Source organism: Myxocyprinus asiaticus, chromosome 20 (assembly GCF_019703515.2).
Source record: "Myxocyprinus asiaticus isolate MX2 ecotype Aquarium Trade chromosome 20, UBuf_Myxa_2, whole genome shotgun sequence".
NCBI lineage: Eukaryota > Metazoa > Chordata > Actinopteri > Cypriniformes > Catostomidae > Myxocyprinus > Myxocyprinus asiaticus.
The window spans coordinates 2620009-2692097 of NC_059363.1; the positions used below are offsets into that span (position 1 = coordinate 2620009).

Consider the following 72089-nt stretch of genomic DNA (forward strand, 5'->3'; position numbering starts at 1 on the left):
TCAAACGACTATTCGACCATGAAACTTTGTCAACAATTTTGTCGATTACGTCGACTAATCGTTTCAGCCCTACTGTACATGAAATTATGCCACAATGGAATATATGTGAATATAATGCCAATATTTGTTTTAAAAAATATGCTGACAATTTTATTGCACTTTTAAGTTTCATAGCGGTTTGCCAATGTGACTAGACAGCACCAAAATAATGAAGTTTATCCCACAAATCATAATAATAATTGTTGACACTTACTGGAGGAGGAACTGTTTTATACCGCACATAGAAGACAGCAGCGATCAGCACTATATCTCTGGATATGACCAGCGCTGTCAGTGGAGCTTTGAACAAACACAAGAGAAGACCGTTTCATGAGCTGTTCACAACTGCGACAGGTCTGCTAAAGCTCCACTGAGGTATAAAAAACACATCAGAACAGGAAGGCTGCTTGATTTGCCTACTAAAACACACTGTGTTTCCTGAAATACTGAATACCTGAATAACAAGTTAATATTGGCGGTCTGGTGACAAAAGATCTGAACTGCTAACTGAAAAGTTGTATGCTCAAAGGGCCAATTATGCAACTCAACCATCACTAAACTAACATTTCGCCTGCTAAATAACATATCAGTGATAAGTAATTCAATAAGTGTATCATTTCACCTGGGATGAGTTGAGCATATGTCAGACTAACATAGAGCACACTGATGAGTATCTTATCAGCCAATGGGTCCAGAGCGCTGCCCAGAGCGGACTTCTGATTGGGCCAGTTACGAGCGATGTAGCCATCCAACTGAAACGGGAAAAGGCAAGGCGAAAAGGAAAGTCAGAGGCAGAGCAAATAATTACATTCTTATGCAAGATTGTGAAGACAAACATTTCTTTTCTTTGGAATAACATGTACTAATGAATTGCTCACAACCAGAAATGTGTATTAAGAAAGTAAACAGGGTCAGGTGGATTTCATGTTGATTTTAAGTGTTAGGGACCATAAGATCAGATCATATTAGGTTTTCTTGAATTTACCAAGTCTGTTGCTCCGGCCAGTAAAAAAAGCCCCAGGGACACGTGGAAGTATTGCTCCATTATCAAGTATCCAATAACAGGTGACAGCATGATCCGGGCCATGCAGAGGTAATTGGGGATTGTCCATGGATTCTCATACTGTGAATAACAAACACAATCATATGCAAAAGTTAAATGCATTGACATAGATTTTTTTTAACGGACCAACGGATTCCAGAATTTTAAGCGAAAACAGAAAATGTCCTCATTATAGCGCCTTCTAGTGTCAGATGGATGTGTGTGTGTGTGTGTGTGTGTGTCTCTAAATAGTGGAGGGCACTTGGGACCATCCCACCAAGTTTGGGATCACTCCGATTTACAGTGTCTGACATCCAGATACTTTTAGGGCTAAAAAAGAATAATACGCAAATCCATACAAATACAACAGAGTTTCATAACTTTGTGTTTGGACCCATAATGATGCATTCCAACTTTTTGGACTCTCAAAAATCAAGATTTTGACATTATTGTTTTTATGTGACTAAATGAAGGTAAATTTGTATTTAAAGTCCTTTGTTTTGTTGGACAAGAAAAAGTAGCTTAACACCATGTGACACATTTGTTTTTGACCATTGAAATTGGGTAAAATTTCACTATTTAACAATGGGGCCACATTGAGAACCCCATATCTCTGGGATTTAATCATATAGGGCCTTAAAAATGGAGGCACAAAAAGAAAAGTTTGTTCTGAACCAAAATCTAAAAGGATATTAAGATATCTTTAAGACTTCTGGAGTTATAGGCACTCCAACTTTGGAAAAACACCACAAGAAAGAGTGGTTTTCCCATGTTAGGACTCACATCATTGGCATATAATTTAGCCAGAGGTGATGAAGTCAACTGATTTTAGTAATAGACCTACCAATCACTGTGTTCAAATAAAATCAAGACACTTCCACCTTTCTGAGGTTATTTTTTTGACCTATAGTTTTGCTCCAAAATCACAGGCAAAATGTTCATTTTGACCTCGCTCAACAAAATTATGCATTATTCAGTAAATATTAATGCATGGCATTTAATATTTTATCTTTCTTCTGAAATATTTGTTTTTATTAAAATCAAAAATTGCAAGAATTTATTGAAATTTTGGTTAATTTTATATGCAATTACCCAGTTTTGATGACTACTATTATTCTATAATATAGAAAACAGACTAACTAAAAAATATAAAATATGGGGGTGTGTCCAAACTTTTGACAGGAAGAGTGTATGTAAAAGTATAAAAAGCAAAGGTAATATAAAAAGTAAGGAACTAACTCACTCACCAGCTCTTTAAACTGGAAATGTCCCTCATTAGATGGAGTTGATGTAGAGGAGGCTCCTTGATCTTCATCCTTTTCCCTTGAATCCTGTTTAGAATATTTTTCATCCAGTACTGGTTTTCCTGAAGCATTCGTGCAAAATCCATTTGAAGCACAAAATCTACTGCTTGACAAGGGCAGATGGAGACTGTAGTGATTTGTATGTCGTTTTGATCTACATATAACAGAGGTGAGATGATCAGATATTTCATTCTCTCCTCTATGAATGTCCACATGTGTTGGTGAGGTTGATCCAGCAGGTCCACAGGTGACAGAGGTCAAAGGTGAAGGGTTCAAGCATCTTGTCCTGAGTCTCTGGAAACATCCGAGTTCAGATTTAGTGTTTTTCAGCTGTAAGTTTGCAGCTCTTCTATAATTCCAACTGTAGTTGCATCTGACACTCAATCTGTGTATGTGCCCTTTAGCACAACTGAACAAGTGATTTGTACAAGCTGCCAAAAACATGTCAGCCGCTTTAATCCAGTGAAACTAAATTATTAATATCTCCGATTTATTTAATTGATATGTATTCGTCGATCTAGCAGCATATTTCTCCATTAACTCGTTCATTTTCTCAATATTTCAGACATTCACAGGCGACCCACGTGCTTTTCTGCCGGATTCCGATCTGTCTGTTTTTGCGACAGTTGTCAGAAGGGGGCAGGGCTTAAAGGAACACGCACTCTAATAACAGTTTAAAAATAAAGATACATTTATATAAAATCAGTGCATATAAATGCGCTAGATTAAGAGATATTTAATTTAATTCCTAAAAATAAAAATAGAGGTAATGAACAGCATACACTGTATTTTTATTATTGCCTCATTGGCCAATGTATCTTTGAATGTAACAATGCCCTTGAAATTACCACGGTAACCATAGTTTCCTACCAAAATACCAGTTACTCTATGTATTGTTACTACCGTGAAATTATAATTTATGTGCTTAAAAATCTCCTTTAAAACATCAACAGCCTATTATTTATTGAATACAGATTTTTTTTTTCATTTTAAGTTCTGTTTTTGATAACTTTTGTTACCATGGTAATTTATTGTTAATATTTCGTAAAGGTGCATTTTTAATTGTAACAACTGATCTTTTATTTTCGGACTTTTCTTATAGTCTTTCACTGTCTTCTAAATATTCGTTTCTCATAGCTACGAAACATAATTTTATTTTTAACATTGCAACTCAATAAATGTATTAGCTGCATATGTAGGGGTCGTAATAAGATCATTTTTACCTGCAGTGTTCAGTGGCATTTGAATATTTAAAAATATTGAACAGACGGGCATGTGCCGAGGATAAATTAGCTAACACCCATCTACAACCAGTGCTGGATAAGTTACTCAAAAAAAAAGTAATTAATTACTAACTACTAATTACATCTTCTATAGTGTAATTAGATTACTGTACTAAATACTATGTCTGAAAAGTAATTGCATTACTTATTACAAATTACTTTCTTAAACCCTTATCAACCTCGACCAGATGAAAAATACAAGGATAGGCATGAAACTGTTCTTTTAATTCTTTCAAACAAATCATATAAAATCTAATAAATTATTCATGAACTGGCCAAAGAATTTAAGGGGGCAGCGTTAAATTAGAAAACATACATTTTAACATTAGACGTTTAATTTCGATTTTAAATTCACTATTGTTATAGAATTGCTCTATAGAGTATTTAACATAATTACATCAGAAGTAACTGTAATTAGATTACTGAAAAATTAAGAGTAATCCCTTACTTTACTATTTTTCCCCAATGGAAAAAGTAATTTAATTACAGTAATTAATTACTTCATAATGCATTACACCCAACACTGTCTACAACCCACCATACAAAAAAAAAAAAAAAAAATACAATATAATACAATTGAACTCTTCAGATTTAATGTTCAGACATGTGGTCAGTGTTTGATTGCTTAATGCGTAGTGTTATCTGCATTGATACTAAATTAACTGAGAATAACCATGTGCTCATTAGAAAGTGTCATTATTTTAGTGTATACTTTGACAAACAAGGTAAGCTTCCTAAGTCCTTTGCTTTGATACTTTCTCTCGCACCTTTTTCACTGGACACTTTAATGACTCCTGTGATGGTGACCATGTCTCCCGGCACACAGCTGTCCACCAGATCCTGTGTGAGCTCACATACAATTGTGCGCGGGATTCGACCCGACTCGCGCTGATCATCTGATATCAGATCCTGAACTCTGTGAAAAAAAGTCAAAACAACTCAAATCAATAATAAAACTCACACTCCTCAAAACTATATGCTGTGGCAAAAATTAAATCCCTGTAGAATGACAGCTGAATATATTTGAATAAAAAGACAGGGGAAAAAAAATTAAAAGTTGCTCCACGTATGCAAATTCGCAGTCACAAAATTACAGTGTGTGTCAGAGGTGAACTTCTGTTTGGAGTGAATGACCGACCACGGCATTCAGGTTGTAAACATTGGAAATTCAAGCAATACATTATATGTTAGATGTCACTTAATGCAGCAAACAGCTGTTTCAGTTATTACATACCATAAAGACCTATGTGTATTCATTCTATTAATTGTTTTTTGCATTTAATATTTTTTTACAATGTGTATTGTTTACAAAGTAACATTTGACAAAGTAACACAACAATTTCTGTCTGTAATTTGCACTGTAGACCTGGTGAAATGACATTTCGTTTCACTGTATACTTTAATATGGTAAAATGTCAATAAACCAACGAAACGAAAAGAAACGGAATAAAATTAAACTAAATGGAACAACAATAAACTAAACGGAACTAAACTAAAGAATCTAAATAAAAAAAATAAATAAATGGAATTAAGCTAAACTAAACTGACCTAATCTAAACAGAACTAAACGATATTCTAAATGAAAAAAAAAAGTTGACTAAACTAAACTAGACAAAGGTAAACTAAACTAAGCAGAACTAAACTAAACAATCTAAATGAAACGAAATGAAACAGAAATAAGTGCAACTCAACTAAATAATACTAAAGTTATATAACTAAGTTAATACTAAACTAAACAATCTAAATGAAACAAAATAAAATAAAACTAAACTAAACTAAAGCTGCACTAAGTGGAACTAAACAAAACTGAACTGAGCTAAACGGAACTAAACTAAACTGAATGGAAATAATCTAAACAAAACACAAATTAAATAAAACTAAACTAAAGCCGCACTAAGCGGAACTAAACTGAACTGAGCTGAGCTAAACATAACTAAACTGAACGGAACTAAATGAAACTGAACGGAACAAAGCGGAACTAAACAAAATTAACTGAGCTAAACGGAACTGGACGGAACTAAATTATACTAAACTATCTAAATGAAACAAAACAAAACTAAACTAAAGCTGAGCTAAGCGGAACTAAACAAAACTGAACTGAGCTAAATGGAACTAAACTAAACTGAACAGAACTAAGCGGAACTAAACTAAACTGAACTAAACTGAATGGAATGAAGCGGAACTAAACTAAGCTGAACTGAGCTAAACGGAACTAAACCCAACTAAATGGAACTAAACTAAATTATTCTAAACTAAATGATCTAAATGAAACACAACTAAACTAAAGCAACACTAAGCAGAACTAAACAAAACTGAACTGAGCTAAACAGAACTAAACTAAACTGAACGGAACTAAGCAGAACTAAACTAAACTGAACTGAGCTAAACTAAACTGAACGGAACTATGCGGAACTAAATGAAACTGAACTAAACTGAATGGAAATAAGTGAAACTAAACGAAACTGAACTGAGCTAAACGGAACTAAACTAAACAAAAGCAACACTAAGCAGAACTAAACTAAACTGAACTAAACTAAACTGAACGGAACTATGCGGAACTAAATGAAACTGAACTAAACTGAATGGAAATAAGTGAAACTAAATGAAACTGAACTGAGCTAAATGGAACTAAACTAAATGGAACTAAACTCAACTGAACGGAACTAAGCAAAACTAAACGAAACTGAACTGAGCTAAACTAAACTGAACTATGTGGAACTAAATGAAACCGAACTAAAATGAATGGAACTAAATAAAACTGAACTGAGCTAAACGGAACTAAACGGAACTAAACTAAACTGAACGGAACCAAGCGGAACTAAACTAAACTGAGCTAAACTAAACTGAACGGAACTAAGTGGAACTAAACAAAACTGAACTGAGCTAAACGGAACTAAACTAAACAAAAGCAACACTAAGCAGAACTAAACAAAACTGAACTGAGCTAAACTAAACGGAACTATGCGGAACTTAACGAAACTGAACTGAGCTAAATGGAACTAAATTATAGTAAACTATCTAAACAAAACAAAACTAAACTAAATGAAAATAAAGCCACACTAAACGGAACTAAACTAAACAATCGAAATAAAACTAAACTGAACTAAATGAATCAGAACTAAACAAAAATAAAATGAAACAAAGCTAAACTACACTGGGAAAGTTACACATGTCGTACTATTGCCTATAGCCGTAATAATCCTGTTGCCTGTAGCTGTTAGTGTACTGTACCTTAGTGGGTGTAGTGTATTTCCCATCAGGCAGTGTAATGCTTTGTGTGTCTCCACAGCTGTTACAGATGAAGGCCAGTTTACTGCATTGCGGCTTAATGTTACTCACTCTTATCACGGTACCTCTGATCGCAACAAACTTGCCGTATAAATTTGCTCTCAGACTTTTCAAAGGAGTCAGTGACTCAAAGTTATACACCCTAAAAGAAAAAAAAAAAAAACAGGACATTAGAAGACATCTTATTCAAAGTGGAGGACAAGCTGTGGCAAAAACATTCCCTACATTATGTCTCACCTGGCACTGATATGAGGGATGTTAATTATGGGTTGTACACCTGCAGGAAGCTCTTCCTGTCCCTGAAGTTCAACTGCATGTCTCTCAAGATCCACAGTCAACACCTGCAGAGACAAATCTGATTATTTCTACTCTGTCTACATCTGAAATTATTCACAGAATAATTACAGAGATTTTTGACATAATATTCTACAGTGAAAACAATCAAACATGCATCAATGTAAATACACCACACAAAAACTCACCAGATGAATTGCTAAACCCAAGCAGTCCAGTATCTTCTCAGGCATTTCTTTCAGATCTTTAGCAAGACCAGGTAAAGAGTGTGAAATCTGGTTGTTGGAGAGAAGGTCTTTGTAATCCACCAAAATACTGCCTTTCCTTTCAATCTCATCCTGAGAGAATGAAATAAAAAAGGATTTTGTTTTTTCAAAGAACACAGAAAATTATGAAAAGTATGCTATGAATTCTGCTTTTGGCACCTTATAATAAATATCTATTTGTGATGTGAAGTACTGTTCAAAAGCTTTTATCTTCTCAACATATGGAGAACTTTGAACAAAACCTGGAACAAGACCCAAAGCAATTCACAAATTTGTAAAACAGTTGTGTAGTGACAGGTATATACAGTACATAATTCACAATACACACAATGTACAGTATCATACAAATAATACAGATAATATATACAAGATTATAGTTAACATTAGTCTGAACATTAGTGACACGAGAAAATATAAAACCTTCAGAAAAATAGAGTCTCCATTCTTTATATGGACACGTGATATCAAGAGCTGCTTGACTGACTTTTGGAGTAATTCTGGACCCTGTTGCAAACAAGCACACACATAATAAAACAATAAGTCATCAAGTGGTACATGTCAGTGTATAAGACAAAGGTCAGAGTTTATTAAAGTTGTTTTCTATAAGTAGTAAAGACAACTACACAATGACAAGACTGTGTTGTGTACTGTTGGTGGAATAGTTTCCTCCTCCTCCTCCTCTGTTCCATGGACGGCCTCTCCAGGGTTTGTATCCACCTCAGCTCCATCCTCTTCCTCCTCCTCTTCCTCTTCCTCCTCCAGCATCTGAGCTGCTTCCACCCCTCCATGACCCTCGAGCAGCACCCTAGCTATTCATCTTTCATCTCCTGATGAATTTCTAAAAACTGGAAAGCAAAATTGTAACTTGAAAAAATAATAATAATAATAATAATAAAACAGACAGTATAGATCAACATTGGCACTTAATAAAAACAATATAGACCTGCACTTTGACTGACAGTTGTACAAGTTTAACTTTATAATCAGGTCTTAACTAGCCAGATATAGTGAACATTTCTTCCTATATAACATATATCTAGTTCATCTGATTTGTATTATATTAATCACCTGGCATACACAGACTAACATTAATCTGAGGTAACTATGCTAGAATGAACCAAAATAATATACTAAAATCTAAAAAAAAAATCGAATCTATCTTTTGTCAAATATTTTAAATTGCTTCTTACATAACAACCATCATTTGCGTTTTTACGAGTAAATATGAATGTCATATATCTAATAAAATAAAGATATTTGAATAGATCTTTTTTTTTCTTTTTTTTTAAATGCTTTATTGATTCAATGCCACAAGAACAAGAGTTATTACATATCCACATAATCAAATTAACATTAGCTGCCAGAGAGAGAGAAAAAAAAAAAATAAAGGAAGAAAATTACATAAATTTCAATGCTTTCAGAGCATTACATGTTTTCAGTGCTTTTTTTGTTTTTTGTTTGTTCCAAGAGATTTACATATAATTTAAAGTCATTTATAAAATGTGCAAAATTTGGTTTACATTGAGCCCACTTCTTTTTATGTATATGGAATTTTCCTAACAAAATAAACAAATGTATAATATGTTGTTCTTTACAATTCAAATTTTCTTTTTCTGTATAAAAAAGTACATCAAATATACACATTTCTATCATACACTCCATTTTTCTGTTAATATAAAATTCCAAATCCTTCCAAAATAATCTTGAGTAAAGACAATGAAAAAAAAAGATGCAAAATAGTTTCTTTTTCTTGACCACAAAAATCACAGGAATACGAAATATTGAGCTTAAATCTTTCCAAAACATGCTTAGCAGGATAAATTCTATGAAGTATTTTGTAAGACACTTCCTTAACTTTGTTATTGACACAAAACTTATTTGGCAGTTTCCATGCTTTAACCCAAGAGATATTACAGAATAAAGAAGACCAAAAAAATCTTGCTGCCGGTAAGGACACAGAACAAAGAGCATTCCTTATAATCTTATTGCTACACTGTTGTTTTAAAACATCAATATTTTCAATGAAAATGTTTCCACAAACATTAACCATGCTGATTTCTTCTGAGTTACGGTTTTTCAAAAGTAACATCACACTCTTTGGAACTGCGTCAAAAACAGTAGCAAATTCTCTTGGTTTAACTGGTCATTGAAATTTCTGAAGAAATTCAGTATATGACAACAGGTACCCATGGGAATTAACTAACTGTCTTACTAAAAGAATACCTTCCTTGAACCAAGTATGATAGAATAAAGATTTGTTTTTAAATAATATGTCCTTGTTATTCCATGTGAAAAATTGTGCTTATGCACCAATTTCCATGCTAACAGGGCTTGTCTGTGAAAACCGGCCAATTTAAGATCTTTTTGACTTTCGTCACTGTTTACTTCCTCTGTCAGTGACGTCAGACACGCCTTCAAGTTTGGCGCCTAAACGATGTCACTTCCGGTCATGTGATGCGCCGCTTTTCAGTAAAAATTTCCATCTTTAGTTTATTTATTTATTTATTTATTTTTTATACTGTCATTTGAAATGTATTACTTTTCTTTAAGCAGCTACAGTTAAATGATACTTAAAAAGTGACGTTATTGTGAATAATAATAATTAAAAAAAAGATTTATAATTTATGCCAGGGGTACAATTAAAAATTAAAGCTACAGTGAATTAAAACGAAGTGCGTCATGGGTCTCTTTTGCTTTTTGATTTCTAATACCGTCCAAAGAAGAGCCATTTTGCTTAACCTCATTCAAAAACAAATAAATAAATAAATAAATAAAATAAAAATGTGGCATAACTTTAGCCCATTTTTTTCCCCACATGAATGTGATATTTTCCAAGTAAGATAAAAAGTTGTACAAGAATAATAATAATAATAATAATAATAATAATAATAATAATAATAATAATAATAATACTCTCACAATCAGTGGTATCTTGTACAAAAAAATAATAAAATAAAAATAATAATATGACATCATACAATTAAATTTGCATCAAAGTCCCAAAGGTCCTAGAAAGAAGACATCTGTCCAAAATATTCTTGTGTATTCACACTACTATAACCTATCCTATTACTGATTCTTTAGTAACTCCATATTCCCACGAACATTCAACATCCAAATTAAATCATTAATGCATTGGTTTTAAAATAAAAAAAGCGGAATATGCTGGCGTATGCTACAGAAATACGTCTTAATTTATTAATTTATGTAATCATATTTTTACGGTTAAATTTATTATACTTTAATCAGTTATTTATATTATATTTATTTTTTCCTGTATTTATTCTACTGTGTTTACTAACCTTATTTTTTTTATTTATACTTTTATTTATTTTTCCCGCATTTATTTGTTTATTTCCGTATTTAATTATTAATAAATATATAAATAAATAAGTACCATAGTAAATAAATATATCCATTAATTTTCCTCCTTTATTTATTTATTTAATAATTTATTACATGAATTTATTTTTTTACTTATCTATTTCTATATTTATTACAGTATTTATCATTTAATTATTTTATTTTATTTTATTTTATTTATTTATTTTATTTTGAGGGGTGGTGGCTTTAGTTGCAGTACATCTTTGAACCAAACGGTGTCGCAGTTTCTCCCTCAAGGACGCGCAGCATCATCAGCATCACCCGACAGCAGGAGGACTCGAGCATCCTTCATGATTCTGCATTAGAGTCGCGCTCTCTATCAACAAACCACGGGCCTTCACCGATCTAACAGCGGCTCTACGCGCATATCACACTTTAAATCATGGATAATTCTGGCAAAGAGAAGGAAGCCATGCAGCTGATGGCAGAGGCGGATAAAAAAGTCAAATCATCTGGTTCGTTTCTCGGAGGGATGTTCGGGTGAGACAGAACCGCTGCCATTGCAATGATGATGGTCACGACCTGACATTCAAACACATTCAGTGCCTAACAGAATTGTGCTATTTTGGTCTCCCTGTAAGCTATTCTGTGTGCGTAGGCTTATTTTACAGTAGTTTCTTTAAAGACAAAATAATATAAGTGCGTCTATCCATGCGTTTCTCAGTATAATGATGTCCAATGTCAAATATGTCCATGTTGCGACATATTAAAAATGCAGTAGAATTTCTCTATTCTATACAGCTGTCATTGCCTCATCATTACATTTCTAATGCTTGTGACATCGATTTTGAGCTTGTGTTCAAATTTAATAAAATGTCAATATTTTTACAGGGGTAACCATAAAGTAGAGGATGCGTGTGAAATTTATGCCAGAGCTGCCAACATGTTCAAGATGGCCAAGAATTGGAGTGGTATGAATGACAGTCATTTCACATTATATAAGGTGCATTATTGCAGTTACTGCAGAGGAAGACTGTGGGGGAGTTTTGTGGGACTGTGGAATATTTTCTGCCGCCTTTAGAATTCAAGCATAACTTAAATTTAATTCTACTTAGCTAGTACACACATTCTGCTGCTATTAACATTTTACATGCATTAGTATTTCAGTTTGAACTCTGCCAAGTAGGTCCAAAGCCATTCTTCGATTTGTTATTATGGTTTGAAGTTTTGTAAATGTAGCACCAGCTTAGCTGTCAGTAATCCGATGATGAATGTGTTTGTGTTGGTGTAGCTGCAGGAAATGCATTCTGCCAAGCTGCGAGACTTCATATGCAGATGCAGAACAAACTGGACTCTGCAACCAGCTTCGTCGATGCAGGAAATGCTTACAAGAAGGCAGATCCTCATGGTGAGAGTGCTTCATGCAATAAATCAAACCTTAATCATTACAAAACAAACAATGAAAGCGATGGCAATGTTCTAGTTTCAATTAACAAGCTGATTTCCCAAGAGTTGTCACAGTTCTGCACATTCACACTAGAGTGTAATGTCTTCATAAGAGAAAGATTATTTTGTTGTTGCTTGATCGATTAATTGATTGTTTGTTTGTTTATTGCAATAGGAAAATAATGTGCAAGTGCTTGTTTCCAAATAATTTCAATGACTTCTAATATTTTGATCTCTTCTGTTTGAATGCATCACACAGAGGCTATCAACTGTTTAAACGCAGCTATCGATATTTATACAGACATGGTAAGACAAACTCACATGAAAGAGTTCAGGAATATAAACCCTTTCTTGTTATTTTTTATTGATTTATTTATTTTGAATGTGTAATAGATATTGTGATATATCATTGCACAGACAGTAATTGTACACCTATACGGTTGTGCACTGTTTGTTCACTTGATTGTGCATGTGAATATTGCATAACATTTAATCTCTTATTTGTTTGTTTGATTGGCAGGGAAGATTCACAATTGCCGCAAAGCATCACATGACTATTGCAGAGATCTATGAATCTGAGCTAGTGGATATTGAAAAGGTGCAGTTTACCGTTGAACGTCTAATGAATCTTGTAGACATTGTAAACTAAAGATTTGCACTTTATATCATTAGTGTGTAATTTCTCTCATTAATGCCACTCTAACCGGCCTGACCAATCTGATGTTGTTTTAGGCGATTGCCCATTTTGAGCAGGCCGCAGATTATTACAAAGGCGAGGAGTCAAACAGGTTTGTATTTTACAGCCTTTATGATCTACACTGTAAAAACAAATCTCAACCAATTTAATTTGTATCTGTAATTTTAGATTTTAGTGTGATAAAATTACTTACTAACCTTCTAAGTAAAGTTGTAACCAATTTTACAACTTCGTTGCCCTGACAATGTAATGTCAACAAACCCTAAAACCAAAAAACTTTACAGCTCAAATAATACATGTGTTTTAACAGAAGAATTTCTGTAAGTGCTTTTATAAAATAATAAACTTCACATTTCTGCCTTGAAACCCTCCAAAAATTGGCCCCATTGACTTCCATTGTAAGTGCCTCACTGTAACCTTGTGTAAAAGAACTGGGTTCTTGGGGTGAGAAAGGAGGAATCGGGGACAGTGAACTTCAAGTCAAACGGTATATTTATTTACTAATCAGAACAAAAACACTCTCTCGCCACACTCTCATGCCACACAGGCTCAGCGGGTGTGTGTGCGGGTCTTTCTCCTCTCTACTGACATCTGGCTTGCTTTTAACTCCATCTACACTCTCACTGCAATGACAAACAGCTGTTAGAGACAGTCTTTGACAGGTGATGATCCTTACCGTTCTTATCTCCCAATCTCGCTCTGGGCCGTAGCTAGTGGGGTGAAAGGTGGTAATGATTCTAGGGGCCCAAAGGTACAGAGGGCCCCACAACAAATTCTAAACTGTTTTTTTAATAGGAAAGGGGCCCAGATTACCTTGCTATGGCCCTGACACTACCACATACCCCCACTGCCCGACTCAGGCCAGGGAGCCATCAATTCTTTCGAAGGGGACCTCGATCAAAGGGAGCGGGTGCAATGGCGCTCTTGGTATGGCCGGCAGATTCACCAGCTGATTTTCACGGCATACCGCACACCACCTGCAAACATCCCCGTGAATGCCCGGCCAATAGAAATGGGCCATTAGACGGTTTAGTGTTTTTTCTCATCCTAAGTAACCCTCCATCGGATTATGATGAGCCATCTGGAATAACATTTCCCGACGTCTTTTCGGTATTAACAACTGGGTTGTATCCTCTTTTGTCTGAGCATCCTGCATCACTCGATAAAACCAATCATTTATAATAGAGAAATATGGATATGAGAATGCGATGTCTGGCTGAAGACGCTGACCATCAATCACTTTCACTTGGTCGAAAGCATGCCTAAGGGACTCATCTCATGTCCGCTCCATAGAGAAATCCCCGTTGGAGAATCCTCTAAGGATTGGGGAAGTCGAGACTTCCCCCTCCCTTACGTCATCCTGATGCGGAGCTGATGTAGACGGCCCTGGCTCTGCCTCCCCAGCCAGTGCATCACAAATCCGACACCGAGACGCTGTGTTACAGGACTCATCTGCACAAATTTCCCTTAATAAAGTTGTAAACACTGGCCAATTTGTACCCAGGATTAGCGGATGGGTGAGATAGGGACTAACCGCCACCTCGACACTATGCTTTTGCCCAGGGAATTGAATCATAACGGTCACTACTGGATAATTGTGGATATCCCCATGCACACATCTTACCTTCACCTTGTGACTCACACCCAAAGCCTCGTCTTGAACCAGGCATTGATGTAAACTGGAAATACCCAGGCTCCCCGCTGTGCCAGCAAACCGGCCCAGACTCCACGCCAACACCTGCGGTGGATCTGTCGATCTGTGAGTGAGAGTGGAGAGGGGCAGGGAGAGGGACAGGATGAACCGGCAGGCTGTGCAGACTCCTCAGCCAGGGAGCCGGTTTCGGAGGGGGAAATCCCTGTCTCCAGGGAGGAAGGATTGGATGGGAGGAAACAGAAAGGGTAGAAGGAGGGGGCAGAGGGAGAGAGAGAGATTAAGAGGGGGGCTTGCCGGACCCCAGAAAGGCCACCAAATGGTCCTCCGCCAGCTGGACGGCATCATCCAGCGATGCCAGGCGATGGCACTGGACCCACTCCGCAGTTCTCCTCGGCAAATGGGCGGTGAGTTGCTCCAGTACCATCAGATCCCATCACTCCCCCGATGTCACGACCCTCCTGGGCCAGGACCCACTTCCGGCAGGCACCGCGGAGCAGTTGAGCATACACAAATTGGTGGCTGACCTCCTCCAGCCTCAGAGAATATAATCGCTGGCATTGTTTTTCCAGTGTACACCCGACCCGCTGAAGGATGGTCTTCTTCTGGTCCTCATAGGCCAAGCGAGTTTCTGCTGGAAGCTGATCAGCTGTGAGTTGTGACTCCCCGGAGAGCAGCGGCAGCAAATGAAGCACCAGTGAGACTATCGGCCAGCCGGAGGTGGTAGCCACTTGTTCAAATAGCCCGATGAATGCCTCTGGCTCTTCCTGGGGACCCATCTTCATCAGCTGGAGATGAGACATGGTCGCTGCCTCCCGGTCCGCAGCTGAAGATCGATCCTGGGCCACCAAGCTCCGCCATGCCCGCCGGTCCTCCGCTTGGGCCAGAAGGAGTTCCTGGAATTGCTGTCCTGAGCCAGGAGGGCTTGGTGGTGAGTTTCCTGAATCTCCGCAAGGGCACGGATGACTTCACCCAATGGGGACGACTCCATGGCGACATTCTTCCTCCTTTTTCCCGGGTTTCGGCACCAGTGTAAAAGAATCGGTTTCTTGGGGTGAGAAATGAGGAATCTGGAACGGTGAACTTCAACTCAAATGGTATGTTTATTTACTAATCAGAACGAAAACATTCTATCACCACACTCTCATGCCACACAGGTGCAGCGGGTGTGTGTGCGGGTCTTTCTCCTCTCTACTGACATCTGGCTTGCTTTTAACTCCATCTACACTCTCACTGCAATGACAAACAGCTTTTAGAGACAATCATTGACAGGTGATGATCCTTACCATTCTTATCTCCCAATCTCGCTCTCCATTCACAAGCCAGCTCTCGACCACACCCCCACTACCACACCTTAATTTTTGCTTTTTTTAAAGAAAAGGAGGGACGAGTTGAAATTATTTTTTGTGGTAATCAACATTATGCCACAAATGCTATCGATTGAGCTTAACTTGTATTGAGCCCGGAATATTCCTTTTAGTAAATTTAAAGTTGTAGCCTAGTTACAGCTTGCATTGATGCTGCATGTTCATTGCACTTTTTCAACCATGTTGAATTTGAAAAAGTCAAGTTGAAACTCTGAAAACTCGTAACTTGGAGTGGAAAGGTCAGAAATTAATGTGACACTTTGAATGGATGGAAACAAAGATGTTATTGCATAATGATGAAACCATCAATATAATGAATTTTCATATCATAATCTGTTATGTCAGAATACCATTAAATATTGATAATTAGCATAAACTTCCTTTGTACTCCTTGGTATTCATCTTGTTGGTTGTAAAAAAGCTCTTTTGTAAATGCTTATTTATATTAGTGAATCTTTCTTTCAGCTCTGCCAATAAGTGTCTGCTGAAAGTCGGCTCTTACAGCGCTCAGCTCGAGCTGTATCCCAAAGCCATTGAGATCTTTGAGCAGGTAAGCGGGACTGTTTTAGGTCCATTCTATACCTATATTTAAGAGGTGGAAGCATTTCTGATGCAAATGTATTACACTTTATAATATAGAAATATTACAGGTTGTTTAATAAACTGTAAAAGCATAAATTAGCAGAATATTTGGAGGAAATTTAGTGAGAAGAGAAAGAAGAGTGAAATGTCTGTAGAATTTGAGAGGTAGGCTAGATGTGGGTTAAAAGTTTAACCCTAGAAGGAGCAATTAATTTTAATAGCACCTTTTCAGAACAATTAAATCACTATATTGCATTTTATTGTCAAATATATTACTATAATGTGGGTGGAAATACAATGCAGTGGTGCAACAGAGAATAACAGATACCTCACCACAATATACACAATACACAGTATTCACAATACACAATTGCCCAAATTAAGTGTACTAATCTGCTAGCAATCTATCAGATTGCGTTTGCACTTCGTGGGTGAATTGCAGGTTATTTACTAAGAATACTTTCGCAAATACGTTGGACACACCCTCTAAAAGAGGGCTTTTGCGTGTGGTAATTGTACCAAATGTAACCATGTCGCTCACTTACGGCTCTCACTGAAAACCATTTTATTTTGAAACAATAATAAATAAATAAATAAATAAATAAATAATGCCATTTTTTAGGCTTATATTTATTATATGATTGAAATGAGATCATCATAAAATCCCTGCTATTTAGCAATAAGTTGTAAGAGCAGTTGATCAGAAACCCATGTATGATACTCATCTCTTGAAACTTTTCAGAATGATAGCAGAGCGGATGATAAAATTGCTTGAATTAAAAAAATCATGCACAGCACTAATCAGATTAATACCTGCTTTTCAGTCGTGTTAATTTGCTCTCACTGTTACCATTTCTGAAATGACTTTCTGTCATGATATATCACTTTGCAGGTGCAATTCAATCCATTTGCATTGACAGCGCTCTTTATTTTGTGCATGTTGGAAGCATCACTTAAACTGCATGTACTAATTAAGGTAAACCCCAAAAAATTACGGAGACATGCTATTTTGCACATCTGAAAGATGCAATCCTCAGAGGATTTTGGTGCGATCAAGTGTGCATGTGTTTTTATATACACAAACCAAACTTTTACTAGCTAAATCATGGCCAATGTACATAAAAATACAAAAAACAGCACCAGCGCTTTACAAATCAGAACCAATTTGCAAAAGTGTTTGCTTATTGCATTTCGGTAACAAACATGTACTGTCAAATAAAAGCAAAGTCATGAACACAGTTGTTAAATGTTCTCAACCCATTCAGGTCGCAACCAGTACAATGGATAACCCTCTCCTGAAATACAACGCTAAAGAGTATTTCTGGAAAGCAGCTCTGTGTCACTTCATTGTGGATGAACTGAACGCAAAGGTGAAACGTTTTTTTTTTTTTTTTTACTCGCATGCAGTTGATCGTAGCTGTTAATTTCAAATGTTTTGATCCTTATAGTTTCACTTTTGTAACATCACAAAATGCATGTTTGTTTTCTTTCAGCTTGCCATTGAAAAGTATGAAGGGATGTTTCCGGCATTCTCTGACTCAAGAGAATGTAAGCTTTTGAAAGTAAGTACAACTGATTTAGATTTGAAAACTATGTTGTGTTGGCTATCAGCAATTGTAAATATGAATACAAATGTGAATGCATACTATGTATCGTTTGTAGTTTTTGCTCTGATTGCTATTTTTCTCTGTACAGAAACTTCTGGAAGCTCATGAGGAGCAGAACTGTGAGGCGTTCACTGAGGCCGTACGTTTGGAAACTTTGTAAATGTGCAGTGACAGTGGATGGTCATACTATAGGGGAGACTGGGGCTAGTTGTCACAAGTGAAAGTTGTCACAAGGGTTATATCTCAGTCATTATAAGGTTTTGAGTCCAAAGTCAAATAACATAAATGTTTGTTTTCTCTTGCACTGGTGTTGTATGTTTTTTTCAAACTCCTAGTACAAAACCGTTTTAAAAAAGGATATTGTTTTGTGAATTTGGTCCTCCAAATTAAAAGTTCAGTATCATATTTTTTTGGTCAGCCAAATCGAGCACAACAGTCAGGTTTCAGAAGTAAAAATCCCATTTATGATTTCCATAAGCAAATTTATTTTTCACTTAAACTAAAAACTAAACTCAGAGGTTGTTAATCGATGGTATATGCTTCTGTTGAAGCCATCAGTCTGCATTATTTCAACTTTATTTGAATCATGTATAATAGTGGAATTCTTGGTGAAGAACTACACTACCCATGATCCTGAGGGGGAAACAATCCACCAATCAGAGAACCGCAACAAACAAAGTGCACCAAAAGAGCTCTGCAGCGACTGTTGCAATATTTATTTTGTAATAATATAAACATATATTGCTCCTATACTTGTAATCAACAACATAAAATACAAGTGTTTTTATTTTTCCATAGTTTTTAATTCGATTACGTAATTCGCAGTGCTTAATGGGATTGTAGTTCATTCACTCATTAAAGATGTAAATGAATTACGAATTGTCTCTAAACAAAAATTCACTTTCAGAGAAATATTCACGGGTGTACAAAATGTGTGACAACTAACCCCGGTCTCCTCTGCATACACAATCACACAATCACTGTAGAAAGGTTAAGAAAGTAACCAACTTAATCACATGCAGATCATATATTTTACTTAGGAGTTCATTTTGATATTACATCACTAAATGATGTGTTTACCTGATCCAGGTGAAGGAGTTTGATTCGATCTCCCGTCTCGACCAATGGCAGACCACGATGCTGCTGCGTATCAAGAAAACCATCCAGGGTGATGGAGGTGACCTGAAGTGATGTGTCCAAGACAAATATTGTGGCATCATATCCAGTTTCATTTCTTACTGTACTGTATGTATATGTGTGACAATCTGATTGAACATTTCTGTAGTGCTATAGCTCAAAAACTAGCCCAGACTCCAGTCTGTTGAGGTATTTAAAGAGGCTACTTGTATTGCGAAAGACTGGCGTTTGAAAAACCAGAAGTGTATATACAATATTAATATTGTTCAATTCACTCCTGGAAGGTCTGTACAATGGCATTTCTCTATCCCTTTACTTCACCGTGAAGAAATCTTTACAGATAACCCTTCTATGTTCCTGTATGTGGCGTGCATGATCCCGTAGAGCTGTTATCTTTCTAATGTTCACTTACATGTTGTCACTGGCACTGTCATGCATGATAAATGTTTAAAGTGTGTTTATGTGGTGTAAAATATCAAGAGTTTGTGTGTGCACTTTATTTCAAAACTTAAAAGACTCAATTAAATGTCTGTTTAGATTGAAAACACATTGCCTTTGCTTATTTTCATCATTTTTGCGCCATATGTCTCAAAAATAGAGCCGATGCTGTCTTTGTCGATACAGAAGTGTACATTTTATCCACATTTTTGCATTAGTGGTTACAGTAAATGAAGCGTACATGTTTCATAATCTGCAGAATAGAGTCTTTTGTTCACTAAAGTTGATGAAATGCTCAATTTAAGTGAAAAGACTCATTTCACAGTGTGATTTGGTAATCTGATCAAATTGCAGAAAACATGACGAAAATAATGTGGTGAACATGCATCTATCAGTTTTGATTGTTGATTTCTTTTCATGTTATTTGTACGTTTATGTTTAGTTAGTTGTTGTTTTGAACATCCAACATTTATTATGTTTACTTCTTTGGTTCACTTTGTGTTTTGTTATTTGAAGTTCTATACAGTGTTGGATAATTTGGTGGAGAACAATTAGTTTTACACTTTATGTCAGTAATTAAATGATTATGTTGATTGAACTGATACATCAAACCATAAAACACGTTGTTATTACGGTCAGGGAATAAAAAGTATATATATTAAAAAAACTATGTAAAATAGATGCCAAATCGGATTGAGACATTTTAATAAATGTTCCATCTATATTCAGAGATAGATAATAATAAATCATGATCCACACCATGTCTGAAATTTCTGGTTTCAGTGCTTTGCTTTACCTGTACTGTATATTCATATGCATACGCACACATGGAAACTTTGAATATTATTTGCTGCTGTATCCATCTCTCTAGACTGAGTTATGAAAAGCAAGGTTCTTTATGGAAGTAAAATAGGTTGCAAAAAAAGTTTCACATTGACTTTAAAGAGCTCTAAAAATGCTTTGTTGATTTATGTAAATTTAAACCATCAGGTTATAACTGTTATTCTTAAAGTTGAGTTTTCTTTAATGTGTTTGTGTAAGGACAATACTTTTTATTTCTGTGAAAGCAATGAAATACTAAAGCAATAAGTGACAAAAAAAATATATATATTTATTTATCACACATTATACATTTGCACATATACAGTGAAATTCTTTTTTTCACATATCCCAGCTAAGCTGGGGTCAGAGTGCAGGGTCAGCCATGATACAGCACCCCTGGAGCAGATAGGGTCAAGGGCCTTGCTCAAGGGCCCAACAGTGGCAGCTTGGCAGTGCTGGGGCTTGAACCCCCAATCTGCTGATCAGTAACTCAGAGCCTTAACCGCTGAGCCCCCAAGAGGTTCTTTACAAAGTGGTAAAATCACCATATGGTTTTGCTCTTATATAACAGCGCAGCGGCAACAGCAACATGTAAAGTAAACTTATTAAACAGTTTTATTTATTATTTCATCTCTGTTGCAAACACAATATTAAGTGTTCATTAACTTTTATGCACAATTAAGTCTACTTTGGAGGCATTGTGTTGCACATGTATCCATATCTCTGAATTTAAGAACAGCTTCATGATTTAGTCACCATGAAAAGTTGTAAGATATAATCACAACTTGGACTGAGCTAAGAATAATATTTATACAATTCATTACAGAGCATTAAAATGAGTGATTCGATATTACAGGTTTTAGTACAATCCTTATATTTAGAAGTGATTAATTGATGCAGCACCAAAGTGACCTTGAAAACGACAATACCCACATGTAGATAATGCATGCATATCCACTTACATAATACACATACATTATTCTTTTTTTAAATATTTAAACTTTAAAGCAATTCTTATAAGGCCATTTAAGTGTTACGATCTATGAGTCAAACACAACTTGCAGTCCTATTGAAGAAACCAAGAATCATCCATTGTCTTAGTCAATTGTCAAGAACTGTTTACTCAGTTAACAAGAATTTCGATATGTTAATGTTCCATTTTTGCACTGTCATTTAGAAAATTTGATCCAAAGAGTCTTACAAGTTTACTTATTACAAGCTCAGTCCTCCTGGAACAACCTGAAAATCAATGCATGGATCACCTCTTGGGTTTGAGCCTACAGCGTTTTGATGATCAATACTGATTTTTAGCAAGTACCCCTAAATGGGGCAGTGGTGGCTCAGCGGTTAAGTCTCTGGGTTACTGATCAGCAGATTGGGGGTTCAAGCCCCAGCACCACCAAGATGCCACTGTTGGGCCCTTGAGCAAGGCCCTTGACCCTATCTGCTCCAGGGGTGCTGTATCATGGCTGACCCTGCACTCTGACCCCAGCCTAGCTGGGATATGTGAAAAAGAAGAATTTCACTGTATATGTGCAAATGTGTGATAAATAAAGAAAATTATTAAAAATGGAAATTGAAAGTTTGGGATACAACAAAATGCATTTATTCATGTTTGACGTCACAGGGTATTTTGATGTTTCTTGAGGATGCTTCAGGGTCCATTCGGTGGCGACACAGTCAGACTTCTGCTGGAAGTAGATCTTTCATGATCAGACTCGTCTTCTTCTGAGTCTCGATTGGCTGTATACTGTGTGGCATCAGGTAACCCTGACAGTAAACAGCAGCTCAGAGCACTGCGGAAAATAGCCATGTCACAGACTTCATACCTGTGTGGAAAAAGGAGACAGTTTAGGATAAAAAATAAATTTTAATTTCTGTGAAAGCAATGAAATATTAAAGAAATAAGTCACATTGCAAAGCAATAAAATTACTGTACAAGAGACTGTAGTGCTTTTATAAAACAATCAATGGCAACAGTAATATGTAAAGTTTATTTATTGTTAAAATAATATGAAGTGTTCATTTACTTTTATGCCCAATTATGTCTAATTTGGAGACATTATTACACACAGTGTCAACTGATCTGTGAGATAAAAGTGTTTGTGTATGTTACCATTCATCTGTCTTCTCGTCGTAACACTCCACATTAGAGCTGGTGCAGAATCCATTAAACCCACCAATAGTAAACATCAGATCATCCACCACCTGCATTACACAGAATCAAATAATAGTTGAACAGTTTCAGCTGGACTCTTTATCTTTACATGAATAAATCTCTGCACAAGTGGAGCAATTTCAGCAGATGATGGCTGCAAATGTTCCAATGTTCTCCAAAAATCTAAAGAAAAATGCAATCTAGACTTGTTCACTGCATTGGGCAATGTTTATTCTTTGCTGGCAAAATTATTTTCATCAAGACTTTTTCTGAAGTGTAATGTAGTGTAGCCCTACCATCTTCTCACATTATGTGTACTGTTTTTTAAAAGGTTTTAGGAAATAATCCAAGTACACATTGTTACAGGTTACAAAGTCTGTCAATATGTGACCATGTGGATTTGTTTAAATCATTATTGTTATTTTGTAATTACAGCAGATTGCTCAATACATGTCCATGTCTCACCTCAATGCCAAAGTTGCTCCGTGGGTTATTCATAGATTCTACATCATGCCAGCTGTCCATCAGAGGGTTGTAGGCCTCGGCACTCCGTAAACGATTGGTACCATCAAATCCACCAACCTTAACAAAAATATAGCTTTTTCACATATTGCTACAGTATGTGCATGCTTTTATCTTCATGCACAATCTGTAGTATGTTTCACCGACAAACCTTGACATTTTCTTTCATATTTGCATGCAAGTATTTTCACATTTCTGTATTCAGTGTTGGGAAGTTACTAACTAAAAGCAGCGACGCTACTAACTTAATATTTATTTTTAAGGCTATATTTAGTATTAATTCATATGTCCAATGTAATATTGCCAGCCTGCTATTAAATGCATTACTTTCAGATTGTATTATTTAATTCTGCAATCAGAAATCTTAATATTTTATTAAAATAAAACGTTTTTTTTTTTTTTTTTTAAATCTTTAGTGTAGATAGATACTTTTTGTAAGTAGCTTTTAGTGTAGCTATTTTATTTTTATTTATTTTTACAGAGTAGCTTCACTGCAGTGTAACTACGGTAAGTTATGAGTAGCTTGTAGCTTGGGAAGTTACGGTTTCAAAGTAGCTTCCCCGACACTAGCATGTATATAATACTCACAGCATAAACTAGACTTCCATAAGCAATGACACCAACACCGCTGCGCCGGCTGCTCATGGGTGCGATGTGAGTCCACTGCTTTGTTTCAGGGTTAAAGCTCTCAGCTGAGGAGAGACACTGTAACCCATTAAAACCACCACAGATGTACACCTGACAAACACACACAAATGCAATTTACAAATACAATATACTTGACACTTCAAAATGCTATTAAGCCCATAAAATCACTCAAAAATATTCAGAGAGATTTGTTTTATCTTTAGTTTTTCATTTGTATTGTTTACGTTCAGCTTTTGGGTGATTTAAACATTACAACACTAGCAGAAAGTAATTTGTGATGTTTGCTAACACTCTGAACATATTACATTTAAAACTGCATGTATTCGTCAGTAATTGGTGAGTGTTCTCGCCTTGCCCTGCAGTGTGGTGGCGCTAGCGTCGCTCCTCTCTTCATTCATTGACGCTATTAGTGTCCACTGGTTAGCATTTGGATCGTAGCGTTCTGCTGTTTTTAGACGTGTGTATCCATCAAAACCACCGATGGCATAAATGTACCCATCCAGAACCACAACACTAACATAACATCGTCGTTCGTACATCGGAGCCACCTAGAACACATCATCAGAAGTTATTTTATTGAGTAATACACATCTCAACAGACCATTTCACTATTTCTTTCTCCAACACACTTCAAAAAGTGCCATGGCATTCCCATCCATCATAGTATTATTTGAAGTACATTTTAAATACCATGGTATAAATATAGCAATCAAGCAGTATTATACTATATACCATAGTATCTGATGCCATCACTGATTCATGGTACCTTTATTTGTTTTTGTAAGAGTCATGCCATGGCAAACCTTGCGAGCAACCTACATAGAAAGTGTTTTTGGCCATCAGGTCTGCTTGAACGTTCAGTTGCACTTATGATGCCCATAAACACTTGGCTTTGAAATACACCCCAACGCCCAAATTTTAATACATACTTTGTCCAAAGTCTCAATAATAGTTGGTAGTAAAATCAAACATGTTGAAATGCAAGAATTCAAGGTAGGCCTAATATCTGTAAGATCAAGGGTACTCACCTCAAGCCATGTTCGAGTAATGGGGTTGAATTTCCTCATGCTGTTGAAATAATTCACGCTGTCAAAGCCGCCAACACAGTAGACAAACCCATCCAGGAATGCTGCACCGTGATAGGCTCTGGCACTCTCATCCTCTCGAGTCACACTGACCCAACGGTCTGCCCTCACATCATAGGCCTCAATCCAGTTGGTGGGACTGCCTCCACTCCACCCTCCGATGGCCAATAGGATTGTAGAGGGCAGACGTGGGCGTGTCAGTTGATTTCTGAGGCCTGAGTCGGATTCCTCCATGTTGAGTTCAAACATGGCCTTCATTGCATTGACGATAACAGATGTGCACGCCACATTCTCCATCACCAATGGATTGCTCTTTACATTGTTCATGAAGTAGTCTGGTGTCATCAACCCCAATCGAACCTGAAGCACAGTGACGAAAGAGTTGACAAAAGCATACATTTATAGACAGTTCTCAATTTCTTCCTTCACAAAAGATTTTCAAGGTAGTTTTCGACACTGAAAAATGTATTACAATTAAAACGTGGTAAACTGACATCAGTCACCACTGTCATGAAAAATAGAAATGATTCTAGAAACTTCTTAAGGCCAAAGTATAGGTTACTATGTTTTTCCGTGTGCCAGTGCCTTTCGCACACAGTGTGCATGACGCAAATTTTGTAGTCGTCAAATGTAATAGTTTTTCTTGACAAGCACACAGTCCACCATAGTGCGTATGCATCGAACACGTCCGTTTGGGCTCACGGTCAAAAGAGTATACTTTGAATGGCTGAGCGCTCGACTGTGCACGAGATGTGGCGGCACGTGAAAAACGAAGTGTACCCTAGCCTTTCCACTGCTTGAAGGAGATTCATGATGAAAAATGATTTTTTTTATTTTCTGTCAAAAATATGAATGACACTTGTGCAAAACTCGCTGGCATGATGCTAGGGTGTTGTGGGTGGCTGTTGCATATTTTATAGTCCGCTATATGGTTCAACAGGCAAAAATCATCAGTTAGCTTGCTTAGAAAAGCAAAAGCACAACTCTCCTCAACAAACCACCCAACTTCAGGCACCACTGAACCGAAGTCTAATACTGAGGGTGAGTTTGTTCAAATCCAAACCCTAAGTATGAGCAATAACAATTTTCGAAACATTGTAATTTTACTGTAACTTTAACTTTTTATCCTTACCTTTGGCAGAAGCACAGCAATGTGTTTTTTCCTCTCTTCAGGTGAGTGATCAATCCAGCGGAGGATGGCTTCAAAAACCATGTCCTCTCGTTTAACATTCAGCTCATCTTGACCAATCAGCTGCTCAAGATGTTCCGCTGAGAGTTCCAGGAACTCCTTGGATACTTGCACAACATCCTCAAAATGCTGTAGGATGTAGAGCTTTGCTTTACCCTGGAGCTTTGAGCAGGAGCGGAAATGCTCTGTAAACATGCGGATGCCGATGCAGTTTTCAGGGCATAACTTTACCTCCAGGAACTCACAGCAGGCATCTATTAGACTCGATATTAAAAACTGATCAGCCGCCATCAAGAGCTCAGTCACATTCTCTTCAGAAATGTGGACAGATCTTGTGTAAGCATATTGAATAATTAGAGACATGGTGTCTGGAGAAATTCCTGGAATATCATAAGAATGTTCTGCCGTGTTGGCCCACTGGGTGGAGAAAAGCATCCTGTGGAACCAATTTAAAGATTAAATACAGATATTACTGGTGATGAGACAAACAAATTTCACAGAATGTTCATTTAATGCATATAGATGTCGAGAAATATTACTAGGTAGTATTTAAAGTCTGATCCTCTACTATGAATACTGTACCAAAAATAATAATGGGGAAAATGTGTGTAATATATATATATATATATATATATATATATACATGTGTGTGTGTGTGTGTGTGTGTGTGTGTGTGTGTGAGGTTGCTAGTTGATGCACATTGATGAAAGTTAATTTACCTTTATTTTATGACATTAATCTTCTAATATTGGGTGATAGATATTTAAGCAACCGACAATCAAGAAAGTAATTTTTAAAAATTAAATAGGAAGATAAGATTTCCCAAATAGCAAATCTTAGTCGTAATTATAATAATCCACTACACACAAAGTGTCCTACATGCCCTGATTCATGTATGCAGCTGTAATTTAAGTGTTCATCCTCACCTAAAATAAGGGCTGCAGCCGCACAGGATGATCTTGTGCACTTTAAACTCTGTTCCATTAACCCTGATGATCAGGTCAGTGTGCTCGCCCTGTAAACGCGCTTCATCAAACGTGATAAAGGCCGTGGCACTTATCTTACGCTCCATGTTCTCAGCTGTCTGTCTATAAACTGATCCAAATTGCTCAAATGAAACTCTGATCAAAGTAATCTCACTTTTAGTGAAGTCTTTGAGGAGACCCACTGCTCAGTAGAGTTCTAGAATCTCATTGTGACATCATAATCGTAGAGCTTAGAATACATTCTCTGATCAGCTTGTGTCTTGGAATTCTTATAATTATAACATTCTTATAAGGTGTTATTTTAACTTAAATAAGATTTGGTTCCTGTTGCATCTACATCATCAAATACATTTGACCATACCATTATCTTTCATTTCATTAAAAAAGGCCAATAAAATAGTGTAAAAAAAAAAAAAAAAAAAAAAATTTCAAAGGGCAAAGCAGGGAAATAATTATGTGTTTAAAATGATATTTATTATGCATTTTAATTATTTATTTATTTATGGTTTATTTGATAGGGACAGATACAATATACATAGATAAACTGAAAACAGCTATCCAATGCAAGTATCATAGTGTTTATAGCTAATGCTAATTTGCAACACCCATCCCTAGAAGGACTTTTATGAGACTACAGTAAACAGTTAAAACAGTAAAATCAATAGAAAATAAACTGACTACAGCAAGATACCATTAAGCTAAATAAGAACTAAATATGATAAAATACAAAAAGGCACACATTTAAAGAAGTTATGTTTAAAAACTAGTCATGAGTACAGGTTTGTTGCTGAATTAACCAGGATTTGGTTGCTCTCTTAAAAGTGGTGAAGTATGCAGCAAATTTCAAATGATCAGGTAGCAAGTTCCAGTGCTTTGCTCCTTTCACAGAAAAAGCTGTCTGAGCAAAATATGTTTTACAGAATGGATCTTTACTGCTCTGGTGGATCTACTACAACTCTGGGGGGGCAATACCACATAAACCTTTGAACACAAGCTTTACATAATGAAAATCAATAAAGTTTACTAGACTTAAAATCATATATTTATTTAAAATATGGCAATGATGGTACCTTATTTGCTTTTTGTCCAATATTTTCAAGGCTTGATTATAAAGACACTCTTTGGATTTAATTGTAGACTGGTTGGCCTAAGACCAGATAGTCAGACCATACGACAGATGTGAGAATATCATTGAGTTTAGAAACAACAAGGCGCATTCAAATGTCAGGCAATTTCTTATCATCTAAAATGGACCCAGAATAGTTCCTTGGGGGATTCCCATTTCAATTTTGTGGGGAACTGACTTAATGTTATTAATCACAACACACTGTTCACAATTCTTTAAATATGAGTCAAACCATGATAGTGACTGCTTTGACAAATTGAACATTGAGAGTTTTGAAATTAAGATGTTGTGATTTACGGTATCAAACGCCTTTTTTAAATTCAGGAACACTGTGCCTACTACATGTCCTTTATCAAGTGACTGTTTAATGTTCTCTAATAGTAAACAAGTAGCTAATTCTGTAGAATGGTTATGTCTGAAACTGAACTATAGAAGGGGCAAATAATGGTTTGTCTCCAAATAATGTAGCAGTTGTTCTGAGACAACATTCTCCAGCACTTTAGACAGGACTGGAAGAAGACTAATCAGTCTATAGTTGTTAATCTCTTCTACATTCCTGGATTTTAAAATAGGCCTTAACAAGGCACTTTTCCATCCATCTGGGAATTGCCCAGTTTTGATGGAAACACTGAACCAAGGGGTAAGGGGCTGAACCAGAATGCTACCAATTTTTTAAGCAATGCAGAATCTAGATTATATATACAGTATATACAGTACTGTGCAAAAGTTTTAGGCGCTTAAGATGCTTCACAAAAACATTTGTCTTAAAATGGTTATTTATATTTCCAGCTTTAGTGTGTAAATAGGAAATATACATTTTAGACTCCCAAACATTACTTATGCAAATAGAATAGAATAGAATAGAAGAACAGGGTGCTCTGCAAGAGATGGCATTGCCCCCACAGAGCCTCCCACTGAACATCGTGTCAGTCTGAGATTACATAAAGAGACAGAAGCAATTGAGACAGCCGAAATAGATAGAAGAACTGTGGAGAATTCTCCAAGAAGCTTTAAACATCCTATCTGCCAACAACCAAGAAAAACTGTGTCCAGGTGTATCTAGGAGAATTGGGGCTGTTTTAAAGGCAAAGGTGGTCACACCGAATATTGATTTAGCTTTTTTATGTTTACTGGACTTTGTATGACATTAAGTGATAAATGAAAACTATTTATGTCATTATTTTTGAAGACATCCTCACTATGCAACATTTTTCACAAGTGCCTCAAACTTTTGCACAGTACTGTATATATATATATATATATATATATATATATATATATATATATATATATATATATATATATATCCTTAGAGAAAGTGATATTTAAATCATTCATAGCTTTTGACACAACTGATTGGTCAGCTTCCCTGATCTCAAATTAGTTGACACTATCTTCATCAGAGGCTTTAGCATTCTTGTTAGTATTAATTTGGGAAAAGTTTGAGGCAAGATTTGTACCAGAATAAATGAAGAAATCGTTAAATTTGTTAGCAACGTTTACAGGGTCAGAGATAGTGTCATCCCCAACTTTAAGTTCATATTTATTAATGACATTAACTTTCGGCTTTATTAGGCTATTTAGTTGTTTCCAGATTATATGTCCACTTCCTTTAGCCTCAGATAAAACCTACACACTCTTACGGCGAAATCGTCAAGATACATATGACTTTTCTAAATTGGGCAACTTCGTATGATATCGTGCATGAAAATCACGCTTACTTCTTCATCAGACATCCGGGCATTTGCACGTGATGAAATCATATAAATTCATAGAAACAAACTTGTACGAAATCATACGAAATAGCCAACTCGTAAAATACTGTATGTATGAAATTTCATGAGACTGGGTTTGATAAAACTTGAATGTAATAGCTTGCTTTTGAGATGCGCAGTTCCTTAACTACCTGATTCCTCAGCCCTTTGAATGATTGCAAGTCTGTGTCATTTCGAGTTTTGAGGAAGGTCTTTAGGGCATAATCTCTTCGCTTCATTAACTGACGTACAGTATCACTTAGCCACGAGAGCTGCGTTTTTCTCTGTGACTTTATGTGTTGTTTGATAAACTTGTCAACAATACGACTAGATTTACTTGCTTGTTTTGATTATTGGGGGTTACCTCCCCCCATCCCCCCTGGAAACTCGCACCGCATGCTGGCATTCTTGATGTCGTTTCTGGCTGTTATGTACATACATTGTTCGCTTCTTGGCATATATAGGCCTTTGCTCATTTGTCGTTAAGAAGTTAACTAAGTGATTTTTGACAGAAAGTGGGAAATTAACTAACTTGATGAAAGACACTGCAAGCACGGAGCCCAACCAATCGTGCAATAATTTCCTATACACATGTGTGACAAGGAGGAGGGTGGGGCCGGGCAAAAGTGGCCTAATTTACCTGAATTCACTTGAGCTCATTAAAATCTGGGTGATGAAATTGAAAAACACACTTGTTCAAAAGTTTTATCACCCCATGACACAGTGGAATTCACCAATGTGGTTTTACTGTTTTTCAGTGTACATCATCAACAAACTGCAAAAGATTTCAACTAAGCAGTGAATTCTGAAAGGTTCTGCAAATGTACAGTTATACTGAAGAATGAGGTATGTGAATAGAAAGCCAGTAAATGTGTGAATGAATTTATATAAATTATTTTATACCACGGGTCTGCTGAATGCTTGATTCTGATTGGTTGACGGATGTTCTAAGGTGTGCAATTACTTTCTAGTAAACACACGGCTATGAAGTAGTTCCAGGTTTTGGCCACATAACGGTTCCATATCACTTTGCCAAATTATTTCAGTTATTTCAAAGAGCCGTACAGGCTACCAGAGGCACAAAAACCATATATGCAAGGTATGCAATGCATAGGGCACTATGTAAAGGGTGGCGCCAGCGGCTCACTAAAGGTGGCACAATCAGCCTCCTTGACCCCTCCCATACACATACGCACACAAATATGCAAACACTCACACACATCCACATCCACAACGCACACACACACACACACAGAGACTGGAGTCGTAACCAACAGACAAAGCCTTGATGTAAAATGCATCCCCGCAACTTGATCAATGCAAAATTTTCATATTTTCTGAAATTACTTTTAATATCTGTAAAAAGCAGACACACATGGACACACACACATACTGTATGCACACACATACTCACGAGCTAAGACACATCAAAGGACCTCTGCGACTTAATAAAACAGTTGTGTAGCAACGGGAAAGCTATATACAAGAATTTCTGCTGAGAAATATACTTAAACTTACATCTTGGCATTCTGAAGTGATGTAACTGCTGACGAGAGCCACAACAAACATTCATTCCAAACGCAATCTCTCTGTTGTTTTTTCTTTCTTTCTCTCTCGCACACACACACACACACACACACACATACACACACACACACACAGCAGTGCAAGCGCCTCCGTTGTTAGTTCAAAGTGACGTTTTCAAACTAGCAATGAAGGCTCGGGCTGTATCAGAGCAAGATGCTGAATCCATGGTGGAAGAAAGTAGTTCCACTCACAAGACTGTTTTAGGGACAGAAATCAGAAAATGTCTTGAGATAAAAATCTGAACTATATCTTAAGGTGTGGTAACCGTGGTATAAGCGAATAATTGACTCCGGCCCGTTGAATTATTGAAAATAATGCACACCCGAGGTGAACTCCGCTGCGCGTCGTGACCGCATTACCACCTCGGGGTGTGCATTATTTTTCAATAATTCAACGGTCCGTCGTTAATTATTACAACACAAAAGTGACAGCTGCAGAAATGATTTAAAACACACTAAAACAACACTGAGAGTGATGGCGGTCATGAAGACAGGAACTTTTCCAAATTTAGAGAGAAGGCAGATACAAATTTTAATTTTCATATCATGACTTGTAGACTTATAATGTCTCTCATCAATCATAAGGGAGGTCTCTATTTCTGTCTACAGTCAGACTACAATTTGACTAGAATTGAGTCAGATAGGCCAAAAAAAAAAAAAAAAATTAATTAAAAAAATAAGATTGTTCTTCTCCTGTGTGAACAAAGCCTGAGAGATGCCCTTCTCATTGCAGATTCATAGTACTCAAGTTGACTTTGATTTATTGGCTAGAGGGTACTGTTTGTTGAGGTTTTGTTTTCCATTTATGGTCATTAGTTCCTGTTCTGTTGTTTAATATGCTTTTATGTGTTGCAATGTGTAACTAAGCTCTATCTTTCTTGGGTGATTCATAAAACACTAAACATTGTTTTTACACTCCTCTCTGTATCTGCGGTTCACATGTGAATCAGACTGCTAGTAAACCAGTCCAACCAGTTTATGACAAAGTGAAAGTCATTCAGCATGCTCCATTTTGTGAAAGGAAGTACGGAAACAACATTTGGTGAAAAAAAGCTGTTCGAATAATCTGAATACGTACTAAACTGTTTAAAATCTGCTATCTAGAGACAACCACAGTGGATTTTTGAACTGGTGGAAGTTTATTTTTGATGTTCAGTTCATTGCTGTTGATACAGGTAGGTTTGAAAGAATTTTTTGTATTCATTATTATGGATAATTTATATTAATTTGGGAGTGAGTTACTGCTGTGTTCTCTGCAATAGACACTATTTCAGAAAATAAATATTTGCAACTTGTTGCACTTTTGTTGTGAGCCATTTTGAATGATGTCATAAAAAATAATAATAATAATAATAATAATAATAATAAACAATGTATAAGGAGTACTGTCGTAGAATTATGGGTAAGGGTTAGGGGTAATCACCCATTGTGGTTTTGATGTAACGTCACACCCTGAATTAGTAAATGTGTCCTAAAGTACTGTCCTCTTTAGTGAATGTCAGGGTTAATAATTACATCAGGTTAGCACACAACGTATTGGTCAAAGATCTCAGTTGTCAATATGGAGGTTGTGTTGAGGAATCAGGAAGTATTGGTGCTGTTTTAAAGGCAAAGGTGACAACACACCAAATATTGATTTAGCTTTTTTATGTTTACTGGACTTTGTATGAGGTTAGTTGATATATATATATATATATATATTGTAATGTTTGATCTGTTTATTCATGTATTTCATGTCATGTGTTCCTGGTCATGTGAATTCCAACTTATACTTATGCTATTAATTAAAAGTAGTGGCCTAAACACATTTATATACTATAAATGAAGCTGTTCTAAAAGTGATTTTAATTCCCTCACTCCCCTAATGTAATGCAATAAAATGTCTAAAGATGTAAATTCAGCTGAATATTTGTGTTCTGTATGTTTCTAAAGCACTGCCTATGAAATGAGTCTCTGTAAGGAGAGAGAGGATGGTGGTGCTGTACAGACACACACAGCAGCATCTCCAGAACCCAGCTGTGTGTCTATGAAAAGTGAGATGTCCATAGAGATCCCACCTAATCTGTGTGATGGAGCAGTGACCTCTAACCCTGTGTGAGTATAAACATGTGATTTTTATTCCTTAACTAACCTGATATATTTAATAAAATATAATTAAATTTATAACATTTAATATGATACAAAAAAAAAAAATTTCTCCCTTTTCTCCCCAATTTGGAATGCCCAATTCCCAATGCGCTCTGAGTACTCGTGGTGGCGTAGTGACTCACCTCAATCCGGGTGGCGGAGGATGAATCTCAGTTGCCTCCACGTCTGAGACCGTCAGTCTGCGCATCTTATCATGTGGCTTGTTGAGCGTGTTACTGTGGAGATGTAATGCGTGTGGAGACCCACGCTATTCTCTGCGGTATCCACGCACAACTCACCACGCGCCCCACCGAGAGCGAGAACCACACTTTATAGCGACCACGCAGAGGTTACCCCATGTCACTCTACCCTCCCTAGCAACCAGGCCAATTTGGTTGCTTAGGAGACCTGGCTGGAGTCACTCAGCACACCCTGGATTCGAACTCGCGACTCCAGGGGTGGTAGTCAGCGTCAATACTTGCTGAGCTACCCAGGCCCCATGATACAACATTTCTTCCTAAATACCACAGTTACAGTTAGTGTTACTACACTAGTTTGGTCTGTGAGTAAATACACCTGATCTGTTCTCACGATACACAGTCCATTGGGTCATTCAGATAATCAGTAAGCATTGCTAGGGTTAAAACAGCTAGTGATGTTTCATCCCATTTTTGGAGTGTTTGTCATTTCATGTCTCATACACAATAGAAAACAACAGCACATAATTAGTCAAAGAGATTTGGCCTACTTAGTCACACCAGTGCGACCTTTAAAATAATCTAATCACAACAACAGGGAAAATGGTTGCAAAATGCAGTCTAGAGTCCTTCATCAATGTCACAATCCATTCATCCTGGTTTTATTTATCTGCTTGTCTGTGTTTGCGTCATTCCAGATATGAGTATGTGAGTAGTGTGGAGTGAAATAGAGGTCTGCACAGGCCTTAAAATAAAATGAAGCCCGAACGATACTGTCAGATTTTAAGCCTGAACCAAAATCCCTTACTATCTAATTTCTTCTAACAAGTACTGTTGCAATTGGCTATATTTTATGCAAGCATATAGGCAACATTCGTAACAGTACTGAAACAGTAAACATACACAGATTTATCAAGGCACAGCAGACCCTTAGTACACTAGAGCAGAAGGGGAAAATAGCATTGACTTACCGTTTATTTGCTGAAACTTCACTTGGTGCAGAACAATCTGGAATAATATGAAACAATGCAACAGTCCCCTCTATGCAGCCTGAACTTGTTTAGAATGTTGAATCTTTGTGACACCAGCGCTGAAAACAATCTAGACACCGCGCAAAGAATGAAACAGAGTGCAGGTGTCTCAACATGCATTTTTGGAAATTTGAAGTTCTTTTTAACTTGACATGGTGTTTATGTATTTTTACATTTATTACAATTCCGAGCCCGACCCAAACCCGAAGTCCTACTTGAAAAAATGACCTGAACCCCGGCCCGAAACCCATCAGGTTCTCGGGTCATCAGGCCCGGGTCAGCTTGTAGACCTCTAGAGTGAAACCAGAGTTGGGTCATGTTGCCTGAAGCTAGGAGCATGTTTTTTTTTTCTCAGAGTGCCTGTCACTCACAATCATGCTGTTGAACATGTACTGAATATCAGCAAAATCAGCACATTGTACTAATATACAGCACTGCATTTAGAGTTTGGTGTGCAGATCTGCAGACACACACACTGCTGGAGGAGACTGCAGATCTGCAACAGGATTCTTACCAACCAGTCGATGATGTTCTGCAGAAAGTCAAAGACCAACACAAAACCAGCATGAAGAACAAGTATGAGAGCTTATTTGAGGGAATCAAAGTACACAAGAATCAAACCCTCCTGAATAGGGTTTACACACAGCTCTACATCATAGAGGGAGAAAGTGAAGGAGTGAATGAAGAACATGAGATTTTACACATGGAGAAAACACCCAGAACACAACACTCACACGACCCTCCAATCAACTGCAGTGACATCTTTGATCTATTCCCTGAACCAGGACATAAGATGGAGAAAAGAAAGAGGAAAGAAGAAATAAAGACTGTTCTTACTAAAGGCATCGCTGGAATTGGAAAAACAGTTTCTGTGAAGAAGTTCATTGTGGACTGGGCTGAGGGAAAAACCAATCAGGATGTAGATTTCATGTTTGTGCTTCCATTTCGAGAGCTGAACTTGATTACAGATCACCAGTACAGTCTTCACAAACTTCTGCTTGACTTTCACCCTGAACTTCAAGATCTGGACTTAAAGATTTATGATGAGTGTAAAGTCGTGTTCATATTTGATGGTCTGGATGAAAGCAGAATTACACTGACATTTTCAGACAGTGAGAAAGTTTCAGATGTGACTGAGACTTCATCAGTGGGTGTGTTGATGTCAAACCTCATCAAAGGAGATCTGCTTCCCTCTGCTCTCATCTGGATCACCTCCAGACCAGCAGCAGCCAATCAGATCCCCTATGAATACATCAATCGTGTGACAGAGATTCAGGGATTCAATGACCCTCAGAAGGAGGAATATTTCAGGAAGAGAATCAGTGATGAGCATCAAGCCAGCAGAATCATCTCACACATTAGAAGAGCAAGAAGCCTCCACATCATGTGCCACATACCAGTCTTCTGTTGGATCTCATCCACTGTGCTTCAAAACATCCTGAAACAAGATCACAGTGAAGAAATCCCTAAAACTCTGACTGAAATGTACATACACTTCCTGCTCATCCAGATTAATATGAGGAATCAGAAGTATGATGAGAAAGATGAGAGAGATCCAGAGAAACTCCTGCAGTCCAACAGAGAAGTGATTGTGAAACTTGCTGAACTGGCGTACAAACAGCTGATGAAGGGCAATGTCATGTTCTGTGAAGAGGATCTGAGAGAGAGCGGCATAGACGTCACTGATGCCTCATTGTATTCTGGAATTTGCACTGAGATCTTTAAGGAGGAATCTGTGATTCATCAGAAGAAAGTCTACTGCTTTATACATCTGAGCTTTCAGGAGTTTCTAGCTGCTTTCTATCTGTTTTACTCACATGTAGCGAAGAACATGGAATCACTGAAGTTGTTTTTGGGTGAAAGATATGAGTGTTACAGTTCAAAGAAAAACTGTTTGTATGAGCTGCTGAAATCAGCAGTTGATAAATCCTTGTTGAGTAAAAATGGCCATCTGGATCTTTTCCTCCGATTCCTACTGGGCATCTCACTGGACTCCAATCAGGCACTCTTACAGGATCTACTGACACACACAGAGAACAGCTTAGAGAACATCGAGAGAACAACAAAGTACATTAAAGACACAATCGAAGCTGTAAAGTTTGAAAATGAAGATGATAATGATGATTTTGATGATGATGATGATGATGATGATGATGATTTTGTCATCAGTAGTGATGATGTGGATGATGATGATGATGATAATGAAAGTCGTGTAGCTGACAGATCCATCAATCTGTTTCTCTGTCTGCTGGAAGTGAATGATCAGACTCTGTACAGAGAGATTCATGAGTTTTTGAAATCAGAAAAACACTTAGAGAATTATCTCTCTGCTGGTCACTGTTCAGCAATAACGTACATGCTTCAGATATCAGAGGGGGTGCTGGATGAGTTTGATCTCAGGAAATACAACACATCAGATGAGGGTAAAAGGAGACTCTTCCCAGCTGTGATGAACTGCAGAAAAGCTCTGTAAGTTAATTTCTGTGATTGTAAATGAAAAATAAGTATTTTGTTCTGTTGAGACACAATCATTGCAACTTCATCATTAAATTATGACACTGTTTTATGTGGCAGTAATGTAAATGTAAACCAGAGGCTGTTGGAATTTTAAACCCTTTTAATATTAGTAGTATTTAGACTTATTCAAAATGTGTAATGTAGTGGACCCTGAAAGACTGATGGTCTATGTTCAGAGTTTCATTTAACTTTAATATTGTTGTTCAAATGACCATCAGACAGAAACTGAAAGCCGCAGTTACAGTCCAATATACAATATGGCGAAAACTAATCTTGAATCTTCGGTTTATAGTATACTGTTAATTCAAATCAATCAAACCTTAAATCAACAATTAAATTTTTTCTTCAGATGTGATTACCTTATATAAAATACAATATTAGTTGTGCTATTAGTGCCATATGTAGAATACAGAGAATACTACTATTATAACCTTCCATCTCCTGCTCATTGTGCTGTATTTCCTCCTCTGTTGTAGTCTTGCTGGCTGCAATCTCACTGATCAGTGCTGTGAAAGTTTGGCTTCAGCTCTACAATTACCAAACTCCCCTCTGAGAGAGCTGGATCTGAATAACAATTACTTGCAGGATTCAGGAGTGAAGCTGCTCTCTGATGCACTGAAGAGTCCAAACTGTCAACTGAAGATACTGAGGTCAGTGAATTTTAGTTAAAATTGAGGTACATTGTTCCCAACGCTCACGTGAAACCAGGCTTTAATCATGCCGCACAGATGCTCAGTTCTGATGGGAAGCATACTGTATTTTGTGTTTTTAATCATCAAGAGCAAGATGTATCATTAAATTAGCTTAAAATTGAATACGGGGTCTGAAATGAACACCCGCCAAGTGCCAAAAGCAGGTACATTTTCTTTATGGCCAGTGAATTTTGCAATGTTGCAAAAATTGTCCACTCAGGCAATAAAATACTGTAGATAAAAACTGTGAGATTACTGCTTTTTGTTCTCTATCAATGTCTGTGCCAGTTTATAAATGTAACACATTTCAGTTGTGTGCTCAAGGGGGCTCTGTGGGCCTACAGTCAAGGGGTGCTTCTCATTTCTCAAATTGTGGGTGCTTCTCGTTAGGCTGTAGCCTCGTTAGGCTGTATATCTCGGCTACCATGTCATCAAGGATCGTCAAAGGCCATCTCAAATGTGAAGACCCTTGGAAGGCAGACTCGTTTCGCAGCCTTCATTTGCCATATTTTGGAGGATGAATCAGGTGTATCCTTCGTGGCCTTCAATCACCAACAATCCTTTGCACATGTCCCAAATTATTTGCGTGACCGCGGAGGCGGAAACCTTTATGACACATCTTACTTTTTTATCTCTCTCTTTAAGTTTTTGTTTGCGTTTGCAGCAATGACAATATGTAGAAAAAAAAATGCAAGTAGTTTAGACAACACAACAAATTAGAAGATACAAGGCACCAAAAAAAAAAAAAAAAAAAAAAGAAGAAATACAATTAATAAAAGGGCAATTACATGAATTTGAAAAGCTTTAAAAGGTTATAGTTTTTACAAGTCCAGTGTTCCGTTTTTTATTTTATTATTGAAAGGATTTAAATATAAATTCTAAGATCAGTGTTGCAAATAATTTAGAAATTAAGGACATATTTATCATTTTCTAAACAAAGTAAAATATCACATGGTTCTAAGCATATGGTTTGCCATGTGCACTTATTAGACTGTCTCATTCTAGTGCTTAATGCTGAGGAGGAGTCTAGCCTGCAGACTCCGAAGGTCTGGTCTAGGAAGGACACAGTATAACTAGGCTGCAGCCTGCCATTTGAGAAGCACCCTGTTTGTTCTCATTTCCTTTCCTTACTTCCTTTCCTTGCTTCCTAACTCCACCCTCTAAGGAAACGAGGAAAGGATGGAAGGAAAGGAAACGAGGACTGAGGAATTGAAGCAAGATGTGTTTGTAAAATGAAATGTGCTTGCTCACTCATGCGTCACTTCAGAGCACGTTTTTGCACAGCTGCAGTACCTCGGTGTACTTGCCTTTAAGTTATTGAAACTTTATTTATTAATATATTCAGAATAAATACATATAATTCAAAATGCTCTGTTGAAGTATGTGATAATTGTTATTTATTTAAATGGCAAAGGTGAAACATGTTGTGATGTGAAGGGGAGGAGAAATTATATGTGCGTCAGGTGCTTCGACCAATAAGTCTTCTGCATAGGAAGCTCCTGTGTTTCCTCGCTCAAGCATCTTCTGTCCTCAATTCTCACCTCCTTGTGCTGCATTTAGAGAATTGGTATGTCCTTAATGATGGCAGACTTCAATCTGGGATGGAAATGAGGATGCACAATTTAGGAAATGAGAAGCAAACTTCTCATGTCAAACTCAAGGCCTGTGGGCTGAATCCACAGCATTACTTACAGTACTTCTTTCAGGTGCTCCTGTTGGGGGTTGCCACAGTGGACCATCCATGATCTGCATATTTGACTTGGAACAGGTTTTATGCTGGACCCCCTTCCTGATATCACCCAGTGTGTGACTCACTCTTAACATGCATGTTTTTGGACTTGTGTGGGAAACTAGAGCACCTGGAGGAAACCCACACAAACACAGGGAGAACATGCAAACTCCACACAGAATGGCCCAGTTGAGCCAGGACTCAAACCCAGGACCTTCTTGCTGTGAGGTGACAGTGCTAACCACAGAGCCAGCCCAGCTTTATAACTGCAATACAAATGTAGTATCGGTATTACATTATTTTCAATCAATTTAATGCATCCTCAGCGAACCACCCAACCTCGGCTATTTCCACCACTGCCTATCTTGTACATAACGCTGAACATTACGTATAATAATGATGGAGTCATCACTGCCCTGCAAAGGCAAAAATGCAGCTACACGTTTTGTCACAACCGATTATGACTGAAATTAGTTCTGTATAGTGTCTTTCACTGTAGTTCTCCTCAGACTGTAGGGCGTCCACTCTGGAAAGATTGTGTGTTTTTGTAAATGCATTTTATAATCATTTTGTTTTGTTCTGTTTAGATTATTTGGCTGTAATCTCACTGATCAGTGCTGTGAAAGTTTGGCTTCAGTTCTTCAATCATCAAACTCCCTGAGAGAGCTGGACCTGAGTAACAATGACCTGCAGGATTCAGGAGTGAAGCTGCTCTCTGATGCATTGAAGAGTTCAAACTGTCAATTGGAGATACTGAGGTCAGAGAATTTTATTTAAAAATATTCAGTCAGTGTAGAATGGGTAAGTTTTGCCACATTTGACTTGATTTCTCTTCTAGATAAGAAGTAAGGTAGACAGAGGTTAAGTTGAACATAAACATAAAATAATCAGGAAAAAGGTTTAATATGAAATATATTGGATATACCTGGATAGTTGTGCTTTGACAACTTGTTTTACATTGCTATGTAAAAAATGTACAATTACATGCAAAAAGAATTGTTTTAAGCATGTAAATATATTTAATACTTTCATGTGTGTATCTTAAAATTACAGGCAGCTGTTTATGATGAGCATTTTCTAAATATAAAGGCACACAACAAATTGTGCACCGCTTCCTAGATTAAGGGTGTGACACGGTTTACCCACTGACACATCTTACCCTACTTTCCCCTTATTAAAAACAGATAAAAGTTCACTTGTTTATGAAATTTATAGATGTGATATTTTCCCTGGTCCTGATCTCGTGGGTGCTTTGAATATCTCAGCAGACCCCACTGTATTTTTGAACTTTGGGTCTGTGATTGCTCCTTGCCTTTTTTGTTCTTTTTATAAATTGTTTACAGATTCAAATCTCATAGTACTGAGTTGAGATGATCATAAACTGTAGAATTACTGGCATCACAGTCCTGCTATAGTAACTTTGAAACCACAATTATTCCACTCCAATTCTAAGTTGAAGTCAGAATTAATGAACCTTTTATCTTTGGATAAACACCAGCTGCAAAATTTTAGTGAAACCAGAATTTTAGGCAGCCGAGCAATCATGTGAAAATTCTCCAGTCTTTGAAGAGAAAGAATACTGTACCTCTCAAAGTATAACAAATGAGTTTAATAAAGTCATCAACTACCCTGACCAAAAACTAAAATCTAAAAGATTAAGGAAGCAAACCTGCTAAATTGCATAGATATTTGTGTAAATGACAGCTAATTATTTTAAGATTGATAGTCAAAAGAGTAAATCATATTTTCACATATCCAATACAAATCATATATAACCATAATCTAAATCCAGATTCACATTCATAATCTATTTATGTCCTGATCCCCCTTTTATTTTTACTAGATAAAATTTAGTTTAGGTTCATCAGCAATTCCAGTGTCACAGATGATGTGATCTTGACTGTTTCTGTGTGTGTTTATAGATTATCTGGCTGTATGGTGACAAAGGAAGGCTGTTGTAATGTGGCTTCAGCTCTGAGTTCAAACCCTTCACACCTGATAGAACTGGATCTGAGCTACAATCACCCAGGAGAATCAGGAGTCAAGCTGCTCTCTGATAGACTCAATGATCCAAACTGCACACTGGACAAACTCAAGTATGTTGATCAGTAACAGTCATACTGTCATGTGTGTTTTTAAAGTGTGTGTGGTTTGAAGTCCTTAAGGGGCGACCGCCCTACACTACACTTCTCGCTCCATTCACTCCCATTTAAATGCAGGAGACCGAAAATGCAAGCTCATGTCAAGTAATTTTGTACTTCGCTGCAGAGGAGAGTTCAAGTTTACTGAACTCTGACCTTCAAATCTGTATGACGTGAGGATGTGTGATCAATAAAAGATCGAAACATCACATACTGACCTCTTGGTTCAGTACAAAGGATACATGTTTCAAAACCGCATGTTTTAATGTTGCAGGGAAGTGAGTAGACAATATATTTTAATTTTTATTTTTTTTCATATAATATTATTTTTATTTGTGATTTATTATTAACTCAAACCAGAAGCCCTTTCGAGTGACATCATATTCTACTCCATTGTGTTGTCGAAAAAAGAAAATGCTCTCAAAGCCTAGTGCGACCACCCTTTTAAACTGTTACTGTGATAAATTTGTTCACTTTTTTGGTAACCCCATTTGACCAGAGGAACTCAAAATTGTTAATTGTGGAGCAATAGTGTAGGTTATTAGTTCAGTTTGTTAAAGGAGTAGTTCACCCAAAAATGATAATTCTCTCATTTACTCTCATGTGCAATCTCAAATACGAATGACTTCCTTCCTACTGCGTAACACAGATAAAGATTTTTTATGGAGATTTTTGTTGTATTCCATACACTGCCAGTCAATTGGGCCCAACACTTTTAAGTTCCAAAAATGTAATCCATAAACTCGAGTGGTTTAATCAGTTTCTTCTTCAGTGATACAATCGGTTTTGGCTGAGAACCACAATGTAACTCCTTTTTCACTCCAAATCTTGACATCTGCAACTTCCTTGCGCATGACCCATGCACAGAGAGTGTGTTCAGTGCATGTACCTTATGCACAGAATGCATATATGACCTTTAAAATAACACTCCAAGATATTAACAGTGCACTGTTTATATATTCTTTTTACAAGAAAGAAAAATCTAGAAAGAATTGATTCATATAATCTAGTCATAGTATGTTGGGGATTTTCTCCCAAGTGCATGAACTGAAAGAGCTGAACACCTGTACAATTAACTTTACTAAAGGGTTAATTACCCCAATTCAAAACATCCTATCAGAGGTGGGAACAAATCACACATGTGCAAGTCTCAAGCAACTCTCACGCCCTGAGTCAAGTCTCAAGTCAGCAGTGTATACAGTCATGCTAGACAAGTCAAGTCTGTACTTCACCTCAGACAAGTCGAGTCCTGCTAAGAGTCCAGTCAAGTTGAGTTATGTCACAGTTCAAAACAGAATCAAGGAAAGAGAGATTATATTACTTATTTATTCCACAATTTGACTGCACAGTAGAAGCCTCAGCCAACCCATCACTTTGGCAGTGAACAAAAGGAATGCACAAAAGGTGATCTACCACGGAAAGCGCCAACTGCTTTTCATCAAACACTAGGCAAACAAAGTATGGTTTACTGTAATTTATGCATATTGCAGAGCAATGGACAAAACAAAATGAGGTTCCCTCTGGAAACTACAGTGCAACATTTTATATGCATACAAACAGACAAATGTCACAACCTTGCCTATATCTGCATGACAAGAAATTACAACAGCCACAACAGTAAATTATACAAACAATAATTTGGACTCTGTAATACAGAATAACAAGACAGTGAAAATAGATATTTTGACTGCCTCAAACATGAGTCTAGTAAAACCAAGGAGTTCTAGGGTGAAATAAGAAAGTTCTACCTGTCAATCAACCCAATGCAAGAGTTTTAAACTTACATGCCTCTTTTAAAGGAAGGGGCATGTAAGGGGTGGTCCAACGGGCGGCCAGTAGACCAAGGGGGGTCCAGCAGGCGGACAGGAGATTCAGGTGGTGAGGACAAGGCAGCCAAGGTCTCAGGTGTCAAGGAGTATGGAGGTTCTTATCCACTATACTACAGTAAAGGCCAAACCACTCAGTAAAAGGGCATAGTTTATGTACTGCAGCAGGGTCCATGTAATTCCGCCTCCAGGCAGCATGGAGTAGTGAGGTTTGTTTAAGCCTGCTTGAAAAAAGTCCTTGAGGAATACCTTTCCAAAATCTACCCTGTCACAGAGTGCACAGAGGTCCACCACAAAGTCCTCAAATCAAGGGGATAATTCCCCTGGCGGAGACACATGAGCACTACTGCTGGGTTCATAATAGGTTGAGTATTCTGTATCGTAGATTAGCTGACATGACTCGAAGACTAGATGAAGTGTAAATCCAAGTGCAGTTTTATCAACAGTGATAACATAAAGTAAACAAAGGCAAGAACTAAACAAAGCTAGACTCAACTGCACTGAACTGGAAGACACAAAAGACTGACTTGACTCCAATTTTACAAGAACAATACTTGACAAGGGACAAAGGCAAACATGAGAGTTTAATGACAAAGGACTAACAAAGTTAACAAGACACAGCTGGGGAACAATCAAGACAAGGAGGAAACAGGAATAGGAAACAGTTACAAATCAAGAACCCATAACTAAACATCAAAATTAAAGTCTAACATGACTAGCACCCCTACTGGCCGCTAGGGAGAACACATATATTACACATATTTACATGCAGAAGAACTTGCTGGAACTTCTTCAGTGTGTCTCATATCACAGCAGCACAGATGAGAAGCAGACCCATCTGAAGCTCAGATGAAACATGTACTCCAATAAATTAACAAGGATTTTTGCTTGAAATGAATGAATGAATGAACATTACATTTATATAGCACTTTTCTGACACTACACTTAAAGCGCTTCACATAGTGAGCATGGGACTCTCCTCAACCATCACCAGTGTGCAGCATCTACCTGGATAGTGCAACAGCAAGCCATAGTGTGCCAGTATGCTCCCCAAACACCAGCTACTGGTTACAGCCAATTACAGCCAGTTGAATTGGTAGAGAGGTGAGAGTTGAGTGATACAGCCAATTGAATAATGGGGATTATTAGGAGGCCATGATTGATAAGGGCTAATGTGGGAATTTGACCAGAACTGTCACAAAAGTGATTATATTAAATTCAAATATATCTGGTCCAACTGAGCAAAGTTTTTTTTTTTTTTTTTGTGCTTTCTATTTGTTCTTTCATGCTTAGTTATCATGCACGGGAGTGATAGAGAGAGTGAAGCCAAGTAAAGGTAATTAAAATAAAAAAAATTATAAAAAAAAAAATACAGAATACACTTTCAAGCAAGTCACAAGTCCCTAAATTTCTAACTCAATTCCCACATCTGTGCATCCTCTATATGTACATAAATGTAATATTTCAACTTAGATCTGCACAGAAAATGAATTGAAGTTGAACTAAGTTGTGTATGCCTTTCCTTAGAAACACGCTACAAGTAACTCAATATCCTTAACTCTTAATGTGAGGAATTCACAATGACTAAGTAACTTATAAAAGTAGCTAATAGACCTTTTTCACACTTCAGGTTTTGGAACGCGGAAGAAAATGATTGCAGGGTAAACTTCAACAGCAGTGACTGGGAGACCACAGCAAATATTATTTTCACTAGAGCCCGACCGATATGGGATTTTTGAGACCGATACTAATTTTAGAGGGGGAAATTCACTGATTACTGATATGGCGGCAGATATAGTTAATTTTTGAGCTGGAATGAAAACAGACCTTTTCTGTGTGGATTGTTCACTGATTTTGCACCGATATGACTATGCAAAGGTACTCCGAAGGCTGCTTTCTTAAACAAATATTTTTATCAAAGAATATTTGACATTATTATTATACATTGTCAACAAATTCTAGAAATGACCACTGAGAAAATAAAGAATAAATAAAAATACAATAAATAGCTTAATAAACATCAGTACTGTATGTTCAGTATCAGTCAGTTGCTGACCACTTAAATTAAGAATAAATAAAAATAAAATAAATAGCTAAATAAAAATCAGTACTGTATGTTTAGTATCAGTCAATTGCTGACCATTAAAATAAAGAATAAATAAAAATAAAATAAATAGCTAAATAAACATCAGTACTGCATGTTTAGTATCAGTCAATTGCTGACCATTAAAATAAAGAATAAATAAAAATAAAATATATAGCTAAATAAACATCAGTATTGTATGTTTAGTATCAGTCAAATGCTGACCATTAAAATAAAGGATAAATAAAAATAAAATAAATAGCTAAATAAACATCAGTACTGTTTAGTATCAGTCAAATGCTGACTATCTTAATACTGCCAGTCAGTTAGGGTCAGGTTGTAACACAAGAAACATTTACACCTGCCGAGTCAAGAGATAAACAGCGGCAGTGGTGTTTCACCGTATTCTGCTATACAAGTTCAGGGGAAACTTTCAACGGTGGAAAACCAGACTTTTAAATATTACATTTTGTAAATGCAATGACCGGAATTGTTCGGTTGAAGGGGTACCAAACTGTGAATCCTGAACAAAACTGTTTGGTGAATACATGTTTACATATTAGCTTCCACTCAGCTGACAAACAATGAAAGTAGCTACTTGGTTAGCTAGTTAGCTATAAGCTCATTGTCATGATGAGTAAAAGATGGACCAGCATTGCGTCTCACCAACTAGGTAACAACGTAGTGTGAAATCAACACTCAACAGACACAATCCACCACCACACCGTTGTCTGCTGAGCTGCAAAAAGTTGCTCTGATGTTTACCTTTCAATCTGCTACATTACTGACTGCACTGACAAACTATAGCTGGCTAACATAGAAAACAGATGTGATAAACAGGAGTGACATGGTTGTCAGGGAAAGGGTTAATGTTATATTAGTTATATTGAAAAGGGAGTATGATGGGGTCATTGTTTATTAACTTTCCAGTATGTATTTCACAAACTAGTTAGCAAATTACCAAGAAGACACCGCTTAACTCTGCGTCGCTTAACTCCGCCCTGTCTGCAGAGCCACCGTCAGTTCAGAGTCAGCTCTGTAAACAATGGAGTCGGAGCGCACTCTGCTGGACAAACTATGTTCTAAAGCATTGTTTTCTACATAATATGTTCTGAAAATAGTTTTCATATCTGCGCATATCGGTACACATATACACAGATACCGATATATCGGTGAAAGGCTAATATCAGCCGATAATATCGGCCGACCAATATATCGGTCGTGCACTTATTTTCACTTACCCGTTTACTCTAAAAGCAAAAGACAAAGTCCACTTTTACATTTCCATGACTTTCCAGAAGAAGGAAAAAAAAAAAAAAAGAGTGGTGGATTACAACAGTCAGATGAGAGAAAATAAAAAAATTGCTGTCACTCTCTCAGCAGCTGCATTTGAAACCTCCTATGCAGCTGCGGTAATTTTTTTTTTTTTTTTTTTTTTCTAATTCCAGGGTAATACTATACAAAGCATAATGTTATAAACTTACTCTTAATATTTAAAAAATGTACAGTGCATCCGGAAAGTATTCACAACGCTTCACTTTTTCCACATTTTGTTATGTTACAGCCTTATTCCAAAATGGATTAAATTCATTATTTTCCTCAAAATTCTACAAACAATACCCCATAATGACAACGTGAAAGAAGTTTGTTTGAAATCTTTCGTTTTTTATTTTTAATAAATTTGCAAAGATTTCAAACAAACTTCTTTTTGAAGTTTGTTTGAAAAAGTGCCTAAAACTTTTGAGTAATACTTTTATTTTTGTATCATTATGTATGAAATGAGTAGTGTATGATGTTTTGTGTGTGTGTGTTTTACAGTGTTGATCATGGTGGGGAGTTAAGGATTACAGCAGGACTACAGAAATGTAGGGACACACACACACATACATACACATACACCTTCTGTCAATGTTGTGCAATTGTGGTATGACGGTTCTCTCCTGTAATCTTTCTTCTTGTGTTCAGATGCCTGTGATATCACACTGGATCTAAACACAACACACACTCGTTACTCTCTGTCTGATGACTACAAAGGGTTGACATATGAAGAGGAGATGTTATTCCCTGATCATCCAGAGAGATTTAATGGTGACTGTCTTCAGGTTTTGTGTAGAGAGACTCTGACTGGACGCTGTTACTGGGAGGCTGAATGGAGAGGCGAGGCTGTTATATCAGTGTCGTATAAAGCAATCAGCAGGAGAGAATGGAGAGATGACTTTGCGTTTGGATTCAATGACAGGTCCTGGAGTCTGTGTTGTTTTAATAACACTTTCACTGCCAGGCACAGTGATGACAAAGTTGAAGTAACTATCCCTCCACCCATCTGTAACAGAGTAGCAGTGTATCTGGACTGGCCGGCCGGCACGCTGTCCTTCTTCAATGTCTCTGAAACACAAACCCTCATACACTTACACACTTTCTACTCCACATTTACTGAACCACTCTATGCTGGATTAGGAGTTTGTGTTGGCTCCTCAGTGTCTCTTTGTGGTATTAAAAAACCTCATGTGATGAATGACAGTCCCACACGCGATTATCAAAGTGTGTTTACTTTAGGGCCATCACGGCTGTTTTGGGATTATACTCTTGTCCAAGCATTACATGGAGCAGGTGGCTGGCATAGATGAATTACGGACCGGACCAGTGGGGCCAGTGCCCAGGGGCCCTTGACTTACAGGAGCCCGGGGGGTCTCTGGGCTGCAAGGTCTTGCGACCCATCAACTTTGAAAACAAATGTTTATATATGCTTAAATATGTGGGCCCCAGAGCTTACAAGCCCCCCTCAACAGGTCCCTGTGACTAAGAGGGCCCCCAGCCCTCTTATAAGACCCTTTTGCCTTCCTGTTTCTAATTAAATTTTTTGAGCAACTCTTTAATCTTATAACGCCGCAAGTATCATATTTGATACATGACTATCTAAAGCCTCTACATCATCACGATGTGTATGAGATGTCTACTGTCTTCTGGTGAACATTTTCATGCTCTTCTGGAAGTAGAAGATCTTGATATATAATTTCCAAAATAGATACCTTTATGTTTTGATGCACCCATATTTTTTATGTGAAATCTTTGCTGATTTTGATATAGTAAAATGAACAATAATGTTTATATTGTTACTGATATTTCAAAATTAGTATTTATTGAATTCAAGCAACATGTGCTTAAAATTTCATTATTTATAGAAAAATAGGGTTAAACCGGTTTAAAAAATATAATTTTCTGACTGTTATGTCATATGGAAGGCTTTATGGCAATGACACTCATTGGTTAAGCTTTATCTTTTTATAAAAGGGCTGTCAAACAAAAACGTTTATTATACTATAACTGCATGTTTGCCCTACATTACCGATAAAAAAAAAAAAAAAACCTTGCCTTAGGTGGTTGGGAAAAAGACAATATTGATATTTTACTTTGTGTGGTTCAAAAGTACTGACTAAACTAGATACGTAAAGTTTGTCGAGACAAACTTGTCTGATAGTTTAAATAGTTTTAAAAGTTAGAATTTTTAACAGGTTTTACGGTAAGAAAGAAAGAAAGCAGATTAAAGGGCTTGTGTGTAGGTTTTGACAGCTGAAGTTTGAAATCACAAACGTTCCAAAGCAGACTCAGATTTTTGGACACTTTGAAAATGCTTAAATGATGCCTTCGCAGGGCTTTTAGATGGAAGAATAATAATAATGGTAGGCAAGCTGTAGGGTCATTTCAAACAGAATTTCCCCTTCGAAGCTCTCACACTGTCTTTGAAGGATATAGGGATGATCACTTCTGAATGGAACGCACCCCATCATTCAGATGAGTTAAAAAACGAGCCAGAACTGCCTGAACTCTTTGCTGAATTTCACAGTTTAAATATACAGTAGCTGTTCAGCGAACGATTTCGGTTGAGCGGTTTCTGTACCACATCCGTGCTGTGTGTTTGAATTAATCTGACTTTAAATAATAGTACAGGTATTAAAAGAGACTGAAATCAATGAAAATAGATTGCGTAGATCTCAGCTTTAAAAGATAATTGGACCGGGGGGCCCTAAAAGATAATTGGCCCCGGGGCCCTTGCTAGTCATAATCCACCTCTGGTGGCTGGGCATGTGCGGCTGCTAATTCATAATAGTGGATGACTAGTTGCCCAGAAAATTAGCCGTCTGGTCTCCTTTTTCACTAACACACAGGATGCAGTTTGTGGACTGAAGAATTTTCCTCCTGTTTTCATCATATTTAACAAGCACACTGGAATCCTGTAATCCACGAATCCTGAACTAAACGTGTCGACCAGTGGCAGAACTGACTAGTTGGTGCAAATGTTATTAGGTGAATGAAATAAAATAGGTTACAGTTCAATAAATTGAGTAAAATTGTTCTAAAAACTAGATATAGTACACATGTACACATATACATGTCAGAGTTGGAGTCTTTTGGTCTTGGTCTTCTGACTTCTCGAGTCCATATACAGTAAATGGGGTTTGGGTTTTAGTATCTAGTCTTATTTCCAGTGTACTAAAGGTGGTATTTAACCACTAACACTCTAGTCTGCATATTATATTCACCATAAGTAGTGAAGATACTTCTAGAAGTAACTGAACATGTCTGCCATGGGGGTCAAACTCTATATATCAAACTCTAGTCTCTCTGGAATCTCATTGACCACACTAACTTGTAGCAGTTCAGTCTGGCAGCAAGATAAATATTGTAATATTGGACTGATAAACTTCTATACTGCACTGATTTCAATATACTCTTTGCTATAGGTCTTTTGACTCTTTAGTAAAGTTGCACCTTGTTCATTTCACATTATTTCCTCTAATCAAGTGTCAGTGTATTGTGAGTACAGTTCTCATAAAAGTTGTCTGACTGTGGTGGCGTATTTGCACAATATCATGTGGTTCCTTACATGTATCATGGCAGTTGTGAGGTGCAATGCCACTGAGTGTCACTAAAAGTGGATTATATGTTCTCCCAAACAGATGAGATTTTTAAAGTTAATGCTCTATCGAGTTTTAAATCAACAAAACTGACCTCCCTACCCCACAAGTGTACTCTAAAGTTTGGAGGATTATTATTATTATTATTATTTTATTTTTTTGTAATACAGACCCTGTTGTTTAATTTACTTTTGTTTGTTGCATTATTTAAACTCATTTATTTTCTAAATAGCAAACATGCTTTTATGCTCCTCTTTATCTGATGTTAAATCTTAATTGTGATGCTTTTAAATTTCCACTCCAAAGTCGATTTTGTGAAATAAATTGCAGGAGATAAAATCTCCTGTGAATAATATGAATCAGCTTTAGAATAGAATAATTTAAATGCTGCAATCTAGAGACTGACATACATTTATTAACTGAATAAAGTTTGTTTTTAATGTTCAATTCATTGCTTTTGTAGGTTTAAACAAACACATTTCTGGATTCATTATCATGCAATGTTTAATATGAATCTGCACATGGAAATATTTATTTTTTAACCTACTGAATGTTGGTATATTGTCAGGTGCTCAGTATATGTGTGTGTGTATGTATGTATATATATATATATATATACTGTCAGGGTTGGGAGGGTTACTTTTAAAATGTAATCCGTTACAAATACAGATTACTTAGTAAAAATGTATTCAGTAACTTAATCCAGTTACCTCAATAAGAAAGTAATGTAATCAGATTCCTTTGTTACTTTTTGATTACCTCAAGATTGCATATGTGAATAAAGTCAAGAGAAAAGCAATATGTTCTCAAAGACTTTTAATCATGCCTTCTGAATGCAAACAAACCATATTTGAATAATGTTATGAGTGATGTAGCTATTATTATATACAGTATAAGAAAAAAAAAACATGAAACATGAAACACAGGGACACTGCCTTCTTAATAGGAAAACAGAAAATGTTCAAATGTATAGAACAACGCAGCATTTTTAACCAAATCAGGTGAGTCCTTTATCTGTTACAGAACATTTTTATTTTCTCATCAAGCAAATACAGTTAGAACAGATGCACTGAATTATGTCTTGGTTAACATTAAAATATCTGACAGGATATACCTCAGATTCAAAAATACTACCAAGTTGAATTCTGCCATGTATTGCAGTTAGCATGTAGACTCATTGGCACTGACCATTCATTAACTTCTGACTCAGAATTATTATTATTATTATTATTATTATTATTATTATTATATATCCCTCCAGTGTCTGTCCTCTGCTTGCTCATGATCAACAGTCAAACATCACCAGCTAACATTTATAGGTGATGCTATGTTTATGTTTATGTTTAAGGATGAATTTAATGACAAAAATAAATAAAATAAAAATAAAATATTTAAAATCTTGTTTTAAAGAATAGATAAAAATAGAGTTAAACCTTTTTAGTGTGTCTTGATTTACTTAATCCTACTTTCTCTGAGTTTTAAAATGTTACATTTGCCAGCATTACTCCCATAAGTGAAGGTAAGATGGAAATGAGAAGTCACATTTAAGTTTTGACAGTAGGTGTCCAGTGTACCGGAATACGGGCCATTCGCTGGGGGGATCGAGTTTCTCCGCTTCTATTCCTGCTCCTGTGAAAACGATCAAAAGACGGTCGGACGGCGAAATTAGGGAACACTTATGACTAATTTTAGCTATCCTGGCTAACGTGATTTTCGTGTGGGTCTTCCCTTTGTTGATGTGAGACAGGTGTTATTTACACATCGATAGATCACAACATTCTCTTGAATAGGCTGGAGAATTATGTTGGCATTTGTGGAGTTGCATTAGCATGGTTAAGGTCCTATTTAGCAGACCGCTACCACATTGTCTGTGTAAATGAGGAATTGTCAAACCAAACAAAAGTTAAGTATGGAGTGCCACAGGGATCAGTTTTAGGGCCTCTGCTTTTTTCTCCTTATATATGCTTCCCCTGGGAGATATTATCAGGAATCGTGGATGCTGATGATACCCAACTTTATATTTCTTCAAAACCCAATGAAAATTCACAATTCTCCAAATTAGCAGAGTGCATCAATGAATTCAAAGATTGGATGGCCAGAAATCTCCTTCTACTCAGTTCCGACAAAACAGAGGTACTAATTATTGGACCAAAACCTCTAAAAATAAGCCCTAAAATATAATTTGACTCTCGATGGATGTACTGTTACATCGTCTACAACAGTGAAGAAATTAGGTGTTATATTTGATACCAATCTGTCCTTTGAAAATTCAGATTTCCAATGTTTGTAGAACAACATTCTTCCACCTCAGAAATATTGCTAAATTATGACACATGATCTCTGATGCCGAAAATACGAATTAATGCGTTCATGACCTCAAGACTAGATTATTGTAATGCATTACTGGGAGGATGTCCAGCAAGCTCAATAAATAAACTTCAATTGGTTCAAAAAAAGAGTGCTGACAAGAACCAAGAAATATGATCATATTAGCCCCATTTTATCGTTGTTACATTGGCTACTAATGTTAAAATTCTGTACAAAGCTTTGAATGGTCTAGCTCCACACTACTTAAGTGACCTTCTGACATGCCATATTCCATCATGTTCATTATGATCACAAAATTCTGGCTTGTTAATAATTCCAAGAATATCAAAATCCACAAAAGGAGGTAGATCCTTTTCATATTTGGCTCCTAAACTATGGAATAGTCTCCCTAACACTGTTCGAGATGCAAACACACTCACTCAGTTTAAGTCTAGACTAAAGACTCATCTATTTAGCCAGGCATACACCTAATTTATCCATCAACTCACAATTAGGCTGCTTTTAGGTCTGCCGGAACCAGAAAACAGAAACATTGATCATGATCTATAACTCTGCAATAAATTTAATGGCATCTAAGCTAATATTATTCTATTTGTATCCCTGTCTCAACCTCGGGACTCCTATCCTGAGGTCACCAGAACCGGCTGGATCCGGCTCCATTCCTGCTTCTGTCGGACTCCACTGCTACGTGTCACTGTGTGATGATGACTAATAGCAGCCGGTGCCAGCCAAACATCACTTCAGTCTATTACGATGGACTTCAGGGGATGAACTGATGCCAGCTCCAACCATAAGACATGGGATACTTCATATGCCATTGCCTGAACCTTAGATTTAGGATAGACCTCACTAAAAATTACCGGCAAGGTTGAACTGCGATTTAACTCACTGATCTCTGCCTGCATCACCTTGGTCTAATGATGGACTACACTCTTGAAATGGAATACATAGACTATCAATTAATTGCCAACAAAACCCTTCATCAGTCAAATAACAAGGACAATTGCATCTACTGTATATGAACTACTGCAGATAATCCAGGATGGACTTCAAAGACATTAGTCATTAATCTTACAGTTCATACAAAATCTTTGTTTACACACTGACCCTTAACACTTACTCAGTTTAATAATTTTAAACCATGGCTTGCACTATACATAAGTAATATTGGCATTATATTCATGTTGTTTAGGGGAACTGGCCCCCACAGTGAGTCTGGTTTCTCCCAAGGTTATTTTTCTCCATTAATCAACATCTTATGGAGTTTTGTGTTCTTTGCCACAGTCGCCTTCAGCTTGCTCACAAGGGTTATAAATACAATTATTATTTAATTACTTATTTTTAAGCACAATTCACAATCGTATTTGATCAAACTACACAATGATGACTCTAAGACATTATAGATATTACAGTTTCATTTTCTGTTAATGCATGATTTTCTGTAAAACTGCTTTGAAACAATGTGTGCTGTGAAAGGCGCTGTACAAGTAAAAATGACTTGACTTGAATAGACATGTGACAGTAAGTGGCACCAGATTCATGTGAGTCACGAGAGAGAACCAGAAGAGATCTTCAGCGCGCATCTGATCATATCTGTATTCTGTCTTTATCATTTTATTTTTTTATATATTGAAAAGTGTAATCCTGCTATTAATCCCAATTTTTACCAAATGTAACTGTAATCTGAATATGTTGAGTTTTTATGTAACTGTAACAGATTACAGTATAGGTATGTGTTTGAGTAAAATGAACATTTTTGTTTTATTCTATAAAGTACTGACAACATTTCTCCCAAATGCCAAGTAAAAATATTGTCATTTAGAGCATTTATTTGCAGAAAATGACAACTGGTCAAAATAACAAAAAAGATGCAGTGTTTTCAGACCTTGAATAATGCAGAGAAAACAAGTTCATATTCATTTTAAATCACAGAAATTCCACCAAATTTCACAGTGGGTGCAAGACACTGTGGCTTGTAGGCCTCTCCAGGTCTCCGTCTAACTATTAGATGACCAGGTGGAGGATCGGTGATGATCTGGGGGTGCTTCAACAAGGCTGGAATCGGGCAGATTCGTCTTTGTGAAGGACGCATGAATCAAGCCACATACAAGGTTATCCTGGAAGAAAGCTTGCTTTGACAATGTCCCTCAACTCTGAGGATTGGTTTTTCCAGCAGGACAATGCTCCATGCCACACAGCCAGGTCAATCAAGGTGTGGATGGAGGAGCACCGGATCAAGACCCTGTCATGGCCAGCCCAATCTCTAGACCTGAACCCCATTGAAAACCTCTGGAATGTGATCAAGAGGAAGATGGATGGCCATAAGCCATCAAACAAAGCTGACTTTTTGCTCCAGGAGTGGCATAAAGTCACCCAACAGCAATGTGAAAGACTGGTAGAGAGCATGCCAAGATGCATGAAAGCTGTGATTGAAAATCTGGGTTATTCCAGCAAATATTGATTTCTGAACTCTTCCTAAGTTAAAACATTAGTATTGTGTTGTTTAAAATGAATATGAACTTGTTTTCATTGCATTATTCGAGGTCTGAAAACACTGCATCTTTGTTGTTATTTTGACCAGTTGTCATTTTCTGCAAATAAATGCTCTAAATGACAATTTTTATTTGGCATTTGGGAGAAATGTTGTCAGTACTTTATAGAATAAAACACAAATGTTCATTTTACTCGAACACATACCTATAAATAGTAAATCCAGAGAAACTGATAATTATGCATTGGTCTCTTGATTTTGTCCAGAGCTGTATATCTTGTCAGATCAATGTTGGCGCCCCCAAATCCCCCCACCCCCAGGAACAGTGAAGGTGAAGTAAATACGGAGAAATATGCTACATGTAACAAAAGTATATAATCCTATAATTTTAGCATACTCTGTTTTTTTTCCCCACACAGCTGTATTAGTGCCTGTAAATGAAAAGTACTAAATATAATATATAAGCAATATCACCAGGCCCTAACACACACACACGTTGGTATTTGTGGTTTATGAGGACTCTCCATAGACATAATATATTCTGTACTGTACAAACTATACAGTGGCAAGAAAAAGTATGTGAACTCTTTGGAATTAGTTGGTTTCCTGCATTAATTGGTCATAAAATGTCATCTGATCTTCATCAAAGTCACAAGTATATACAAACACAATGTGCTTCAGCTAACAACACACAAACAATTATAATCTTTCATGTCTTTACTGAACACATCACATTAAACATTCACAGTGCTGTGGAAAAAGTAAGTGAACTTTGTAAGTGACTACCTTGTTGTTGTTACCTGGATGATCCACAGCTGTTTTTTTTTTACTTTTGTGATAGTTGTTCATGAGTCCTTGTTTGTCCTGAGCAGTTAAACTGCCCACTGTTTTTCAGAAAAATCCCCCAGGTCCTGCACATTCTTTGGTTTTCTAGCATCTTCTGCATATTTGACCCCTTTCCAACAGTGACTGTATGATTTTGAGATCCATCTCTTCACACTGGGGACAACTGATGGACTCATACACAACTATTACAAAGGGTGAAATCCTTCACTGATGCTCAAGAAGGCAACATGATGCAAATGCATCACTTTTTCCACAGCACTGTGAATGTTTAATGTGATGTGTTCAATAAAGACATGAAAGATTATAATTGTTTGTGTGTTGTTATCGTAAGCACATTTTGTTTGTCTATACTTGTGATGAAATTAAATTAAAAATTAATGCAGAAAACCAATTAATTCCAAAGGGTTCACATACTTTTTATGCTAACCCTCACAGAAAACCTTCTGCATTTTTACATTTAAAAAATCCTTCATAGAGTATGTTTTTTTTTTAAAGCATTTTGTTTTGTGAGGATGCTTGAGTGTTTGTTTATAGCATAATTATATGTGTATAATATAGAATAAGCCTAGTGAATAGTCTTCGTAAACTATATATACCTGAACACACACACACACACACACACACACACACACACACACACACACACACAAATAAATAAATAAATAAATAAAAAATCCATAGACAAGTTATATGGCCTTTGGAGTCATTCCAACTATATTTTAAAATAGTCATGTGATGGTGACAAAAATATTTGCACCTATAAGGAAGCATAAATGTTTTTCTTTTTGTATGAACACTTTTCAAACTGCTTCAAAAAGTAACAAATATACAATTCAGAACACAATTTAAATAACACAAAGTAGTAGTAAAAGTACATAAATTATATTTTCAAAAATAAATCAAGAATTGCAATTAAATGTGTTGTCAGTTTCTTGTTTCTTTCTTGTCTAGTTATTTTTTGTACCCTTTGAGAATTTGGCTTGCAGGGTATATTTCCTGAATGATGTCTCTTGAAATGTCACTATTTCTAAGTGCATGCACCATTATTTTCAATAGAAACAGAAGCAGAAAAAAATGCTTAATTGTTCCAAATGATTGGTTCTAAGCAACCTCTCCATCACAAGCAAGTCCCCTATGCACTGCATATACTGCATACCCCATTTTTGCGCCCCTGTATCTTGTATATTATACATGAATTTGTTGAAGCTCCTGCACTGACACATCATCAACAGAAGATGCCAGTCATGCATTTGACGTGAATGTGAGATTCATTATACAGTATATACAGAACTTCAAGTATTAACCTGAACTGACTCATAAACATGTTGGGTTCACCCAGGATGTGCTTTTTTGTGAAAAGCAAAAGATGACAAGAATGAAAGTTTTGAATCTACTGCTTACGTTGACTCCAATACATGCATTTGGTTTTCACTAAAATTTAGGGATAGTTTTCAAAAGGTCAATATATATGAGGTTTTGATTTAAAAGTCAAACACCTTTGACACGCTATTAAATTAGAATAATTTTTATGACTACTGTCAAACTAGTTCTTGTAGAATTTTGTACCACTGGCGTACATTAAGGAAACCAGAACACTGAACTGTTGTTATAACAACAGGGGAATTTTCCATCAGGCTAATATCAGGTACTATATCACCCTGTAGCTCTTGTCTGGTTGCCTGCTATAGCTAAGCAGGGTTGAGCCTGGTCAGTACCTGGAAGGGAGACCTCCTGGGGAAAACTAAGGTTGCTGCTGGAAGTGATATTAGGGAGGCCAGCAGGGGGTGCTCACCCTGTGGTCTGTGTGGGTCCTAATGCCCCAGTACAGTGATGGGGAAACTATACTGTAAAAAGGCACATCTTTCGGATGAGAGGATAAACTAAACAGGAGGCCCTGACTCTCTGTGGTCATTAAAAATCCACCCCTAAAGAGTAGGGGTGTAACCCTGGTGTCCTGGCCATTGGCCCTTATCAATCATGGCCTCCTAATAATCCCCATCCAATAATTGGTTGTATCACTCTACTCTTTCCTCTCCACCAGTAGCTGGTGTGTGGTGAGTGTACTGGTGCACTATGACTGCCATCACATCATCCAGGTGGATGCTGTACACTGGTGGTGGTTGAGGAGAGTCCCCCTATACTATGTAAAGCACTTTGAGTGCCTAGGACAATGCTGTATAAATGTAAGGAATTATTACTATCAGGGGCAGGTTGTCATGTATATGTTGTAATTTTGCACAATTAATTTTGCATTGCAATCACTTCTGTCAGCCAATACAATGATTTTACTGTTACGTTTCCTAATTTTACTATTTCATAAATACCTTTAATACGATTTAAATATGGTTCACTTCCCACTGTGCCATGCAGCAATTCAAACAGCATTTAAAATGCTATTTAAAACTTCCTGCACTTCCACAGTGTGTCGACAGAGGCCGCTAGGTGTCCATTAATAATAGAGTGTTAAAGGGGCGGAGCAGAGAGAGTGTTACTGAAACAAACACACACACACACACACACACTCACAGAGCACCGGTCAGTGTGTGAGCAGGCCGTCTGTACATACGCATACACACACTGAAGATCCGAGCATCATCATCATCATCATCATCATCACTGGTGTGTATGAACGCCTTTCACACTCACAGCAGCAGCACGAGGATTTCTGAGAGAATGAATCACAAGAGCTCAGTGTGTCCAATGGACAGATCCATTTAAACAAGCACACCGGCGGACTGAAGGTAAGACTGCTGGACTTTCTACATCATACTGGCTTATTAAACTAATGCTGCTGGAATATTACTGCAATGCATGTGTGATAAATGAATGTGATTCTCTGAATGCCTTTTGTATGGAGACAGACTTGTATAACATCTCCAAAGGCTGTCTTATTTACCTATATGGATAAAACTATAGATTCTATACTACATATGTGCTGATCTATAGCTGATACCTGGATCTTTTGGAAGGGCATAGTGTTGGCATTAGTCCTGGCACACTGCATGGTTCTGCCCACTTGAATTGGGAAAAGAGTTTCTGGAAAACCAGATTTCACTTTTCCAAACAGAAGTCCAACAGTTACAGGTGTGCATCCATTGAAACTGGTTTATAAATATTTGCACTTGTTATTTGATACTGATTTTTGGTTCCAGAATTAAGCATTTAATTACACGTGGGTGTTAAAATGTATTTGTTAAATAATTTGTTGCATGTTTTGCAATTTCACAGACTTGAAACTTTTATTTTAAGTAAGTTCATTGTAGTTTTATTTTGGGTTAAATTACAATTTCAAGTTGAAAAAAAAAAATGCATATTGAATGTCAAAGCTTGCAAAAGGCACACAATAGTCCCCAAAGTGTTTTTATAATCAGTGGCTGCTTAAAAGCATGGTTAAGGACATTATTTATTGTGTCTTCAACATAAATCATTGGTAAAAGTCACATTTGACTGTCATATTGAATATTCAACATTTTAGCACATTTTTCTATGTTGCAATTAAAGCAACCTTATAAATGGACATTCCCATAAAAGCTGTGTAATAATGTTTAGTGTTAAATTTCACTGTTAAGGGAAAATTAAAGGGCCTTAAAATGAGTTTGATAAGTCTTTATGATAAAACTTCAGCTTATATGTGCAGTCTAAAGTATTTAAGATTATATGATGAGATATTCCAGAATTGTAAGTTACATTTTTAGACTATTGTAAATTCACACAGATGGTTAAAATTGCTGCCAGCTCTTTCAGCTCCATGGTGACTACACAGAGCAGAAATGAAAAAAATTTAACAGAGATCTGTCTTGGAAAAGCCCTTAATTGAGTTTTGTCCTCATGTTGACGCTGGTCTTTAAGTCTTTAGGCTTCAGTAAGTGTTGGAGATCTCCAGATCAGAGCAGTTTGATGGATTTCACACTGAACACTGAACAGTTCTCTTCTGGAGATATTCAGCACATGAGTGAGTTTAGACTCGAGCGAACAGCAGTCTTGTCTGTGTACCGAGTTCAAATATGGTCGAGTGAATCTCACAAAACCTGTCAAGAACCAGTCCGGGTCATTTTTCACCCCAAAATCAAAAGAAAATGAAGAGATTCTAGAGATTTGGTCTCTTTCCGGAAGAAGCATGATTTCTTGTATTACCATAAACTGTTATTCTTCTGTTTTTCATGACAGTTTCAACACACTCTCACGGTGAAATCTTAAGGATTTGTGCAACTTTTCTAAATTTGGCTAATTCGTATGATATCGTACTACTTTCACTACAGCGAATGATATCGCTGGACATCGTTTCCATCTAGTACGTGACAATTACTTTCTTCTGTCCCTATCATGTTTACACACTCTATTGATCGGTTAGATTTAGATAAGGGGTTTGGGTAAGGGCATAATATTAATAAGTACATCCTTAACGCCTCGTGCGTGAAACTCACGCTTACTTCCACATTAGACATCCGGGCATTTGCACGTGTACAAATTCATACGAGCGAACTCGTACGAAATAGCCAACTCATAAAATATGTACGAATTTTCATGAGATCGGGTTGACGGTTTCTTGAAATAATTTTTACTAGAGGGCAAGAGAATTGATTAAATGTCTCAGAGGTTTTTTAAAGCAGTTTCATGTTGAAGTGACATTGAAAAGCATGTATAAGTGTCCTCATGTCCTCTGAGCAATCATCGGCAAACATGATGTGGTTAATTAGCTATTTAAGATGGTTGTTTTTTATTGAACTTTTTTATCAGGAGCTTTGTGATTTATAGGGGAATAAAAGAGCACACCTGTACTAAGTGATGTGAATCCATCAGAGACACTGTGTGGTAATAAATACTTTAAAATTCATTAATTCATTACAGATGTCCTGATTTGATTCGATTTCAGTATTCATTTGGGTATATTTCATTTATAATGTCCATTAGCTTACCTACGGTATGAAAGAAATTCTCTCTCAGCTGATGCTGTGAATTAGACAGGGAATCTTCTAACTTGGTCAATTAAATTATAAGTTAAAAATTAACAACAGGGCACAAACTATGCAGTTCAATTGCAGTTTATTTAACTGTTATAATAATCAACAAAACCATAACTGAAGTAAACTTTATATAGAAAAATAGTAAAAGTTTTTAAATGATAAATACCATGGAATATATACACTATATTGCCAAAAGTATTCGCTCATCTGCCTTTAGACGCATATGAATTTAAGTGACATCCCATTCTTAATCCATAGGGTTTAATATGACGTCGGCCCACCCTTTGCAGCTATAACAGCTTCAACTCTTCTGGGAAGGCTTTCCACAAGGTTTAGGAGTGTGTTTATGGGAATTTTTGACCATTCTTCCAGAAGCGCATTTGTGAGGTCAGACACTGATGTTGGACGAGAAGGCCTGGCTCGCAGTCTTCGCTCTAATTCATCCCAAAGGTGCTCTATCGGGTTGAGGTCAGGACTCTGTGCAGGCCAGTCAAGTTCTTCCACACCAAACTCGCTCATCCATGTCTTTATGGACCTTGCTTTGTGCACTGGTGCGCAGTCATGTTGGAACAGGAAGGGGCCATCCCCAAACTGTTCCCACAAAGTTGGGAGCATGGAATTGTCCAAAATCTCTTGGTATGCTGAAGCATTCATAGTTCCTTTCACTGGAACTAAGAGGCCAAGCCCAGCTCCTGAAAAACAACCCCACACCATAATCCCCCCTCCACCAAACTTCACAGTTGGCACAATGCAGTCAGACAAGTACCGTTCTCCTGGCAACCGCCAAACCCAGACCCGTCCACCAGATTGCCAGATGGAGAAGCGTCACTCCAGAGAACGCGTCTCCACTGCTCTAGAGTCCAGTGGCGGCGTGCTTTACACCACTGCATCCGACGCTTTGCATTGCACTTGGTGATGTATGGCTTGGATGCAGCTGCTCGGCCATGGAAACCCATTCCATGAAGCTCTCTACGCACTGTTCTTGAGCTAATCTGAAGGCCACATGAACTTTGGAGGTCTGTAGCGATTGACTCTGCAGAAAGTTGGCGACCTCTGCACACTATGCACCTCAGCATCCGCTGACACCGCTCTGTCATTTTACGTGGCCTACCACTTCGTGGCTGAGTTGCTGTCATTCCCAATCGCTTCCACTTTGTTATAATACCACTGACAGTTGACTGTGGAATATTTAGTAGCGAGGAAATTTCACAACTGGACTTGTTGCACAGGTGGCATCCTATCACAGTACCACGCTGGAATTCACTGAGCTCCTGAGAGCGGCCCATTCTTTCACAAATGTTTGTAGAAGCAGAAATCAGTTTGTGTGGCCACAGATGTTCCAGAACCCTGGAACGTTCTTGATTTCTTAAAGGGATAGTTCACCTAAAAATGAAAATTCTCTCATAATTTACTCACCCTTGTGCCATCCCAGATGCATATGACATCTTTGACGTTCTTTCTTCTGCTGAACACAAATGAAGATTTTTAGAAGAATATCTCAGCTCTGTAGGTCCATACAAAGTGAATGGGTGCCAACATTTTGAAGCTCCAAAAATCACATAAAGGCAACATAAAAGTAATCTATAAGACTCCATAAGTGTTTTAATCCATATCTCAAGAAGCGATATGATAGGTGTGGGTGAGAAACAAATAAATATTTTTAAGTCTTTTTTTTTTTTTTTGCTATAAATTCTCCTCCCTGCACAGTAGGTGGCGATAAGCATGAATGTGAATGTGAATCACCAAAAACACAAGAAGAAGAATTTGAAAGTGAAAGTGGAGATTAATGGTAAAAAAGGACTTAAATATCAATCTGTTTCTCAACCACACCTATCACATCACTTCTGAAGATATGGATTTAACCACTGGAGTCATATGGATTACTTTTATGTGCTTTTGGAGCTTCAAAGGTCTGATCACCATTCACTTTGTATGGACCTACAGAGCTGAGATATACTCTAAAAATCTTTGATGGTGTTCTGCAGATGAAAGAAATTCATACACATCTGGGATGGCATGAAGGTGAGTAAATGATGAGAGAATTTATATTTTTGGGTGAACTATCCCTTAAAGGCGCGACTACATTTACCTTTGCACTGTGAAATTCCGTGGGCGAAATACAGTAATCTCAATGCGAATCCGCGTGATCGTGAATTTCACGCGATGGACTTCAGGTGGTAAAGAAATTCCCAAGTTCAAGTTTGGTGAACTTTGACAGGGGAATTTGTAATAGAAAGTTATTTGGTTTGGCAGTGACCTCTGTGTGGGTGCGTATTTCGTACACAGCTACACTGAATATTCACAATGGATAAGGATATCATTTTAACAGAGAGTATACTCTCACAGAGTATAAAGTTCAGCATTAAAAAGAGGCAGCTTGTCAAAAAGAGTTTTGCTGGTTTTTCAAGTGCTCAACATCCGCCCACGCCATTTTTGCCCACTGAATTTCACCGTGCAAATGCAAATTTGACCGTGCCTTTATAACTGATGTATCATTGAGTCATGGGTCATTTTATGCTCTTTAAAGCCTTTTTTAAAGCTGATAGCTGGATACTTTGAAGACAGTTTTTTAGTGATGTTGAGGCTGAGATATCATGCTGGGACCCCTGCTGTGTGGCGCTCTCTGGGGCCTTCGCCTCTTAGATCCAGACAACTTAATTGGCACATGTCAGAAGATATAGACAGAGATTGCGGGGAAAAATATTTAAGTCAAGGGAGCAGATGTCTGTGTCCCGGGATAGACCGAGATCAACACTGACAGCCGTGAATGGAATCTGGAAAATTAGTTCTGTCACAACAAAATTAGGAAATCTAGTGCCATATTGACAATGAATGTTGCACTAATTTTATATAATGGTAGCAGAATATCTATTATCTTTGCTGGAAATTTGAAATGGTTATATTTTGCATAACCACAATGCCAATTGTGGGTTAATTCAGTGTATTAAATGACTAAATGATTAAAACTAACTTTTAGTAATTGGGTGGATGCAAACCAAAAGATAAGTTTATTCATAACACATGCAAAAACAGCATAATATTATGTTGTGTTAAAAACAAAAGCATCAAGGCAGTAAAATGAATGTTGTAAAACTAATTATGTTAATGCTAAATTCAGATAGGATGGACCACATAGCTGTATATTAAATAGCGGTGTAAATAAATCATATAACATTTTTATATGTACACTATATACAGTTGAAGTCAGAAGTTTACATACACCTTTGTCAAATACATTTATTCTCACAATTCCTGACATTTAATCGTAGAAAACATTCCCTGTCTTAGGTCAGTTAGGATCACTACTTTATTTTAAGAATGTGAAATATCAGAACAATAGTAGAGAGAATGATTTATTTCAGCTTTTATTTCTTTCATCACATTCCCAGTGAGTCAGAAGTTTACATACACTTTGTTAGTATTTGGTAGCATTGCCTTTTAATTGTTTAACTTGGGTCAAATGTTTTGGGTATCCTTCCACAAGCTTCTCACAATAATCTGCTGGAATTTTGGCCCATTCCTCCAGACAGAACTGGTGTAACTGAGTCAGGTTTGTAGGCCTCCTTGCTCGCACATGCTTTTTCAGTTCTGCCCACAAATTTTCTATCAGATTGAGGTCAGGGCTTTGTGATGGCCACTCCAATACCTTGACTTTGTTGTCCTTAAGCCATTTTGCCACAACTTTGGAGGTATGCTTGGGGTCATTGTCCATTTGGAAGTACCATTTGCGACCGAGCTTTAACTTCATGGCTGATGTCTTGAGATGTTGCTTCAATATATCCACATACTTTTCCTTCCTCATGATGATATCTATTTTGTGAAGTGCACCAGTCCCTCCTGCAGCAAAGCACCCCCACAACATGATGCTGCCACCCCCATGCTTCACGGTTGGGATGGTGTTCTTCGGCTTGCAAGCCTCACGCTTTTTCTTCCAAACATAACGATGGTCATTATGGCCAAACAGTTCACTTTTTTTTTCATTAGACCAGAGGACATTTCTCCAAAAAGTAAGATCTTTGTCCCCATGTGCACTTGCAAACTGTAGTCTGGATTTTTTTATGGCGGTTTTGGAGCAGTGGCTTCTTCCTTGCTGAGCAGCCTTTCAGGTTATGTCGATATTGGATTCGTTTTACTGTGGATATAGATACTTGTCTACCTGTTTCCTCCAGCATCTTCACAAGGTCCTTTGCGGTTGTTCTGGGATTGATTTTCACTTTTCGCACCAAACTACGTTCATCTCTAGTTGACAGAATGTGCCTCCTTCCTGAGCAGTATGATGGCTGTGTGGTCCCATGGTGTTTATACTTGAGTACTATTGTTTGTACAGATGAATGTGGTATACATTTCAGGCATTTGGAAATTGCTCCCAAGGATGAATCAGACTTGTGGAGGTCCACAATTTTTTTTTTCTGAGGTCTTGGCTGATTTCTTTGGATTTTCCCATGAATGTTTGAATTACAAGGCCAATATTATAATCACTATGCTAATAAACCCCCATCCACATGCTAATCATGCTACTACAGTGAATTATTTAGGTAATTAAAGTAATAGTAATTAATGTTGACATTTACAATTTCTATATCATATGTAGCTATTTGTTCTAGATTAAAGTGAAATTGCTTTAAATTACCTGTCAGACATTTTTACCCACATCTTACCCCTGCTAAAAATGAGTTGATCAGACTAATGTATTAATATTCTGTAGCCCATTTCAGTTTTCTTGTACATTGATTCAATCTTGACAAATTACTACATTTCCTATGTTATGGCCAAGATGGGCAGTATATTTTGAAATGCTAAAATCACATCTGCATGCAGGCTGTTCTTTATTAACATTAAGAAAATATGAATGACAATAAAGTGGATGTTTCCTTCAGATTGGAGTTGTTTAAAGCAGTTCCTGGAGATCTTTCCTGCAGTTTAGATTCAGTGCTGCTCCAAAACACGTGCCTGTAATTATCATATAAACCTGCAGACCTTGATTATCTGGTTCAAGTGTGTTTCATGAAGTCAGAGCTTAGCTATGTTGGACCATTATATCTGTTCACAAATATAGCCTTGCTGTCTACTGTATTCTTATGGGGCGTTCACTATGAAAACATTTTTACGTCCATCTGCACTGTTTTTCAGTTGTCTTTTTGTAAACATGCGAAGGCAGTGGGATAATGGACTGTTCAGACTAGTGGTGGACCGATTTGGGTTTTTTAATTGCCGATGCCGACATCCAGAGAGCAAGGTGGCCAACAAGCTGATACAATGCCGATATATCACACAATATAACATAGTAAATAGCAAACATAAAATTGCTAATAAAAATAATAATAAACTCTTATTTAGCTTTATATTTACAAAATTTCACACAAAACTAAAAAATAATATTGCATTTTAAATGGTAGATAGCAGTTTCTTCAGATTTCTGTTTAGTCATCAAATTTTAGTAATTCATTTGCACATGAAGAAATTTTATGTTTTAGGAAGAAGGAAATACCAGTACACACAGTAGTCCAGCAACCATGGATGGCCTGTCCATGGTTGCAAATGCATTTACTCAAAAAATATCGAATCAAACCAACTGTACACACAGATAATAGTGAATAAGACATTTTCTTGTAGCACACGTGAAGCTCTTTTACCTTGGGCTGCATCCGAAAACGTAAGCAGCTGACTTGCTACATTGCTGCCTAATCAGTTAATGGCTTAACTGACAGCTGTTTTGAAAGAATGGAATTTGTAAGGAAACTGATCTCTGAACAGTTTGAAAAGCACCTTATTTTCATCATGCCTCCGGAGGCAGCGTTTTCCTGGTTTCGGACACAGCCTTGAAGTTGCACAGTTGCGCTTGTGCGGATCCCGTGTGAGCCTCAATCTCCTGACAGTTTAAACAGCCTGGATCGCCTGCTTGGATTGACACGGACTGACCATCATGATTTGTGAATCAGAGGAACTTTTGATCCTGATCCTGAAGTTTTTGATTCTGGCTGATGGAATACATGCTTTAGAGGTTAATAAATGAGCATTCCACAGGACGCTGGATCTGCTGAAGTTGTGTGAGGTTGGTTTATTATATCTGTTTAAACGAGATATGCTCATATTTGCAGACAGTATATGATATTAGTTTTCATTGATATTTGCCATTTTATCATTTACAGGGAACTGAGGAGAGAGCGGGAGAATGAAACAGGCGAGCACTTTAACATTATGAGCTTAAATGTGTCTGCTGCGGCTCTGATATGCAGACCGTTTAAATGACACTTTGTTGCACACCGGTCTATTATTGTAGTAACACGATGGCACGTAACAACAAAACAAACTGTGACTGGCCGTTTACATGCAAACAGGCAATTTTCGGCACCCTCAAGAAAAAAATCGGCCAAACGGGAAAATTTATCGACCGATGCCGCTAATTAAAAAAGTCAGAATATCGGCCGATTTATCGGCTTCTGCGATATATTGGTCGATCACTAGTTCCGACTGAATACGTTCTTGCGCTAAAAAAGCTAGATGCAGCGCAAAGCATATAACAGAACGCAGGTGTCTCAAGATGCACTTTTAAAAGTTGACCTTCTTTTTTACCCCACACAGCCTTAAAAAAAAATACAGCTGGATGCAGTGGAAAAAATAAAATATAATAAAGAGAGAGTTTTCCAACATCGTAACGTCATGTCTAAAGCTAAAAAAACTAAACAAATTAAAGTGAGCTTTAGAGATAACCCATCAAATATTTAATACTTAAAATGCTTATTTCTCAGTAGAAATAGTCATACGCTAAAAAAAGTTACATTTGTAAATAATTTAACTTCTTTTGTCAGCGTTATTAAAATCTGCCTTTAAAAACTGACCCGACTAAGACATCTTAGTAGACAGGATGTTAGATTTGAATGTGCCATGTTGCCTTCCTACTGTACCTCATACATTTTACAAGTGATTTTCTTTCCAAAACCCAAACATAGAAAGGCCAAATTGTCACAAAGAATGTATTCATGGGGTGTTATATCCATTCTAGGTCAATATTTTATATGCTTCTCTATTATAGTACATAATCAGTGCCAATAAAGAACGTGTTTGCACTGTGTTCGCTTTAAGGAGCTGCCGGCTAAAGGTTAATTGCTTTTGCTAATGTTATTGAGGCACCCTTCTAAAACTGGGTCGTTTGCGCTCCTTAGATGATGCCCTTCTCGACTGGAGCTGTTTCTAGCTTTCTTGATGAGGAGATTGAGCAGAACGCATCTTACACAAGGTGTTGTGTTCTATAAAATTGCTCCTTGGGCCCTTATGCTTAAGAGTAAACTGCTTTCATGGTAGATGTCTCAATATTTTGTTTATAGCACCGTGTTGAATAGACAAGAGTCTTGAAATCTTTCATGGGTTCTTGACCGTGTCAGCCTGCATTAACCTCACCAAATTTTGTTACATTTTTCTCCAAACAAGACTTAGGGCTCTGTTTTCGTGAGTGCGCAGAGTGCAGCGCTACGACCAACGTCTCAAGCCTTGTTTATACTTTCACCTAGCACCGCATCGCCTCTCGTGTGCGCAGCTTTTGGTGGCTCAAGCACTTTTATTTGTTTACAGATTTGTTTACATATACAAATGCATGAACTCCAATTAAATTTAGAACACGTTAAAAAAGTTATTTTACACATTGTAAAATAAACGAGCTGTTCAGTTGTATATTAATGAAACCAAACTTTAGCGTATCGTTTGAATAGGCTTACTTGTCTTTCTGAAGAAGAACAACTGATGAGCTGCAACAGGTAATTTCGCTGTGAAAACATTGTCATTTTAACATTTTTATGCAGTAGTTATTTGCAGTAGTTTTACTCTGCCCCAAACGCATAGGAACATGTGCCATGTCCCTTTCTTTGAATTCGTCCAATGGGATTGAAGCAGTGAAAACGTACAAAAATTGGCACGTGCATGACCGTGCAAAACGGAGCTTTGCGAAGAACAGGTGAACGCTGTGATGATGCCACTTTGTGCACGCACACCCTTGCGAACAAGCGGCTGCGTCGAGTATAAACCAAGCTTTATCCAGTTTTCGAGAGAGCGCTAATTCTTAGTGCAGTTTTCGTGCCAGTGGCCGTGGCTGGGAGTGTTTGCATAAACTGTGGGTGTATTGCATGTTAGTGAAGTGACGTAAAGCGCAATTTGCTGTTTTCCTCTGAAATAGGTCATTGCGCCAAGACGTTTTAAAACCAGTTTAGAGATTCCACTAGTTGGTGGTAATAAAGTCCATGTCCAAACTTTTAAAATATAGTGAAAAATTAAATTAAATCCCTGACAATCACTGTTGTAGCCATTTTATGAAACAAACATTTTTGAGATTTGTGTTAAACGATCTAGAGGTCATGGTTTATTTTTCAATTAAGTCACTGCAAAAGGGGCCAGTTGAAGAAGTTGGAGGGGGTAAAATATTTGAATTTTTTTTTTTTTTTTTTTTTTAGGCCACTTTGTTATCTTGATTATATGTTTGTTTAGTCTGAAGTGTATTTTTAATTTTGAAATATTTATGGTTTATTTATTTTTTTGTGTTTCAATAAATTAATGTAATTTTTCCAAATCAAAATGGACCGGTAGAAGTGAAGTGCATGCTGATACAATCACTGTTAATACTAGCCATGATTTGTGTGTCAGTAGATGAAAATGATTAATAATACGTACATTTTCTATAATTTAACAGAGTCTACATCCAAATTCTGATGAGAATCACATTTTTCATGAGTATAAAAGGAGTGTGTCACTGTCATAGAAATATGCCTGACATTCAACAAGGACGCAGCTAATGCACAAAAGAACATCATTTTCAACTATGTAATTCATGGCATACAGTTCATTTAGACAACCAACTTCCTGTGAATGTGCTGTATTTGTTTATATCGCTGATGCTTGAGGGAATGGACTATATAATAGGACGCAGACAGTGCAAAAACAGGAAAAGAACCTCCAAATTAAGTTGCACCTGGCCTAGCCTTTTTGCGCATTGCGTGTGCAATTTTGCCAAACCCACTTGCGCCTAGACTTACCGAATACTTGCACAAAAATACCAAACTTCATGGCCATGCCCACTGACTTTGCGCTGCGCTTAACGCTAGGGCTCTTAAAATAGGACCATAGTATCTTATGCCATTCTGCTTGGCAAGTGAGCTTTTTCTTGTTTTAAGGATGTGTAGATATTTTTACCGGAAATTCATATCTTTCACATCTTCTCAATTCCATTGTTTTGGTGAGGTTGTTTGCAATTAAGCTTTTAAACATGGCTTATATCTGGCACGGATCTGACTCTGAACAGGTAACACTCTTAAACTTGGTAGTGTGCTGTACGTCATGTTGTGGTTGTGAATGGGTTAAATGTGTGAGAGTGCAGTGTACTGCCAATGAACTGGACTCATAAACTCCCTGTGCACTGACTGCACTCTGACCCCGGCACGAGTCAAGACCGCTAACCATCCATGAAGTAACAGTGATCCCTAATGAAATATTTAAAACGCTTTGGAAAGTCTTCTCTCTGTTTAAGTGCTCGGAAGTGCTCTCTCTCTCTCTCTCTCTTTGATACTGTGGAATAGAAGATCCTTTTCTAAAACTGTTTACTTTGAATGACAGATTGTGTGCAGCCACAGTTGTAATCTGGGGGTGTTCAACCAGTAAAATTGTCCCGGATGTAACGGAATATACTGTAAGCATATATATATATATATACAGGTGCATCTCAATAAATTAGAATGTCGTGGAAAAGTTCATTTATTTCAGTAATTCAACTCAAATTGTGAAACACGTGTATTAAATAAATTTAATGCACACAGACTGAAGTAGTTTAAGTCTTTGGTTCTTTTAATTGTGATGATTTTGGCTCACATTTAACAAAAACCCACCAATTCACTATCTCAACAAATTAGAATACATCATAAGACCAATAAAAAAAACATTTTTAGTGAATTGTTGGCCTTCTGGAAAGTATATTCATTTACTGTATATGTACTCAATACTTGGTAGGGGCTCCTTTTGCTTTAATTACTGCCTCAATTCGGCGTGGCATGGAGGTGATCAGTTTGTGGCACTGCTGAGGTGGTATGGAAGCCCAGGTTTCTTTGACAGTGGCCTTCAGCTCATCTGCATATTTTGGTCTCTTGTTTCTCATTTTCCTCTTGACAATACCCCATAGATTCTCTATGAGGTTCAGGTCTGGTGAGTTTGCTGGCCAGTCAAGCACACCAACACCATGGTCATTTAACCAACTTTTGGTGCTTTTGGCAGTGTGGGCAGGTGCCAAATCCTGCTGGAAAATGAAATCAGCATCTTTAAAAAGCTGGTCAGCAGAAGGAAGCATGAAGTGCTCCAAAATTTCTTGGTAAACGGGTGCAGTGACTTTGGTTTTCAAAAAACACAATGGACCAACACCAGCAGATGACATTGCACGCCAAATCATCACAGACTGTGGAAACTTAACACTGGACTTCAAGCAACTTGGGCTATGAGCTTCTCCACCCTTCCTCCAGACTCTAGGACCTTGGTTTCCAAATGAAATACAAAACTTGCTCTCATCTGAAAAGAGGACTTTGGACCACT

General features: G+C 37.1%; 5 protein-coding genes and 1 pseudogene across 6 annotated transcripts in view; 3 read left to right on the forward strand and 3 right to left on the reverse strand.

Annotated features, from left to right (window-relative positions):
- The window catches only part of LOC127410729 (cardiolipin synthase (CMP-forming)-like), a 6624-nt gene extending 3623 nt beyond the window's left edge, over window positions 1–3001 (reverse strand). Inside the window, exons 1-4 of the mRNA XM_051645931.1 lie at window positions 2329–3001; window positions 1025–1162; window positions 662–791; window positions 254–339 (exon numbers count right to left, since the gene is read on the reverse strand). Of these exons, the coding sequence (XP_051501891.1) occupies window positions 254–339; window positions 662–791; window positions 1025–1162; window positions 2329–2829 (855 nt within the window). The 5' untranslated portion in view covers window positions 2830–3001. The remainder of the gene's footprint in view (window positions 1–253; window positions 340–661; window positions 792–1024; window positions 1163–2328) is intronic.
- On the reverse strand, window positions 2939–8333 carry LOC127410771 (DNA helicase MCM8-like; annotated as a pseudogene).
- A 2825-nt stretch (window positions 8334–11158) lies between these two features.
- Window positions 11159–20535, forward strand: LOC127410735 (beta-soluble NSF attachment protein-like). The gene is made up of 11 exons (XM_051645942.1): window positions 11159–11380; window positions 11732–11811; window positions 12132–12248; window positions 12546–12592; window positions 12807–12884; window positions 13019–13074; window positions 16467–16551; window positions 17849–17953; window positions 18077–18145; window positions 18279–18329; window positions 19280–20535. Exons 1-11 carry the CDS (start codon window positions 11283–11285, stop codon window positions 19379–19381), a joined length of 888 nt encoding a protein of 295 aa, XP_051501902.1. The 5' UTR covers window positions 11159–11282; the 3' UTR covers window positions 19382–20535.
- A 1706-nt stretch (window positions 20536–22241) lies between these two features.
- On the reverse strand, window positions 22242–27261 carry LOC127410772 (kelch-like protein 10). Its single transcript, XM_051645985.1, has 8 exons — window positions 27116–27261; window positions 26133–26625; window positions 24944–25360; window positions 24266–24463; window positions 23856–24005; window positions 23211–23327; window positions 22704–22795; window positions 22242–22416 (listed from the first exon to the last, which is right to left on the reverse strand). Exons 1-8 carry the CDS (start codon window positions 27259–27261, stop codon window positions 22242–22244), a joined length of 1788 nt encoding a protein of 595 aa, XP_051501945.1.
- A 5413-nt stretch (window positions 27262–32674) lies between these two features.
- Window positions 32675–51699, forward strand: LOC127410691 (NACHT, LRR and PYD domains-containing protein 3-like). Its single transcript, XM_051645857.1, has 8 exons — window positions 32675–32816; window positions 33574–33735; window positions 35441–37465; window positions 37990–38163; window positions 40522–40692; window positions 41857–42030; window positions 47803–47849; window positions 47950–51699. The coding sequence occupies exons 2-8, from the start codon at window positions 33587–33589 to the stop codon at window positions 48609–48611; spliced, it is 3402 nt and encodes a 1133-aa protein (XP_051501817.1). The 5' UTR covers window positions 32675–32816; window positions 33574–33586; the 3' UTR covers window positions 48612–51699.
- Window positions 51700–59162: 7463 nt separating this feature from the next.
- Window positions 59163–72089, forward strand: part of LOC127410695 (kelch-like protein 29) — a 174852-nt gene continuing 161925 nt past the window's right edge. For both annotated transcript variants that reach the window (XM_051645862.1, XM_051645863.1), the window contains exon 1: window positions 59163–59306. The gene's annotated coding sequence lies outside the window, so the exon portion shown is untranslated. The remainder of the gene's footprint in view (window positions 59307–72089) is intronic.

What these genes read in the sequence shown, in the direction of transcription:
- LOC127410691 (XM_051645857.1), top strand. Translation starts at nt 33,587, where the DNA reads ATGAGTCTCTGTAAGGAGAGAGAGGATGGTGGTGCTGTACAGACACAC. An exon ending in GCAGTGACCTCTAACCCTGT is followed by an intron (nt 33,736 to 35,440) that starts GTGAGTATAAAC and finishes CACTGCATTTAG; the next exon opens with AGTTTGGTGTGCAGATCTGC. An exon ending in TGTCAACTGAAGATACTGAG is followed by an intron (nt 38,164 to 40,521) that starts GTCAGTGAATTT and finishes TGTTCTGTTTAG; the next exon opens with ATTATTTGGCTGTAATCTCA.
- LOC127410735 (XM_051645942.1), top strand. Translation starts at nt 11,283, where the DNA reads ATGGATAATTCTGGCAAAGAGAAGGAAGCCATGCAGCTGATGGCAGAG. An exon ending in GAGAATGTAAGCTTTTGAAA is followed by an intron (nt 18,146 to 18,278) that starts GTAAGTACAACT and finishes TTCTCTGTACAG; the next exon opens with AAACTTCTGGAAGCTCATGA. An exon ending in GTGAGGCGTTCACTGAGGCC is followed by an intron (nt 18,330 to 19,279) that starts GTACGTTTGGAA and finishes TACCTGATCCAG; the next exon opens with GTGAAGGAGTTTGATTCGAT.
- LOC127410772 (XM_051645985.1), bottom strand. Translation starts at nt 27,261, where the DNA reads ATGGAGCGTAAGATAAGTGCCACGGCCTTTATCACGTTTGATGAAGCG. An exon ending in TTGCTGTGCTTCTGCCAAAG is followed by an intron (nt 25,361 to 26,132) that starts GTAAGGATAAAA and finishes ACTGTGCTTCAG; the next exon opens with GTTCGATTGGGGTTGATGAC. An exon ending in TTACTCGAACATGGCTTGAG is followed by an intron (nt 24,464 to 24,943) that starts GTGAGTACCCTT and finishes GATGTGTTCTAG; the next exon opens with GTGGCTCCGATGTACGAACG.